At 49.7% G+C, this 72089-nt stretch overlaps 1 protein-coding gene and 1 long non-coding RNA gene across 2 annotated transcripts; both read right to left on the bottom strand.

The window, feature by feature from the left end:
* Positions 1 to 40235: 40235 nt before the first annotated feature.
* On the bottom strand, positions 40236 to 50696 carry LOC144889075 (uncharacterized). Its single transcript, XM_078768901.1, has 4 exons — positions 49677 to 50696; positions 45335 to 45469; positions 43983 to 44130; positions 40236 to 41195 (listed from the first exon to the last, which is right to left on the bottom strand). Exons 1-4 carry the CDS (start codon positions 50694 to 50696, stop codon positions 41053 to 41055), a joined length of 1446 nt encoding a protein of 481 aa, XP_078625027.1. The 3' UTR covers positions 40236 to 41052.
* A 661-nt stretch (positions 50697 to 51357) lies between these two features.
* On the bottom strand, positions 51358 to 59830 carry LOC144889074 (uncharacterized). The gene is made up of 3 exons (XR_013621575.1): positions 59750 to 59830; positions 51871 to 52070; positions 51358 to 51447 (listed from the first exon to the last, which is right to left on the bottom strand). It is a non-coding gene; the product is annotated as an uncharacterized LOC144889074 (long non-coding RNA).
* Between the last annotated feature and the right edge of the window lie 12259 nt (positions 59831 to 72089).

The following is a 72089-nucleotide window of genomic DNA, read 5'->3' as shown; positions in this document are numbered from 1 at the left end:
AGCCCACCTGCGGCCTCACCTGGCCGACATCCTCACAGTGGTGGAGTGCCCAACCAACTACACACACTAACAGGCTACACGCCCAGCCATTTCCACAACACTAATGCACCCATCCAAAGACCATTCTTTCACCCGCACCACAGATGCCAATATCCAACCACAATTTACCTATACCCTCTACCTAACACTTACACTACCCGCCCCGGGTATCCGTGATGGGGGTCCACTCTTCCCCCATTCACACCTTCGCACCATCCACTCCACTCCACAATTTCCACCATACTCACTCCACGACCATCCATTCCAATACTCCATACCATTTATTCCATACAACCATTTATTTCACACAACCATTCTCCATTCACCTGTTGTTGCACACCTGTGCAATCACACCTGGTGCCACCTGCACCCTCCTCCTCTTCCTGGACCAGTTGGTCAACACAACACACATCACCACTACTCCCTCATACACTGCTCCACACACCTGTTCAGTTGCACACCTGTGCAATCACACCTGTTCAATTCTCACCTGTTCAATCTTCACACACACGGCATCATCTCAGCTAACTACTCCCCTCTGAAACTTGCGCTTCCCAGTCGTCCCTTTAAACTATTGCGCTCCCACGTCATTATCATCCACACTAAACTACCTGCGTCCCCACTACAGGTGTCATTGTCACTAACTAACCTTAACGTTACCTAATGTCATCTCTCTAGATCCCTACACACAATATAACATAACCCACCCGGGCTAGTTTTCACTGCCATACACCCCATAAGCTATAGCGCATTTGCCCCACCCGTGAGGGATGACAGAGTTGCCATCCCACCACATCGGGGCATCTCTCACTACCATCCCCCCAGTCCTCTGACGCTATGAGCCCCCGTCGCAAGAGGTACTGGGTCCTGCCTCGGCATCTAGAGCCGAGGCGATCCATGAGGGCGCCTGCTCGCCGGCATAAGGTCTTATCCGGTCGGCATGGACGATCCGAGGGGGGGTCCGTGGCCCCATTTTGATCTTAATGACCACGTCACAGATTTGCGACAGGACGACTCCTGGGCCTTGCCAGGGGGAGGTGAGTATTGGGCACCTTCCCTTCCGCCTCCGGGGATTAAAGAACCAAATCTTCATCCCCGGAGCGTATTGACTCCCCTGGCTCCGGTCGTCGTACCTGCGCTTCATCTTGGCCCCCGCCAGATGGAGCTGGCGGCGGGCGAAGGCATGGACCCGCTCCATGCCTTCCTCCAGGTGACGTGCGTAACCCTCCCTCGGCGGTGTATCCGTGGTGTCTGGCACGGGACCGCATAGCAAGTCGGCGGGAGCCCGTAACTCCCGCCCATACATAAGCAACGCTGGACTGCATGCGGTGGCCCCGTGCTGGCTAGTTCGGTAGGCCATCAACAGGTACGGGAGATGTTCGTCCCAGTCATCCTGACGGGTGGTGGTGAACAATGCCAGTTGTTGGATCAATGTTCGATTGAACCTTTCCACCATCCCGTCAGATTGGGGCCGCAAGGGCGTGGTCCTGGTTTTTCGAATTGACAGGAGTCTGCACACATCTTTTAGTAATTGACTTTCAAAATTTCGACCCTGATCGGTGTGCAGCTCCTGTGGAATCCCGTGCCGACATACAAATCCTTCTACGAAGGCCTGTGCTACCACCCCTGCTTCTTGGTTGGGGAGGGCATAGGCCTCCGGCCACTTGGTGAAATAGACCATTACAACGAGGATATACTTATTACCTTGGCGGGTGCGGGGCAGCGGTCCTAGAATATCCATAGCCACCCGCTCAAGGGGGGCCCCCACCTGATGTAATTGAAGGGGGGCCCTCATCCTCCGTGCTGGTCCCTTTTTGGCAGAACAGGCGTCGCATCTCCGACACCAGTCCTGTATGTCGCGCCCCATATTCACCCAATAGAACCTCCGGCGGACCCGAGATATTGTCTTTGTCCTGTCCAAATGGCCGCCGGAGCGGGTACCATGCACCTGTTGCAATATGACGTTCTTGAATTTGTCAGGGACTATCACCAGCCAGGAAGTTCTATCAGAGGGAACCTCCACCCACTTGTGATACAAGATGTTGCCTTTCAATTCCAGGGTCTGCCACTGAGCCCAATACGCCTTTGTTTGCGCCCCGAGGGGGGTGACCTCTTCCCCCTTTGGTCTTTGCCCCAATTTGACCCAATTGAACACTGGCCCCAGGACAGGATCCTCCTGCTGGGCCGTGCTCCATGCCAAATCTCCAAATTCCTCGTCCGCGGTTAGTGGCAAAATTGGCCCTCTCACCCGGGTTGCCCGGACGACGAGAATCGGGGCAGAATCGCCCAATTGCTCCCTCTCCTCGTGTCTCGCACAAAATTTACAGTTTTCCCCCAGACAAGGACGCCGAGAGAGTGCGTCCGCATTACCATGGGCCTTCCCGGCCCTATGGGCCACATCAAAATCGTACTGCTGCAACTTTTCCAACCACCTTGCAATTTGGCCCTCCGGTTCCTTGAACCGAAGGAGCCATTGCAAGGAGGAATGGTCAGTTCGAATCGAAAATTTCCGCCCATACAGGTACGGGTGGAAATGGTTCATGGCAGCCAGCATGGCCAATAACTCTTTGCGAGTGACGCAATAATTTCGCTCGGGCCTACTTAAGGCCCGACTATAGTAACCAATCACTCTCTCCACGCCCTCCTGTGTCTGAGACAAAACTGCGCCCAATCCTTCCTGGCTCGCATCCGTGTCCAGGGTAAATGCCCCGTCACTAGTGGGGTAAGCTAGAAGGGGTGCGGATGTTAGACACCCCTTCAATTTTTGGAAGGCCTCGTGGCACTCCCGTGTCCAATTAAATCGCGTCCCCTTCTCCGTAAGCCGGTGGAGGGGACGGGCCAACTCCGCAAATTTCGCCACAAAGCGCCGGTAGTAGGAGCAGAGTCCCAAAAATCCCCGCACCTCCTTGATGGTACGTGGTGCGGGCCACTCCTCTACCGCTTTAATTTTGTCTGGGTCCGTTTTTACCCCCTCGCGGCCGATCACGTGACCTAGATAGGCCACCTCTCTTGCAAACAAAGTGCACTTACTCGGGTTCAGCTTCAACCCTGCCTGTCTAAGGCACCCGAACACCTGGTCCAAATTAGCTACTGCCTGGGGGAACGTTTTGGCATGTACTAGGACGTCATCCAGGTACACCAGGCATGATTGCCATGGCATGCCGCCTAGTACATGCTCCATCAATCTTTCAAAGGTGGCGGGGGCGTTACACAAACCAAACGGCATCACAGTAAACTGATACAGTCCCTTACCTGTGGAAAATGCCGTTTTCTCCTTCCCTGCCCTATCCATCTCCACCTGCCAATACCCACTCTTGAGGTCCAAAGTCGAGAACCAATTTGAGCCCGCAACGGCATCGAGGGTGTCATCAATTCTTGGCAGGGGATATGAGTCCTTGAGTGTCACGTTGTTTAGCTGGCGATAGTCCACGCAGAACCGCGTGGTCCCATCCTTCTTTTTGACCAGCACAACAGGTGACATCCAAGGACTTCCCGAGGGCTCGATCACACCTGCGTCGAGCATTTTTTCAACCTGCTCGTCAGCTTCCGCCCTCTTGCTCCAAGGGAGCCGTCGGGCGGCCTGACGAATAGGCCGGGCCTCACCGGTGTGGATCTGATGTTTCACCAGGCCCGTACGTCCAATATCCTCGGTGGACAAGGAGAAGAGGTCCAAATGGGACCCAACCAGTTTGTGTAAGGCCTCCCTCTGGGTACCTCCCAACTCTACACTACTACGATTTACCATCTCGCAAATGGGATCGGGCCAATTCCTAGAACTTATTGAAGGCTCCCCCTGGGGCCGGCTCGGCTGGACGTTCTCGCCCCTCACTGACGCGACTTCTCTAACTGGGGTGCAGCCAGCTACCTTCGTGCCCCTCACTATAGTGCGTGGTTCTGTGCTAATATTAATTACTCGGACGGCCACCACCGGCCCGTCCGTTTTTACAAGGGTACGGCCCACGATTAAACCAGGTATGGATAGCGCTGCCACCGGTTCGACCAGGCCGCAGGATTCCTGCCATGTCGGGCGAGCTGACCATCGGGCCGGCACGATGGCCTCGGCCCCCGGAGGGATGGTCACGGCCTCAGGAGCCTCCAGCTCCACCCTCTCGGCTGTGCTCACCCCCTCCAATGGTAGCTCTTCCACTCCCCATCGCAGGATCCCCCGACTCAAGTCGATTTTACAACCGCTGGCAGTCAACAAATCCAACCCTATTAAGCACGGGTCGCACACCTCCGCCACCCAAACCTCTATCTCTTGCTTTACCGATCCCAACTTGAGGGTCACAAAACCACGCCCTATGATCGGAGCCGTTGCCCCGGTAGCCAACTGCAAACTATGATTTTCCAGACGCTGGATTTTACCCCAGCCGTCTGCACTCGAATTAAGGACCACGGGGCTGATGATCGTGGCGCTGGCTCCCGTGTCCACCACGGCGTCTACCCCCACGCCGGCAATTTTGCACCGAATTGTCAAACTACCCGTCCCAATTCGGCCACAATGAATGACCCGTCGCGTCAACGAGGGCTCCTCCCCATCCCCTACTGCCGAACACCGCCCTGCATGCCCGGCACGTTCTAGTTTCCCGGGCCCTGGCGGGGGGGTGTCTGAGGTCGGCTAGGCCGATCTATACGGGGCGGAGTTGAGGGCATCGGTTGGCGGGAAACGTCCCGGCGCGGAGCTCGACACTCCCATGCACGGTGACCCATCCGAGCACAATTATAGCACCTCACCTGGTAAGGTGCTTGCCTCCGGTATTCCAAATTCCCCCCCCTGTATGTCCGAATTGGGGTACTCTGTCGTGGACTACCGGGTGCCACCGCTGGGGCCGCCTGCCATGGTCCAGGTCCCGCCAGGCGCCGATCCACTAACCTCCGGACCATGCTCTCCAGGTCAGGGCCCCCTTCGGGGGCGGGCCCCCTAGGGGGGCTTCCACCCATCTAGGGCCCCATCTGACGCACCGCCACTGCGTGGCGCTCGCCTCCCCGGGCCAGGGGCCTCGCTGCTTCCCAACGGGCTGCAGCGTCGGCCGCCTGACTCATGGTTTGCGGGCGCCACATGGCGAGCTGTTGCCGGAGCTCCAGATCCGGAAGGGCCTGAATAAAGTGATCCAGCACCAGGCTTTCCTGGGAACTCGCTGCCATGTCCGCGTGTGCAATCCCGACCGCGCGGCGAATATCGTGAGCAAGTTCCCCGATGGTTTCCTGGGGCTTGCGTTTTCGCTGCGCAAGTTGGGCTTTAACAAGCTCGCTTTGCTGTTCAATGCCGAACCGATTAATTAAGGCCGCACGGAGAGCTGGCAGGGTGAGAGCACCCGGTGGTAAAGCCGTCAGCACCTCCGCCGCCGCACCGCGCAGTGCCCCCACCAGGTGTACTCCACCTTCGTCCGGATTCCAACCGTTACCTTTACACACGTACTCAAACTGCGCCAGGTACGCCCTCAAATCACTCTTGCCGTCATACGGCGCGAGTGGGACCTTGTGGGCGCCCGAAGGTCGGACCCCGCGCGTCACTCCTTGCGGGATCAACGCGGGACCAACCCGTTCGGGCTCCCACAGTACGTTATTCCCGGGGGGCTCCCGCGCGTCCCCCGTCCCTCCAAACACTACCCCTCCTGGTGTCGATGCCTGGGTCGCCCCTCCGCAACCCGCTACCCACGCCATGCCCCCACATCCTTGCTCACCAGCACCCCCCTCACTCCCCATAGCCAAACCTCCTTGCACACCTCCCCTGTCCATCCACTCCGGACCAGTCATACATCTTACCATTGGTCCCTCACGAACACCCGGGTCTACACCACCCCCCAAGCCGACTGAATCTCCCCTCACATCATATACATTGCCACTCACCTCCGTACTTCGTCGTCGCACCTCCTCTGCCACCTGCAAACTTTTTATTTGGTTAGTGAGCACCTCATCATGATTTGAACACAGACCTTGTACATATTCCATGACTTCCTCCTTTATCTCCCTCTTAGTTTCCCTCCGTCTCTTCTTAATTTCACTCACCCCCTCTTCCACCTCCTCTAATTTTTCCTTTACCTCCTTCATCTCCCTGTGCGCCCCCTCTATCTCTTCCTCTAACGCCACTTTAACCGTTTCTATGTGCGTCCTCACCTCTCGGTCCTTCGTCTCTATTACTTCTGTCACCTCTTCCAACTTCTTCGTCAACCCCTCATGTACCATCTGACATTCCTTCTGTGTCGCTATTAATTCATTTTTTATGTCCTTTTGCGTCGCTTTTAACCCCCCGATTATTGCAGTGTTCTTTTCCACTTGGTCCGCTAGTTCCCTTTGTCCGACTGTCAGCTGTTCTACTCCCTTCGTCAGATCCTCTATTCCCCCCTGTAACCTAGCCGTATTATTCCTCACTTCTTTCTCCATACGCTTCTCACCTCGCTTTACCTCCTCGCGTAGCCCCGAAACCTCCTCACCCACACCTCGTCGTATCTCCTCCTTCATCTCCCCCATCTCTTTTGTAGATGCCACCCTCATCTGTCCCAATTCATCCCTCTGAGCATCCAGTTTACTTTCTAACCCGATTTGCACCTCCTCTATCTGGTTTCCCATTCGTTTGATTTCCCTGGCAGATTGTTCCCCTATCTCCCGCAATTTGTCCTCCATCCTATTTTCTAACCCCATTAACCCATTTTTCACCTCTTTTATCCCGTTGTCTAACCCCTCACCGGTACCCCTCGCTTCGTCCCTCATTACCCCCATTTGGCCCTCCAATCGCTCACCCAATCTGGCTTCCAATTGCTCACTATTCTTGTCCATAAGGGCCTTCTTTTGGATCATAAAGAGATTCCAATCCACCACTGGCGCTGCTACGGTCGCGGGTGCGGCAAAATTTGGTGCCGCTACACCCACATGCGCGAGGACGCCATCTTGTGCGTCTGATACTCCCTCAACCGCCTCCTCATTGCTCCCCTCCATTTGATCCTGGGTTACTCCTAACCCCTCCTCTAGCTCTCCCACCGGCATCCCGTCGCCTTGACCAGCCATGGCGCGATTTCAAAATTCGGGTTTTTCTTTAAAAAAACAAATTTCGGCAGCTCGTAATTTTGACCAAAATTTTTTTTTTCCCTCTATTCGTTTTAAAAATTTGGTTCGGGCCTCGAATCCCACTCCCAGACACCAATTGTTACAGATCGCGGATTAAGATGTTAGTTACCGAGCGGTTTGGTATTGCCGCGACCGTTACAGGATCCCTGACTCACCCGATTCACCCAGAACCTTGGCCGTATCGCACCACAGCTGCTCAATGAGGGAAAAGACAAAAACGACGCAATGCAAGAGGAAAAAGGAATAAAACGAGAAGACGTACAGACGAGTAATGGGGTTTATTATTTACACACACAAGCAAAAAGGAGCAATCAAGTTTTATTTACAACACATAAGACGCAGGTGACACAGTGCAAATACTAGCTTATCTACAGACTTAACTTATTCCCAGGACAGAACAAACAGAACAAACTCACGTCCACAAGAAGGGTGGAAAAGCAGGAGGTGGATGGCTGGAGGGAGAGGGAGGTCCAAAGGGGGTCCCGCAGCACAACCGGCGCGTTTAGCAGCCGCCGTTCAGGCCAGGCCCCACGCTGCTGTTTTGGCTGCTGTGTACGTCACGTGCTTTGCCAGGCCTTGTCCCACTCGTCTGGTCCAAACCCTCAACTCTTTCTTGGTTCACTCACTCCTCACCACCGACTCCTCACCGCAACCAACTGACCACCGACTCCTTACCACCGCAACCACTGACCCTCCTCTGGCAACCGACTCAGACCAACTCCTTGTGACCAACTCCTTGTGACCAACTCTCTACTCACTTCCGTTTGCGCCTTTTATAGCGCCTCCAGCGATTACGCCGCCGGCGTTTTGGACACGCCCATCGGGGTGCTCACCTCGGCCCTGGTTGGTCGCGCGACCCTCGGGCTCCGCCCTGGATGACGACGGGCGGGCACGCCCCTCCTCCCCTCTGACGAGGTGGAGACACGCCTTTCTTCTCCGACTCAAAGCACATGGTCAATGGCGGTTATTGGAGGGGAGGTGATTGGGAATCGAGGGCTCAGCAATGACGAGAGGGGATGTAATATGGAAATGGAGGTTTTGGGGATGGGAAAGAAAGGGAGATTTTGGGGATGGGAAGGAAAGGGGATCTATTCTCTTTCACTGGTGCAATGGAGTATTTCAATTAATGGAAGACACAGCCTTACACTAATACACATAATAAGGATATAACTGTCAAAAAAGATATATCGTGTCCTGCATGTATGTTTTATGGACTAACTACGGGAACGCCCTTTGACCTTTATACAACCACAAACGGAGGGAGGAGGGGTGATATTTTACAACAACCTTTTACAACAACATTTTACCACAACAATAAAATAAAAAAACATTCTCATATCCACAACAATATATATATATATATATATATAAATATATATTGTTACGGACCGCGGATAAGATGTTGTTTTGCCGAGCGGATGGCACCGCGGCCGAACAGTTACCCCGACTAACCCGATTCCTGGACGTTGGCCGAAATCGCGCCACAGGTATTCAATTTGGAAACCTCTAAAGCGACCGAAGGTAAAGAGGAAGAAGAAGAAGACATACAGAAGAGTAACAGGATTTATTATTTACACACACTAAGCAAAAGGAGCAGTCAAGGTTATATACAGGGAAAATGGAAAAAGCAGGTGACACAGTGCAAATATTAACTTATACAAGCTTAATTAATACCCAGGGACAAGACACACAGAACAAACTCACGTACACAAAAGGATGGAAAGGCAGGGATGGTTTGGGACGGCAGAGGAGGGTCCAGGCAGATGGTAGGCATCGAGGTCCGGCTCCAAGCGCGCGCTCCGATCCACGCTTTGGGGTCGAGGCGAAAACCCGGCAAACACAGCCTCACGTCTCACCGACCGGCGATAGGGCCTAGAGGGTGTCCGCCTATTGCCGCAATACAGGCACCCCCTCACGTCTCTCTCTCTCTCAGTCTTGCTAGATCACGCCTCTCGTTCATGCCTTCTCACCGACCTTGTACCTACTTTGTTCAGCTCTCATGAACCTTCAAGCAACTCCCTTCACAGAACTGCTCGTGGGCTCCCTCACTCATCTCTCTCTTGCGCGATCTTCGCACGCATCTATCATCCTCAAGCGCGGGTGTGACACGCCCTTGTCGGTTTCGGTACCGCCCCCCCCCCCCCCCGTGCTCTGTGACCTTATATGGCAATGCCACGGGCTTGCCTCCTTATTTGGACATGGCGCCAAACGGCGTGCCCCTCGTGGCGAGCTACGGGCTTCTTCCCTTATTTGGGCATGGGGCTGAACAGCCCCGCCCCTCGTGGCACGCCCTGGGCTTGCCTCTTCCCGGCGACCCCGCTCCTCCTGTTCAAACAGAGCACGGAGCACGTATTCACTATTTGCAGCGAAATGAGAGGGCGCACACCCCACGCTTGTGAAGCTGCTTTACCCAGAGAGGGAGTTTGGGCTGGGAAATGTAATTATTGAAGGGGAGCTATTCTTATTTGATTCGGTGCAATGGAGTGTCAATTAATGGCCAACAGAGCCTTAAACTCACATAGAATAAAGAGATAACTACTTAGAAGGGCTTAAGATTGGCTAGGTGTATGCGATGAATTAATTAAGGGGACGACCTTTGACCTTTACAATTATGGAGGTATTTACAACGATCATGACATTTACAAAGGGTGATCTTTACAACAATTACAAATCCACAACACTGCACCCTCCTTCTCTTCGGCACGTCCCGGGCCTCTTACCTTAACTTTTAGTGTGGCACGTAGGTGTAGTTCCCTCTACATTTAACCTGACCCTGAGTGCGACAGTTTTAAAACATAAATAAATATGTCCCGCTGCTCCATTGCACCCTACCTAACAGACTCACGCCCACAGCTAACCGAATTGCGGAATGGTCTTCAAACTATACATTGACGGTGGGGAGCATTATTTACAATGACGTTACTTTATTTACAAAACTAACCCAGGACCTGTGATTGTTCTTTTGGGGGGGAGAGACAGTCTGCTCTGCATCAATGCACCATGAAAGCACCCATAAACGCACCAAAACACCCTCAAGCACCAATCGGTGCACAGTCATCTCAGTTCATAAAAATAAAACCAACAAACACTTGGTGGTGTCTTGCTCTTCGGCTTCCTCTGCTGGCTATTGCTATCTTCCTGGTGTTGTCATCTTCCTTTGCTGGCGGCCTATTTGCAATAAAACTTGCACAAAACGTGTCCATTTTTAATTTATTTATGGCCCACAGGGCCGACTAGTGTGGTTCACCTGTGGGGCATCGGTGCCCTGTGATCAAGGTCCGCCAGCAAGATTTCGGGCCTTCATGGCCGGTTCCAGCAGAGGGGCCATGCCCCAACCCATGGGGTCCATAAGTGGTGCTCAGCCACAGATGTGTGGTCCATAATGTGGTGCATCGATGCAGACAGCTGGTTCTGGGAGTTCCGGGCACACAATGGCGGACTCACGCACGCTCCCTTCGGCGCCCAGTGGCGCACAGGTCCTCATGTGGAAGACAAAAGGGGGAAAAAACAGATGCGCGAGGGGCAAGGTCACAAGGGTACACATCAATAAGGCAATGCAAGGCGAAGTGCGTACGGAGAGCGAAGTGAGAAAGCTCGTCCCTACCGTACGTCACCCCCCCTGTCACCTACTCTACCCTTGCCCTTACCCCATATTTACAAAATCTACACATTTACAAGTTCGTCACTACTGTCACGTCTTCCCCATATTTCTTCTATTCCAAATTCGTCACCACAATTCCTCTAGCCAAAATTTGCCATCACCCAATTCATCATCAATCCTCATAAGGAGGAAGAGATGGAACAACAAAGCACAATGTCACACCCTTGTCATGATGCGTCTCTCATTCCAAACATTTGCATCAAAAATAATAAAACAACCTGGCATGGTGTGGAGGTACGTCATCCCAGGTGAGTGGATGCAGATGGTGCGAGGAGACTTCAATCCTAACTATCCTCTAAATGACTTTAACACACTTTACACTACCTGGGGTCTTTCCCTGCCAAACCATTGGCAATCTTACTCTATGTGGTTTTAAAAACCAATTCCCATTGACCAAACTGTGGTGCTTCTCAATTTGGGGTCTCACTCCCCCGATTCATCTCCCTGTGCCCTTGCACAATTTCTGGGCTGGGTCGTGCAGCTCTCCCAGCAGGTCTACCCACCTGCACACCTCCACCACTGTAGTTGCCACCCGAGCTTACCTAGCTCCTCACCCTAACCTATCTAATTGGGGAAGTCCTCTCCTGGCTCTGTCACCCCTCGGTGCCCTCTGGCACTGGGCTACCCGGGTCCGTCCTCCGGATCCTCGGGCCCCATCCACAACAACTCTACCGGCTCCCAGAGCCCACCTGCGGCCTCACCTGGCCGACATCCTCACAGTGGTGGAGTGCTCAACCAACTACACACACTAACAGGCTACACGCCCAGCCATTTCCACAACACTAATGCACCCATCACTACACTCCTGTGCAACTACCCGCACCACAGATGCCAATATTCAACCACAATTTACCTGTACCCTCTACTTAACTCTTACACTACCCTCCCCGGGTATTCGTGATGGGGGTCCATCCTTCCCCCATTCACACCTTCGCACCATCCACTCCACTCCACAGTTTCCCCCATACTCAATCCACGACCATCCATTCCAATACTCCATACTCCAGGTAATCCATACAACCATTCTCCACACACCTACAGTTGCACACCTGTGCAATCACACCTGGTGCCACCTGCACCCTCCTTCCTTCCTGGACCATTTGGTCAGCACAACTCACATCACTATCACTCACTCATACACTGCTCCATACACCTGTTCAGTTGCACACCTGTGCAATCACACCTGTTCCTCACACTTTTCACAATACACTTCTGAATACACTCCCAACACTCACACGGCATCATCTAAACTACCTGTTGCCCTGCTAACTTAGTGCTGCCCGTCTTCCCTTTAAACTAAGCACATACCACGTCATTATCATCCACTCTAATCTACCTGCGTCCCCACTACAGGTGTCATTGTCACTAACTAACCTTACCGTTACCTAAGGTCATCTTCTAGGTCCCTACACATTATCCAAACCCTCCCTCGGCGAGCTTACACTGCCATAAACCCCATAAAACTAGTGCTCCTTTGCCCCCGGGTGAGATGGCAAAGTTGCCATCCCACCACATCGGGTATCTCTCCCTACCAATTTTTGCACACCAAATTTCAACCAATCAAAAATTTGCTATCCCAAAATTTCGAATCCAAAAACACCATCATCATCATCATCATCATCACAGTCCGCTATATCCTAGCCTCGGTGCGTCATGACATCATTAAACTCGGCTTCGTAAAGCCGAGCAATGAATTCGGGTGGTTTGGTCGCCTGCAGGTTGAATCCGTCCGGCTTTCGGTTCAAGGGAGGTGGTTTGGTCGGGCCGAGATTCCACGTACCATCTCGGCGCGGTACCTTGCGGTCCCGGGCCCGATGACCGAGGCTCGCTCGTTCGGAACCCCGTCCCCGCGAGGGGGCACCGTTCCGCTTCCTCCCACTCGCCCTTGAACCGGACCGGACGCCACGCCCGACAAGGCCCGGACTCGACCGTGCGGGGCGGGGCCAAGCCCGAATCGGCAACGACGCTTCGAAGAGAAGCGACGCAGTATCGATCCGCGCCGGGCCTCGCATCCAACAAAGGGCTCCTCGCACCGAGTGCTCGCATCGGCTATCCGTCGCTCTAACCGCTAACCCGGTTACCGTCGATGCTTCACCGGCATGCTCACACGCATACGCTACCCCTTTCACCCTCACCAAGCTCGGTGCTCCAACGCCGTCCGTACATTCCACCAACGTACTCCCTGTTACACACCACACCTCTCGCGCACACTCACCGTTCGCACACTCTTTTAACACACCTCACGCACCGTCTTGCGCACTCTCCCTCGGTACATACTCCGTACCACTCACCATGGGCGTGCACTCTTGCATCCACCCACTAACGCGCTCAGATGGGCTCTCCCACACTCACGCTACCACCAACCCAGGTGTGCTTCCTCGCACACGTTCCACCACCACCTTACTCTCCGTGTCACACTCACCCTCGCACGTACACTCCGTATTGCTCTCACTCCCTGTGTCACACCCCGTACACCCCGACATGCATTCTCGCTCGCACTCGGTATCACACTCGCGCTTCGTAACACGCTCACCCTTTGACGCACACTTTTTCCTCACACGCGTGCCATTTTTACTCACATGGGACCCTTCACCAACGCCCGGGTGCCAAATCGATCCCAATCGCGCGACAATTCTCTTCGCGCCAAACCCCCTCTTACAAAATCTCCCAGCACCACATGCAGCCCGTCTCACCTTCGGGGTTCTTCTTCCTCCCTGCACCAAAACCTGCAAACTCTTTATTTGGGTAGTGAGCACAACATCACGATTTGAGCACCGACCTTGCACATATTCCATTTCTCCCTGCAATTCCCGGGCTACCTCCATCGTCTCTTCAATTTTAATTGTACCCACTACTGCTTTGTCTTTGTTCCCCTCGACGACCGTTGGCTTTAATAAAATTCCCTCTACCTCATCGGTCGCCGGCTTTTCCAAACCCCGTGTCGCGATTTCTACCCCCGTCATTGTACCCGCGCTTTCCTCCGCTTCGCTCAACCAGCGCTTCTCGACCCGCGTTACCTCCTCGTGCACCCGTGGGACCTGCTCGCCCAACCCGCGGTCTCTGTCCCCCTCCGCTTCCCTTACCTTATATGCGACTCTGTCCCTCGCCATTTCCTCCCTATCGGCCCTCATTCCGTTCATTATTGCCCCCATCCTATCAATTTTTGCATTAATTTGGGCCATGAAGGCTTGCATTTGGACCACCGTTGGTAGTACAAAGGGTGCGGCCGCAGCTGCCCCAACCTCGCGCGCGGCGCAATTTGGTGCTGCTGCAACATCGTGCGTGAGGGCGCCATTTTGTGCGCCTGACACACCCTCAACCACATTGCCAATGTTCTCCTCCTCTCTTTCATCCACATACATTTCCCCGAGGTCCTGGGTCGATTCTACCCCGTCTATCTCTCCCACCGACATCCCGTCGCCTTGACCAGCCATGGCGCGATTTCAAAATTCGGGTTTTTCTTTAAAAACAAAACAATTTCCAGCAGCTAGTAATTTTGAGCGCGTTAAGCGCGCTTCGGGTCCGACCCCGCTCCCGACACCAATTGTTACGGTCCGCGGTTAAGGATGTTGGTTTGCCGAGCGGATGGCACCGCGACCTAACAGTTTCCCCGATTAACCCGATCCCCAAACGTTGGCCGTATCGCGCCACAGATATTCAATAGGGAAAAGACAAAAGCGACACGGATGTGAAGAAGAAGGAGGAGACGAAAAGGTTGGCAAATACTACTAAATTTATTTACTATTTACAGGCTCAAAGAAACCAAGGAGAAGGAAAGATAAGAAAATAATATACAGAAGATATTAGAGACACAGTGAAAATTCCTTGTACAAGCTTAATTAAATCCCCAGGGACAAAACAAACAGAACAAACTCACGTACACGAATGGGGAAATCGCAGGCAGGAATGACAGGAGGTGGGTGGCTGGAGGGAGAGGAAGGCACGGAGCTGGCTGGAGCTTGATCCCGCACGGGACGTCGGGCTGGACCTCGACGGCCGCCGATGCCACCGATCCTGTCGTGTGCGCGGGGTAACGGGTCGGAGCTGCTTGGTGGAGCCAAGCCAACGCTGCTGGTGGGGGGGGTCTGGCGTGACGGGTTCTCTCTCCCTCTCTCACTAACTCCAGGACTCTTTCTCTCTTGCTTAGTCCAACTCTTCCTCTCTTGCTTAGTCCAACCACTCTTTCTCTCTCTCTTTGGTCCAATCACTCCTCACCACCGACAACTCAACGCAACCACTGACCACTCAACGCAACCACTGACCACCACTGACGACCAACCCAGCTCTGACCAAAACCACACAACTCAGCTCCACTCGCAACTTCTTGCGCGCGCGCCTTTATAGCGCCTCCGGCAATTAAGCCGCCGGCTTTTAGGACACGCCCATCGGTGTGCTCACCTCGGCCCTGGTTGGTCGCGCGACCCTCTGGCTCCGCCCTTGATGACGACGGGCGGGCACGCCTTTCTTCCCCGACCCGAGCACAAGTTAAATGGTGGTTTTGGGGCGAAAACAACCCACAGCTGTAACAAACTGGCAAACTGCCCAGTGCAGTTGGCAATGGAGACTTGGAGGGGATGTAGCTGGAAATTGAGGCTTGGCAATGGAAGTTTTGGGAGTGGGAATGGGGAATGAAAGGAATCTATCTTATTTCACTTGGTGCAATGGAGTGTCATTTTAATGGAAGACAAAGCCTTAACCTGATACACAGAATAAGGATATAAGCTACTGAACAAGGGTATTATAGTGTCCTTCAATGTATGCTTTATGGAATTAACTACCGGAACGCCCTTTGATCTTTACACAACACTGGAGGCAGGAGGGGCCAGAATCGAGCAATATTACACAACAATTTACCATACAATACAACACAATAAAAAAACACAATCCTCATTTCCGCAACAATATATATTGTTGTGGATTTGTAATTGTTGTAAAGATCACCCGTTGTAAATGTCATGATCGTTGTAAATACCTCCATAATTGTAAAGGTCAAAGGTCGTCCCCTTAATTAATTCATCGCATACACCTAGCCAATCTTAAGCCCTTCTAAGTAGTTATCTCTTTATTATATGTGAGTTTAAGGCTCTGTTGGCCATTAATTGACACTCCATTGCACCGAATCAAATAAGAATAGCTCCCCTTCAATAATTACATTTCCCAGCCCAAACTCCCTCTCTGGGTAAAGCAGCTTCACAAGCGTGGGGTGCGCGCCCTCTCATTTCGCTGCAAATAGTGAATACGTGCTCCGTGCTCTGTTTGAACAGGAGGGGCGGGGTCGCCGGGAAGAGGCAAGCCCAGGGCGTGCCACGAGGGGCGGGGCTATTCAGCCCCATGCCCAGATAAGGGAAGAAGCCCGTAGCTCGCCACGAGGGGCGCGCCGTTCGGCGCCATGTCCAAATAAGGAGGCAAGCCCGTGGCATTGCCATATAAGGTCACAGAGCACGGGGGGGGGGGGGGGGCGTTACCGAAACCGACGAGGGCGTGTCACACCCGGGCTTGAGGATGATAGATGCGTGCGAAGATCGCGCAAGAGAGAGATGAGTGAGGGAGCCCCACGGGCAGTTCTGTGAAGGGAGTTGCTTGAAGGTTCATGAGAGTTGAATCAAGTAGGTACAAGGGCGGTGAGAAGGCATGAACGAGAGGCGTGATCTAGCAAGACTGAGAGAGAGAGACGTGAGGGGGTGCCTGTATTGCAGCAATAGGCCGACACACTCTAGGCCCTATCGCCGGTCGGTGAGACGCGAGGCTGTGTTTGCCGGGTTTTCGCCTCGACCCCAAAGCGTAGATCGGAGCGCGCGCTTGGAGCCGGACCTCGACGCCTCCCATCTGCCTGGACCCTCCTCTGCCGTCCCAAACCATCCCTGCCTTTCCATCCTTTTGTGTACGTGAGTTTGTTCTGTGTGTCTTGTCCCTGGGTATTAATTAAGCTTGTATAAGTTAATATTTGCACTGTGTCACCTGCTTTTTCCATTTTCCCTGTATATAACCTTGACTGCTCCTTTTGCTTAGTGTGTGTAAATAATAAATCCTGTTACTCTTCTGTACGTCTTCTTCTTCTTCCTCTTTACATTCGGTCGCTTAAGCGGTTTCCAAATTGAATACCTGTGGCGTGATTTCGGCCAACGTCCAGGAATCGGGTTAGTTGGGGTAACTGTTCGGCCGCGGTGCCATCCGCTCGGCAAAACAACATCTTATCCGCGGTCCGTAACAATTGGTAGTCAGGAGTTGGGATTCGAACCTGGGACTAAATTTATTTAGCCCAAATTTTGGGGACACCAATTGTACTATTGGCGGTAACAATTGGTGTCAGGAGTGTCGGATTCGGACCTGAAGCGCTTAACGCGCTGAAATTACAAGTGGCCCAAAAATTGTATTTTATAAAATCCTAAATTTGAAAGTCGCGCCATGGGTGGTCAAGGCGACGGGATGCCGGTGGGAGAGATAGACGGGGTAGAATCGACCCAGGACCTCGGGGAAATGTATGTGGAGGAAAGGGAGGAGGAGAACAATGGCAATGTGGTTGAGGAGGTTTCAGGCGCGCAAAATGGCGCCCTCGCGCACGAGGTTGAGGAGGCACAAAATGGCGGCGCTGCGGCAGCCGAGACCGCAGCGCTGGGGAAATTGGACCTCTTCGCGGCGCAGATGATGGGGTATATGAAAAAAATGGCTGAAAAATCCAGCAGGGACATGGACAATAAATTTGAGGGTTTAGACAAGAAATTTGAGGGGTTAGACAAGAAATTTGAGGGGTTAGACAATGGGATAGAAGGGGTGAAACATGGGTTAACGGGGGTGGAAAATAGAATGGCTGCCCAGGAGAATCAGATGGAGGGGGTGAAACATGGGTTAACGGGGGTGGAAAATAGAATGGCTGCCCAGGAGAATCAGATAGAGGGGGTGAAAGATGGGTTAAGGGGGTTAGAAAACACAATGGACGACAAATTGCGGGAAGTAGGGGAGCAATCCGCCCGGGAAATCAAACGGATGGGGAACCGGAGAGAGGAGGTGAAAATCGGGTTAGAAGGTAAATTGGATGCTCAGAGGGATGAATTGGGACAGATGAGGGTGGCATCTACAAAAGAGATGACGAGGTGTAAGCGAGGAGGTCTTGGGGGTACGCGAGGAGGTAAAGCGAGGTGAGAAGCGTATGGAGAAAGAGGTGAGAAATGGAACGGCAAAGTTACAAGGGGGCATAGAGGACCTGACGCAGGAGGTAGAACAGCTGACGGTGGGACAGACGGAGTTAGTGGAGCAGGTACAAAGGAACACTGCGGTACTCGGGGGGTTAAAAGCGACACAAAAAGACATCAAGGACGACTTGATAGCGACGAAGAGGCAATGTCATATGGTACGTGAGGGACTGACAACGAGGTTGGATGAGGTGACAGAAGTAATGGAGACGAAGGACCGGGAGGTGAGGACGCACATAGAAACGGTCAAGGTAGCCTTAGAGGACGAGATAGAGGAGATGCACCGGGAAATAAAAGAGGTGAAGCAAAAGTTAAAGGAGGTGGAAGAGGGGGTGAGTGAAATTAAGAAGAGACGGACGGAAACTAAGAGAGAAATACAGGAGGAGGTGATGGAATATGTGCAAGGTCGGTGCTCAAATCGTGATGATGTGCTCGCTAACCAAATAAAGAGTTTGCAGGTGGCGAAGGAGGTGCGGAGATGAGGTGCCAAGGTGAGTGGCGATATACGTGGAAATGTATATGATGTGAGGGGAGCTTCAGTCGGCTTGGGGATTGATTTGGATCCGGGTGTTCGTGAGAGGCCGTTGGTGAAGTGTGCGACAGGTACGGTGTGCGAAGGAGGAGGTGTGCGAGAATGTCCGACTCTGGGGTGTGTAAGGAAAAAGTGCGCGCCATGGAGTGAGTGTGCTGTCGAGAGTGTGTTGGTCGTAGCGCGTGTGCGAGGGAGCACATGGAAGCGCGTAGTGGGGAGTGTTACGGAGGAAGTAACGGGAGAGTGTGCGCAAGAGGATGCACGAGAAAGGTGTGTAACGGACGGGTGCATGGGGAAAGAGTGCGCTGTCAAGAATAAAGGAGAATGTACACCTGTGGTGAGTGTTACAGAGGATGTAACGGAAGCATGCACGCCTGTGGTGAGTGTTACGGAGGGTGTAAAGGGAGAGTGTGCACGAGAAAGGTGTGTAACGGACGGGTGCATGAGTAAAGAGTGCGCTGGCGAGAGTAAGGGTGAGTGCGCGACCGAGTGTGGTCGTAAAAGTAGTGAGAGTGACACGGAGCGTGAGTTGGTTGTGGCAGGTGAGAGAGGATGTACACCTGGAATGAAGGATGCACACCTGGAATGGTAGAGCGTGTGTGGGAATGCACACTTGAGTTAGTAGTGAGGCACATGGTTGGGTGTGCAAGTGAGAGCACACCTGTGGTTGTCACCGAGGAGGTGACCGAGAAGGGGGCGCGAAGAGGTGTGTTGGTGAGGTGTGCGAACGACGAGTGTGTGCAAAGGTGTGCGGTGGTCAGGTGTGTGACGAAGTCTGTGAGCGAAAGAACGAGTGCAATAACGAAGTATGCGGGGTGTACGGGTGGCGTTGGAGCACCGAGCTCAGTGAGGGTTAAAGGGGTCGCGTACGCGTGTGAGCATGCAGGTGAAGCATCGACGGTAACCAGGTTAGCGGTTAGAGCGACGTATAGCCGAATCGGGCCTTCGGTGCGAACCGGGCAGCTTCGCGTGCCGTGAGGACCAGCGGGGATCCGAACCACGGCGCTTTCGAAAGAACCGCCGTACGCGATCCACGCTGGGCCTCGCTCAGAACGGCCGCGTCCGTGCTCCACTAGGCGGAGCGGGCAGCCCGATAGGAAGGGTCGTCATGGCGACCCCTTTTTGTTGAGGCGTTCCGGCAGGTCGAGATCGGGCCATTGGACGGCTCTGTGCCGGGATGGTGCGTGGGATCTCGGCCCGGGTAAACCTCCTTCCCTGCACCGAGTGCCGGACGCATCCAGCCGCCAGCACCAAACAACCCGCATTCATTGCTCGGCTTTACGAAGCCGGGCTTTAGAGATGAATTGGTGCACCGAGAGGCTCAAGTGAGTAGACTGTGATGATGAGGATAGTGTTTTGGACCCGAAATTAGAAAAACAAAATTTGATGATTGGCAAAGGATTGGCAGAGTGATGATTGGCAGATTGGTAGTGATTGGCAAATTTTTAATTAGCTGGAATTTGGTGAGCAAAATTGATAGTAGAAGATACCCGATGTGGTGGGATGGCAACTCTGCCATCTCTCACAGCGGGGGCAAAGGAGCACTAGTTTTATGGGGTTTACGGCAGTGTAAGCTCGCCGAGGGAGGGTTTGGATAATGTGTAGGGACCTAGAAGATGACCTTAGGTAACGGTAAGATTAGGTAGTGACAATGATACCTGTCGTGGGGACGCAGGTAGATTAGTTTGGATGATAATGACGTGGTATGTGCTTAGTTTAAAGGGAAGACGGGGAGCACTAAGTTAGCAGGGCAACAGGTAGATGCGGGGTGTACGGTGTGACATCAGCACAATGTCACACCCACGTCATGATGCGTCTCACAATCCAAACATTTGCACAAAAAAAAACAACAACAACCAACCATGGCATGGTGTGGAGTTACGTCACCTCAGGTGAGTGGATGTAGATGGTGCGAGGAGATTTCAATCCTAACTACTTCCTAAATGACATTAACACACTTTACACTACCCGGGGTCTTTCCCTGCCAATCCATTGGCAATCTTACTCTATGTGGTTTTAAGAACCAAATTCCCATTGACCAAACTGTGGTGCTTCATCAATTTGGGGTCTCACTCCCCCGATTCAACTCCCTGTGCCTTTGCACAATTTCAGGACTGGGTTGTGTGGCTCTCCCAGCAGGTCTACCCACCTGCACACCTCCACCACTGCAGTTGCCTCCGAGCTTACCTGCTCCTCACCCTAACGTATCTAACTGGTGAAGGCCCTCTGGCGCTCTCCCCACTCAGTGCCCTCTCTGGCACTGGGCTACCCGGGTCCGTCCTTTGGATCCTCGGGCCCCATGCACAACTCTACCGGCTCCCAGAGCCCACCTGCGGCCTCACCTGGCCGACATCCTAGCAGTGGCGGAGTGCCCATTTAACTACACACACTAACAGGCCACACGCCCAGCCATTTCCACGACACTAATGCACCCATCCAAACAACATTCTTCCACACGCACCACAGATGCCAATATCCAACCACAATTTACCTGTACCCGCTACCTAACTCTTAAACTACCCTCCCCGGGTATTCGTCATGGGGTCCATCCTCCCCATACACACCTTCGCACCATCCACTCCACTCCACAGTTTCCACCATACTCACTCCACACCATCCATTCCATACTCCATATATTCCATACCAGCTATTCCACACAACCATGCTCACCTGTATTTGCACACCTGTGCCATCACTCCTGGTGCTTCCTGCACCCTCCTTCCTCCAGGACCATTTGCTCAACACAACACTCAATCACCATGACTCACTCATACACTGCTCCATACACCTGTTCACTTGCACACCTGTGCAATCACACCTGGTGCCTCCTGCACCCTCCTTCCTCCCAGGCTTCTTCAATCATTCGATACAATGCACAACCACAATTGTTCCTCATACACTGCTCCATACACTTCCACGCTCAATACAATCCACAATCACAATTATTCCTCATACGCTGCTTCACACACTTCCACGCTCAATACAACTCACAATCACCTCACTCACTCATACACTGCTCCATACACTTTCGATTGTCAAACACACGGCATCATCTGATCTACCTGGCTTCCCTCTAACTTGGTGCTCCCCGTCTTCCCTTTATCTAAGCACATCCCACATCATTATCATCCATTCTAACCTCTCTATGTCCCCGACTACCTGTCCAATGTTGCTACTTAAATCTACAGTTACCTATGGTCATCTTCTCTAGATCCCTATCATTTTATCCTAACCCTCCCTCGGCGAGCTTACACTGCCATAAACCCCATAGCTATTGCTCATGTGCCCCGTTTGTGAGGGATGGCAGAGTTGCCATCCCACCACATCGGGCATGTCCCACTATCACCCCCCCCCCCCCCAGTCCTCTGACATTACGAGCCCCCGTCGCAAGAGGTACTGGGTCCTGCCTCGGCATCTAGAGCTGAGGCGATCCACGAGGGCGCCTGCTCGCCGGCATAAGGTCTTATCCGGTCGGCATGGACGAGGGCCCGTGGCCCCATTTTGATCTTAACGACCACGTCACAGACTTGCGACAGTACGACTCCCGGGCCTTGCCAGGGGGAGGTGAGTTTTGGGCACCTACCCTTCCGCCTCCGGGGATTAAAGAACCAAATCTTCATCCCCGGAGGGTACTGACCCCTGGCTCCGGTGGTCGTACCTGCGCTTCATCTTGGCCCCCGCCAGATGGAGCTGGCGGCGGGCGAAGGCATGGACCCGCTCCATTCCTTCCTCCAGGTGACGTGCGTAACCCTCCCTCGGCAGTGTATCTGTGGTGTCTGGCACGGGACCGCATAGCAAGTCGGCGGGAGCCAGCAACTCCCGCCCATACATAAGCAACGCTGGACTGCATGCGGTGGCCCCATGCTGGCTGGTTCGGTAGGCCATCAACAAGTACGGGAGATGTTCGTCCCAGTCATCCTGACGGGTGGTGGTGAACAATGCCAGTTGTTGGATCAATGTTCGATTGAATCTTTCCACCATCCCATCAGATTGTGGCCGCAAGGGCGTGGTCCATGTTTTCCGAATTGACAGGAGCCTGCACACATCTTTTAGCAATTGGCTTTCAAAATTTCGACCCTGATCGGTGTGCAGCTCCTGTGGAATCCCGTGCCGACATACAAATCCTTCCATGAAGGCCTGCGCCACAACCCTGGCTTCTTGGTTGGGGAGGGCGTAGGCCTCCGGCCACTTGGTGAAATAGTCCATGACAACGAGGATGTACTTATTACCTTGGCGGGTGCGGGGTAGTGGTCCTAGGATGTCCATAGCCACCCGCTCAAGGGGGGCCCCCACCTGGTGTAATTGAAGGGCCCCCTCATCCTCCGTGCTGGCCCCTTTTTGACAGAACAGGGTCGCATCTCCGACACCAGTCCTGTATGTCACGCCCCATATTCACCCAATAGAACCTCCGGCGGACCCGAGATGTTGTCTTTGTCCTGCCCAAATGGCCACCGGAGCGGGTACCATGCACCTGTTGTAATATGACGTTCTTAAACTTGTCAGGGACTATCACCAGCCAGGAAGTTCTCTCAGAGGGAACCTCCACCCACTTGCGATACAAGATGTTATCCTTCAATTCCAGGGTCTGCCACTGAGCCCAATACGCCTTTGTTTGCGCCCCGAGGGGGGTGACCTCTTCCCCCTTTGGTCTTTGCCCCAATTTGACCCATTTGAACACCGGCCCCAGAACGGGATCCTCCTGCTGGGCCGTGCTCCACGCCAAAGTTCCAAATTCATCATCTGCGGTTAGTGGCAAAATTGGCCCTCTCACCCGGGTTGCCCGGACGACGAGAATCGGGGCAGAATCACCCAATTGCTCCCTCTCCTCGTGTCTCGCACAAAAATTTGCAGTTTTCCCCCAGACAAGGGCGCCGAGAGAGTGCGTCCACATTACCATGGGCCTTCCCGGCCCTATGGGTCACATTGAAATCGTACTGCTGCAACTTTTCCAACCACCTTGCAATTTGGCCCTCCGGTTCCTTGAACCGAAGGAGCCATTGCAAGGAGGAATGGTCAGTTCGAACCGAAAATTTCCGCCCATACAGGTACGGGTGGAAATGGTTCATGGCAGCCAGCATAGCCAATAATTCCTTGCGGGTTACGCAATAATTTCGCTCGGGCCTACTTAAGGCCCGACTATAATAACCAATCACTCTCTCCACGCCCTCCTGTGTCTGAGACAAAACTGCGCCCAATCCTTCCTGGCTCGCATCCGTGTCCAGGGTAAATGTCCCGTTACTAGTGGGGTAAGCTAGAAGGGGTGCGGATGTCAAACACCCCTTCAATTTTAGGAAGGCCTCTTGGCACTCCCTTGTCCAATTAAATCGCGTCCCCTTCTCCGTACGCCGGTGGGGGGACGGGCCAACTCCACAAATTTCACCACAAAGCGCCGGTCGTAGGAGCAGAGTCCCAAAAATCCCCGCACCTCCTTGATGGTACGTGGTGCGGGCCACTCCTCTACCGCCGTAATTTTGCGTGGGTCCGTTTTTACCCCCTCGCGACCGATAACGTGACCTAAATAGGCCACCTCTCTTGCAAACAAGGTGCACTTACTCGGGCTCAATTTCAACCCTGCCTGTCTGAGGCACCCGAACACCTGGTCCAAATTAGCTAACGCCTGGGGGAATGTTTTGGCATGTACTAGGACGTCATCCAGGTATACGAGGCATGATTGCCATGGCATGCCGCCTAGTACATGTTCCATTAATCACTCAAAGGTGGCGGGGGCGTTACACAAACCAAACGGCATCACAGTGAACTGATACAGCCCCTTACCTGTGGAAAATGCCGTTTTCTCCTTCCCTGTCCTATCCATCTCCACCTGCCAATACCCACTCTTGAGGTCCAAAGTTGTGAACCAATTTGAGCCCGCAACGGCATCGAGGGTGTCATCAATTCTTGGCAGGGGATATGAGTCCTTGAGTGTCACGTTGTTTAGCTGGCGATAGTCCACGCAGAACCGCGTGGTCCCATCTTTCTTTTTAACCAGCACAACAGGTGACATCCAGGGACTTCCCGAGGGCTCGATGACGCCTGTATCGAGCATCTTTTCAACCTGCTCGTCAGCTTCCGCCCTCTTGCTCCAAGGGAGCCGTCGGGCGGGCTGACGAATAGGCCGGGCCTCACCGGTGTGGATCTGATGTTTCACCAGGCCCGTACGTCCAATATCCTTGGGGGACAAGGAGAAGAGATCCAAATGGGATCCAATCAGTTTGTGTAAGGCCTCCCTCTGGGTACCTCCGAACTCTACACGACGATGATTTACCATCTCGCAAATGGGATCGGGCCAATTCCTAGTATTTATTGAAGGCTCCCCCTGGGGCCGGCTCGGCTGGACGTTCTCGCCCCTCACTGACGCGACTTCTCTAACTGGGGTGCAGCCAGCTACCTTCGTGCCCCTCACTATAGTGCGTGGTTCGGTGCTAATATTAATTACTCGGACGGCCACCACCGGCCCGTCCGTTTTTACAAGGGTGCGGCCCACGATTAAACCAGGTATGGATCGCGCTGCCACCGGTTCGACCAGGCCGCAGGACTCCTGCCATGTCGGGCGAACTGACCATCGGGCCGGCACTATGGCCTCGGCCCCTGGAGGGATGGTCACGGCCTCAGGAGCCTCCAGCTCCACCCTTTCGGCCGTGCTCACCCCCTCCAATGGTAGCTCTTCCAATCCCACTTGCAGGATCCCCCGGCTCAAGTCGATTTTACAACCGCTGGCAGTCAACAAATCCAACCCTATTAAGCATAGGTTGCACACCTCCGCCACCCAAACCTCTATCTCTCTCTTTACCGATCCCAACTTGAGGGTCACAAAACCACGCCCTATGATCGGAGCCGTTGCCCCGGTAGCCAACTGCAAACTATGATTTTCCAGACGCTGGATTTTACCCCAGCCGTCTGCATTCGAATTAAGGATCACGGGGCTGATGATCGTGGCACTGGCTCCCGTATCCACAACGGCGTCTACCCCCACGCCGGCAATTTTGCATCGAATTGTTAAACTACCGATTCCAATTTGGCCACAATGAATGACCTGTCACGTCAATGAGGGCTCCTCTCCATCCCCTACTGCCGAACACCGCCCTGCATGCCCGGCACGTTCTAGTTTCCCAGGCCCTGGCGGGGGGGTGTCTGAGGTCGGCTAGGCCGATCGATACGGGGCAGAGTTGAGGGCATCGGCTGGCGGGGACCGTCCCGGCGCGGAGTTCGACACTCCCACGCACGGTGACCCAGCCGAGCACAATTATAGCACCTCACCTGGTAAGGTGCTTGCCTCCGGTATTCCAAATTTCCCCCCCCTAAATGTCCGAATTGGTGTACTTTGCCGTGGACTACCGGGTGCCACCGCTGGAGCCGCCTGCCATGGTCCAGGTCCCGCCAGGCGCCGATCCACCAGCCTCCGGACCATGCTCTCCAGGTCAGGGCCCCCTTCGGGGGCGGGCCCCCTAGGGGGGCTTCCACCCATCACGGGCCCTACCTGACGCACCGCCACTGCGTGGCCCTCGCCTCCCCGGGCCAGCGGCCTCGCTGCTTCCCAACGGGCCGCAGCGTCGGCCGCCTGACTCATGGTCTGCGGGCGCCACATGGCAAGCTGTTGTCGGAGCTCCAGATCCGGAAGGGCCTGGATAAAGTGATCCAGCGCCAGGCTTTCCTGGGAACTCGCTGCCATGTCCGTGTGTGCGATTCCGACTGCGCGGCGAATGTCATGGGCAAGTTCCCCGATGGTCTCCTGGGGCTTGCGTTTGCGCTGAGCAAGCTGAGCTTTAACAAGCTCGCTTTGCTGTTCAATACCAAAACGATTAATTAAGGCCGCGCGGAGAGCTGGCAGGGTGAGAGCACCCGGTGGTAAAGCTGTCAGCACCTCCGCCGCCGCACCGCGCAGTGCCCCCACAAGGTGTACTCCACCTTCGTCCGGATTCCAACCGTTGCCTCTGCACACGTATTCAAACTGCGCCAGGTATGCCCTCAGATCACTCTTGCCGTCATACAGCGCGAGTGGGACCTTGTGGGTGCCCGAAGGCCGGACCCCGTGCGTCACTCCTTGCGGGATCAGCGCGGGACCCAACTGTTCGGGCCCCCACAGTACATTATTCCCGGGGGCTCCCCCATTTCCCTCAATTTGCCTTCCATTGTGTTTTCTAACCCCCCTAACCCATTCTTCACCCCCTCCATCTGGTTCTCCTGGGCAGCCATTCTATTTTCCAACCCCGTTAACCCCTCCTTCATTTCCCAAATTTGATTACCCATGTCCTCGAGTTGGCCCCCCAATTTACATTCGAGCCCCCCGATTTGGCTTCCCATATCATTTCTCAATTCCCCGATCTGGTTTTCTAATCCCCCAAATTTATTGTCTAAACCCTCAAATTTATTTCCCATATTACTTCACCCGTCTCTCAATTGCTCACTGGTACCCCTTGCTTCGTCCCTCATTGCTCCCATTTGGCCTCCCATTGCTTCCATTTGGCCTCCCAGCCCCCTGTTCGCTTCCATGAAGGCCCGCATTTGCAGCGTGAATAGGCCCCAGTCCATTGGCGGCGCTGCTACGGTCACGGGCGCGGCGACATTTGGTGCCGCTGCAACCACGTGCGCGAGGTCGCCATTTTGTGTGTCTGAACCCTCCGCAACCCAATGCGTATTGCGCTCCTCCATTACTCCCAAATCCTCCCCGGGGTCCTGGGTCGATTCTACCCCCCCTAACTCCCCAACCGGCATCCGATCACCTTGACCATCCATGGCACGACTTAAATTTAGATGTTATTACAATCTCGGCCGCTCCAAATTTTGAGTGCGCTAAGCGCCCTTCAGGTCCGAATCTCGCTCCTGACACCAATTGTTACGGATCTCTACGTCGGCCTTTTTCCCCTAAAGAAGGGGGGATTAATCCCCTTGTCCGCGACTGACTGACGTGAGTCCTGGGGGTCCCAACGCTCCTTCCGGTCGGGAGCAGTCAGGGTATTTGGTCTACAAAAAGTCCCAAGGACCTGAGTACCACTCCTGACCGAGAAGCAGGGGAGGGACTCCCGCTCGAACCCCGGTTTTAGATGGTCTAGTTGCCGAGCGGTTTTCGCAACCCAAAGTTCGAGTCATTAACATTCACTAACCCGATTCCGAAACGTTGGCCAAATCGTGCCACAGGTATTCAATTGGGAAAAGACAAGGATGACCGGACGAGCATGAAGAAGAAGAACGAAGGTAGGAAATAACAGGATTTATTACTACTATTATGTACACAATCAAAAAGAACCAAGAAGGAAAGATACGAAAATAATTTACAGAAGGATGGAAGGACCAGAAGGACACAGTGCAATATTAACTTATACAAGCTTACTTATACCCCAGGACAACATAAAAGACGGACGACAATCAGACTTACACGGGGGGATGAAGGCAGGAACGAATGGCAGGAAGGAGAGGAAGGTTCAGCTGGACGCAGGAGGACGGCCGGCCCGGGAGCGAGCAGCCGCTGACTCTCCACCCTCGGGTCCACACCGCCGGGATGTTCGCAACAGCGCGTCGGAGCTTGACGTGGCAAGGCTGGTTGGAAACAGCGTCTCCCTCACTCGTACTCCCGCAGGTTGCACGTCTCTCTTTACCAACTCAAGCGCCTTCCTGACAGAAACTGCCTTCGTGCTCCCTCGCTCGTCTGGCTCCCTCCCTCATCTGCTGCCTCAATCGTCTCCTGGTGGGGGCTCTCCCGTGACGGGTTATATATGCCACACCCATGAATCTTCGCGAACCTCCCTGGTCGTTCTTTCTCCGCCCTCTTAAGCCAAACCCCTCATCCTTGGTTGGTTGATCGGGGCTGGCTCACTCCTCTCTCCGATGACGAGGGTGGAGACACGCCTTTCTTCTCCGAACCGACCGCGTGTTCAATGGAGGGCGAATGCAGTTGGCAATTGAGGCTTTGCACTAGACAGGGGATTCTACCTTATTTCAATTTGATGCAATGCAGAGTCAACTAATGGGAAACACAGTCTTCAACTAATACACATAATAAGGAAATAACTATTTCGAAGGGTATATGGTGGCCTGCGTGTATGTATATGGAGTAACTAAGAGGACGACCTTTGACCTTTACACACAAAACGAAGATATTTACAAGAATTCATTACACTTACAGAGGGTGATATTTACAATTCTCAAATCCACAATATATATATTGTTACGGTACGCGGATATGGATGTTATGTTTGCCGAGCGGAGGCTCCGCGACCGAACAGTTGTTCCCCGACTAAACCCGATTCACCCAAACGTTGGCCGTATCGCGCCACCGCTATTCAATCGGGAAAAGACTAAGACGACGAATGCAAAGAGGAAGAAGAAGACGTACAGAAGAGTAACGGGGTTTATTATTATTTACACACATAAGCAAAAAGAGCAGTCACGGGTATTTACAGCGGACATGAAAACGCAGGTGACACAGTGAAAATTACTAGCTTATACAGACTTAGTTACTACCCAGGACAGCACGAACAAAACAAACTCACGTACGCAAATGGGGAACTTGCAGGCAGGAATGGCTGGAAAGGATGAGCAGGTGGGATCACAGGGCACAGCGAGCAGGTCCACTCCGGGCGGGAAGCGGGGAGCCGGCAGCTCCTTGTATTCCGCTTTACAGCGCACGCCGGCAGCTCCTTGTATTCGGCTTTACAGCGCACGCCGGCCAGGTCACTCGCTGCCCCGTCAGGGCTTCACGCGGCTGGTTGAAACGGGGCTGGACTCATCTGCCGTATCTCTTTGCAACTTGTTCGTAAAAGTTCCTCTGCTTTCTCTTGGACCCTTTCTTTGTCGTGTACCTCTCCACGCAGCTCAGCTCGTATTCCCTGCCTCTCACTTTTCTCCAGCGCGGGACTGACACGCCCTCTTACGCACTTGGACTCATCTGCCGTATCTCTGGTGTAGCTTGTCCCAGCGATCGTCGCACCCTTCTCTCCAAAAACCTCCAGCGCGGGTCTGACACGCCCCCTTCGGTTTCGGTACCGCCCTCCTCCCCCGTGCTCTGTTTCGTGACCTTGTATGGTAATCCCACGGGCTTGTCTCCTTATTTGGGCATGGCACCGACGGCACGCCCCTCGTGGCGAGCCACGGGCTTGTTTCCTTATTTGGGCATGGGGTTGAACAGCCCCGCCCTTCGTGGCGCGCCCTGGGCTTGCCTCTCCCTGGCGCCCCCGCCCCTCCTGTTCAAACAGAGCATGGAGCACATATTCACTATCGCAGCGAAATGAGAGGGCGTGCACCCCACGCTTGTGAACTGCTTTACCCACAGATGGAGAGTTTGGCTGGGAAATGGAATTATTGAAGGGGAGCTATTCTTAATTGATTCGGTGCAATGGAGTGTCATTCTAATGGAAGACAAGGCCTTACTCTAAAACACATAATAAGATATAAGCTACTGAACAAGGGTTTTATCGGGTCCTGCAATGTGGTGTTTCATGGAATAACTACCGAGACGCCCTTTTTATCTTTACACAACTCCGGAGGCAGGAGGGGCCATATCCAAACAATGTTCATCACCAATTTACCACAATACAATACACACAATAAAAAAAATGCAATCCTCATATCCGCAACAATATATATATATATATATATAATTATATATATATATATATATATATATATATATATATATATATATATATATATATATATATATATATATATATATATATAGATATATATATATATATATATATATATAGATATATACAGACTTGGCATTTAATATGGAATATATATTTTTTCTTGACTTGGATTTACTTTCTTAGCTCAGTATATCAATCTGGTGAGTTTCTTTTACACTTTGGTGATTTATTTGTTAAAAGAACCATGTCACTGATTGTCTGTCGCAGCAAGAAGTCAACAACAGGATTATATCACAGGTGGCATGGCAAAATGTACAGACAGGTGCATTTGATGATTGGCTTCACAGTCGGGTATACAAGGGTTGTTGCATTCTGTATTGAAAACAACTGCTGCACGTCTCCAAAAGTTATTGCCGCTTCCTCTGGAGATGGTCCGTCAACTCGACAATGCTGTTTGTCATGGAGTGGTGGCTTTACGAAATTACGGCATGAAACAGCGTGCTATTGCTCGGCAGTATGGCATCACTCAAGGTCAGGTGTCAAAGATCCTGAAACGAAATGCTCAGAGGGGTGTCCCTACTCCAATATTGAGGCCAGGACGTCCCCGCAGAACCACAAGGAGGGATGATCGCCAGCTGCACCGGTTAATCCGCAATGGCCATACCAAGTCAGCTAATCGGCTTAGGGTTGAGTGGCAGCAACTGACAAATGTGCCTGTATCCAGAAGGCTAGTCAACCAACGACTGGTTCAAGCAGGCTATCATGCCAGGCGTCCCCTGAGAAAGCCACGCCTGACCAGACCAACACCGCCAGCGCCGATTGCAGTGGGCCAGAGAGCACCGTAAATGGCAGCCAGGACACTGGAATCACGTGATCTTCAGTGACGAGTCTAGATTTCTGGTCTATCGTCAATATGGCCGCGTCCGAGTGCGCAGACAAGTGCATGAAGCCTACACCAAAGATTGTATAGTGCCAAGAGTCCAAGCTGGAGGTGGTGGGGTGACCGTTTGGGCTGCTTTTCATGCAGGGGGCAAAACTGACCTGGTTGTTCTGAATGGAAACCTGAACCAGTTCAAGTACAGGGCCATTCTGGAACAAACATTGCTTCCATTTGCTTGTGCAGCCATTCGAGGAAACTTTGTCTTCCAAGATGACAATGCACGGCCTCATCATGCTCGCATGATCCAACACTTTCTTGCTGACCGTGGTGTCGAGCATATGGAGTGGCCTGCCATGTCCCCGGATATGAATCCGATAGAGAACTTGTGGGCAGAATTAGCGCGTCAAATCGACCACTTGGACCAGCAGCCGACCTCTGTGCGTGAATTACAGCAGGCTATTGTCACTGCATGGCAAGCGATTCCTGTCCAAACCTTGGCAAATCTCGTGAACTGCATGCCTCAACGTGTACGTGCTCTCCTGAATGCTCGTGGGGGTTACACGAAGTACTGAACTGTAATTTTACTGTCCGTAATCCCAGTGGTAATTTAACTTTTGTTTTTGTTAAAAAAATTTTGGCTAATGTGCAAAATAAAGAGATACTTCTGGAAAACGTACAGAAGTTTAACATAGTACTGTCCATGAATTGAGTTTGATATCAGTTTACATCACTTTCAAGGATCAATTTATTTGTTTCGAAATGTCAAATGTGGTTTTTGTTTCTTTTAAAGGTCACATAAACAAAATCTAGAATAATTTCAACATAATTCCAATGAACTTTTGGTTCTAAGTCATCTTGAAAAGTAAGTTCACCCCCACAAAAAAAATATTCCATATTAAATGCCAAGTCTGTATATATAGATATATATATATATATATATAGATATATATATATATATATAGATAGATATATATATATATATATATATATAGATATATATATATAGATATATATATATATATATATAGATATATATATATATATAGATATATATATATATATATAGATATATATATATATATATATAGATATATATATATATATATATTATATATATATATATATATATATATATATACATATATATATACACAGTATATACTAATAATAATAATAATTCATTTATTTTGTATAGCGCTTTTCATGAAGCCCAAAGGCGCTTTGACAGAGTGCAGAACTATATTTTCCGTTCAATGGTCTGGCGGCGGGGATGGAACATCACCTGATCGCTCTGAGCGAATCAGCGCGCTGCTCTGCCACCGCCTCAGATTCCGTGCATAATATTCCTCGCTGAAATGCGCTGAGGTAAAAATATGGTAAAAAAATATTATGAAATTTTTTTTTTAGGTCGGCCATGTTCTTCCCAGGCTCAATGGCCATGTCTATGCCAAATATCAAGCACGTGAGCCTCTCCATTTAAGTCTATCGGTAACATTACACACACACACACACACACACACACACACAAACTGTGTTTTATATATACACAAAGAATTAAGTTAAGCACCCCCCCCCCGTTTTTTTACAACCTCGCACATTACAAGTTTGTTGTCGTCAAAACAGTGTAATATACCCATGATATTGCTATATTTTCTGGAGAAGTGATATTATTATGGTCACATAAAAACATAACAATCATGCCGTTTTCAATATTTTTTTCTGAATAATTTAAGGTGAAATTTTTTGGGAATTTTAGGCATATTTGCACCTCAATTTAAGTATGGAGCTATAGGTCCATCACGGACAGTGTGGATGACGTTTATGTTTTCTAACGTACAGTCATTGTTCTGAGAAGACCTCTAGCGATCTTTGCGTCAATAACGTGTGTAGGACCCACGTGATCGGATCACTGACTCAACCCTACGTCTCATAGACCCTGTAAGCCGTCGTATGCGTTGCTGTGGCAGGTTGTTCCATTCCCGATGTAATGCACGTTCCAATTCATCCAGATTGGCTATTGGAGGGACCATCTTCGCAATTTGTCGTCCCAACATGTCCCAAACGTGCTCGAGGGGGTTCAGGTCAGGACTGTACGCAGGCCAGGGGATGGTTGTCACAGCACCTTGCTCCAGCAAGGCTCGGACGCGTCTCGCACGGTGAGGCCTGGCGTTGTCATCCATGAAGATGGGTCTGCTGGCGAGGGTGTGGTCATCGAAGTGCGGGATTACGGTGGTATTCAGGATTTCCTCGGCATATCGCTCTCCGTTGAGGTTACCTCGCCACAGTTATCAGGTCCAACTTACAGTCATGGGAGAAGCATCCCCAGACCATAATCGAGCCACCACCAAAGGGAACCGTTGGTTGAATGTTTTTAGGTGCATACGCGGTGTTTTTGTGGCGCCACACCCAACACGCCCATCTGTCACGTACAGCAAGAACCGGCTTTCATCCGACCAATGAACTCGCCTCCAAGACCGGATGTTCCATCCACGTCGCGCTAGGCACCATGCCAAACGCTCCCTCTGATGTCGTTCGAGTAGCCTTGGACGCTTGATCACTCGTCTTGACCTTACACCGGCCGATTTCAGGCGGTTCCTCACGGTACGGTGACATAGCCTTCTGTTGGGCAGCCAGTTGTCCTTCAGGAAATGGCTCGAGGCGAAGGGATATCGTCGCACCAGTCTCAAAAGCGCTCTATCTTGGCGGACTGTTGTCACGCGAGGTCTTCCAGACCTTGGGCGGTCCTTCACCGCATCCGTTCCTGGTGTTTCTGCACCAACCGACTGATCACCGAATGGTGGTAACCAAACGTTCGAGCTACAGCTTTTCTGGACATTCCGGACTCGATCATGCCTATTATCCGCCATCGTTCTCCGTCCGACAACCGTCTACGAGCCACCATTACGAGAAAATGACCATGTAACCCCCACACGAGCTCAGGCGTGACTTGCAATAACCCGTGATGATAGTGCATTTACAGAAAATCACGACCACGTGGATGATAACACGTGCTGCACGAGCGATGGGCGTCACAGATGAGTGCACTCATCTGCATTTCATCAATGGATAATTGCTAATGTCATACCAATCATTATTTGATCTCACATACTTAGAATATATGCAATGTATACATATACACAAAGAATATATATTAGGGGGGTGCTTACCTTAATTTGTTGTGTAGGGGTGCTTAACTTATATTTGTGTATATATAGACGAGCTGAGGTACCCGGCTTCGCCCGGGTTGAATAAGAATAAGACAAATATATGATGAAAAGAACATGTATATTTTAGAGCAATATCACAGTACATTTCCTACATGACGTTTTGTCAATTTTCAATTTCTCAAAACCTCTTGGTATACAACATTTCTGGTTTTCTTACTTGGTGCCAAGACATAAAGATTGCTTGGTTTTCCAACCCTCGAGCAGCCACGTACAGCTGGCCATGGGAAGTACCCGGCATTGCCGGCGGGGGAAGGAGGGGAGGAGGAAGGGGAGGGGAGGGGAATGGGGGGGGGGAGGGGAGGAGAGGGGGGGGAGGGGAGGAGAGGGTGGGGAGGGGAGAAGAGGGGGGGAGGGGAGAGAGGGGGGGAGGGGAGAAGAGGAGGGAGGGGGAGGAGGAGAGGAGAGGAGGGAGGGGGAGGAGGAGGGGGGAGGGGAAGGGGGAAGGGGGGTGGAGGAGAGGGGAGGGGGGGAGGGGGGAGGGGGAGGGGGAGGGGGGAGGTGAGGTGAGGGGGGAGGGGAGGGGAGGGGGGAGGGGAGGGGGGGTGAGGGAGGTGAGGGGGAAGGGGAAGGGGGAGGGGAGGGGGGAAGGGGAGGGGAGGGGGAGGGGGGAGCGGAGGGGAGGGGAGGGGGAGGGGGAGGTGAGGGGGGAGGGGTGAGGGGAGGGGGGGAGTGGAGGGGGAGGGGGGAGTGGAGGGGAAGGAGGGAGGGGGAGGGAGGGGGTGAGGGGGGAGGGGAGGGGGATGGGGGAGGGGAGTGGGAGGGGGGAGGGGAGTGGGAGGGGGGAGGGGGTGCTTCGCCCGGGTTGAATAAGAATAATACAAATATATGATGAAAAGAACATGTATATTTAGAGCAATATCACAGTACATTTCCTACATGACGTTTTGTCAATTTTCAATTTCTCAAAACCTCTTGGTGTACAACATTTCTGGTTTTCTTACTTGGTGCCAAGACATAAAGATTGCTTGGTTTTCCAACCCTCGAGCAGCCCACGTACAGCTGGCCATGGGAATTACCCGGCATTGCCGGGCGGGCAAGGGAGGGGAGGATGGGGAGGGGAGGGGAACGGGGGAGAGGGTGGGGAGGGAGAAGAGGGGGGCAGGGGAGAAGAGGGGGGGAGGGAGAAGAGGAGGGAGGGGGAGGAGAGGGGAGAAGAGGAGGGAGGGGGGAGGAGGGGAAGGGGAGGAGGATGGGGAGGGGAGGGGAGGATAGGGTGGGGGGGGGAGGGGAGGAGTGGGGGGAGGGGAGGGGGGCAGGGGAGAAGAGGGGGGCAGGGGAGAAGAGGGGGGGAGAAGAGGGGGGGGAGGGGAGAAAGGGAGGGAGGGGGAGGAGGAGGGGGAGGGGAAGGGGGGAGGAGGTGAGGGAGGGGGGAGGGGAGGGGGAGGGGAGGGGGGGAGGGGAGGGGGTAGGGGGAGGGGAGGGGGAGGGGGAGCTGAGGGGGAGGGGAGGTGGGAGGGGAGGGGAGGGGGGAGGGGGAGGGTGAGGGGAGGGGAGGGGGAGGGGGGGGAGGGGGGATTTCGCCCGGGTTGAATAAGAATAATACAAATATATGATGAAAAGAACATGTATATTTTAGAGCAATATCACAGTACATTTCCTCCATGACGTTTTGTCAATTTCAATTTCTCAAAACCTCTTGGTATACATTTCTGGTTTTCTTACTTGGTGCCAAGACATAAAGATTGCTTGGTTTCCAACCCTCGAGCAGCCCACGTACAGCTGGCCATGGGGAAGTACCCGGCATTGCCGGGCGGGGGAAGGGAGGGGAGGAGGATGGGGAGGGGAGGGGAACGGGGAGGAGGGAGAAGAGGGGGGAGGGGAGAAGAGGGGGGGAGGGGAGAAGAGGAGGGAGGGGGAGGAGAGGGGAGAAGAGGAGGGAGGGGGAGGAGGAGGGGGAGGAGGAGGGGGGGAGTGGGTGGGGGGGGAGGGGAGGAGATGGTGGGGGGGAGGGGTGGAGTGGGGGGAGGGGAGGAGTGGGGGGGAGGGGAGGAGTGGGGGGGGGGGGTGGGGAGGAGTGGGGGGGAGGGGAGGAGTGGGGGAGGGGAGGAGTGGGGGGGAGGAGTGGAGTGGGGGGGAGGGGAGGAGTGGGGGGGGAGGGGAGGAGTGGGGGAGAGGGGAGAAGAGGGGGGAGGGGAGAAGAGGAGAGGGGAGAAGGGAGGGAGGGGGAGGAGGCGAGGGAGGGGGAGAGGGGAACGGCTAGCTTGGCAAGCGATAGCAGGATTTTTACTTTTATTTTTACCTCAATGAGGGCTATATAATTATATAGTCCGTGCTTGGAGCCTTCAAGTTCAACATAAAGTTTTTTTATGAAAAATAATGCAGATGTATAACAATCCACCAATGCAAGTTCAGAAATGAATGCAGATCCTTTACTTTGCGATACAAACGCAATTCCCGCCATTTACACTCACGATCAAGGCCTCCAGAGTGATCGCGCCTCTTCTTCCTCCTTCAACGTCGTCTCACTTCTTTCACTCAAAATGCACGAAATTCTGCCGCATGAAATTATGTAGAGGCCTCGTCGGGGGGGATATAAGGTAGATAAGGGAGGCGTTGTAACAGAAGCTTCAAAATAAACGTAGAATAACAAAAGGAAATTGGAGCTATTCTGGACCCACAGCCAAACCCGACAAACCATTGCAATACACCCCGAACGTCTAGCGCCGCCACAAACTACACCATGGAATTGCAGCTGGTGCTGTTTTTTTAAACCATTGATATTAAAATAAAACGTAGCCTAAAACCACCGGGATTTTATGCTGATTCCGAATCTGTGTCTAAAACTTTTCCCGATGTGTAGTTCTTGAGTTTTAAGCGGACATCCAGACAGACACACATATACACACACACACACAGACACTCCTCCTTTATATATAGAGATGGTCTGGCGGCGGGGGATGGAACATCACGTGATCGCTCTGAGCGAATCAGCGCGCTGCTCTGCCACCGGCTCAGATTTCGTGTATAATATTCCTCGCTGAAAAAAAATCTCTGTGAAACATGCTACTATCTATGCTAAATCATGCTAAATGCTAATCATGCTAAAATCTATGCTACTTGCTGTGAGTTTATGGCGGCAAGGAACATCACGTGATCGCTCTGAGGGAATCAGCGCGCTGCTCTGCCACCGCCTCAAATTCCGTGTATAATATTCCTCGCTGAAAAAAAATATGGATCTAAAGATGAAAGAAAAAAAAACCTATGTGGTGTGAATGGCAATGTTCCTTGCTGAAATGTGAAAAAACGCAATCGCTTTTCGCTCTGAATTACGTGCGAACGCGTAACTGTGAGTTTATGGCGGCAAGGAACATCACGTGATCGCTCTGAGCGAATCAGCGCACTGCTCTGCCACCGCCTCAGATTCCGTGCATAATATTCCTCGCTGAAATGCGCTGAGGTAAAAATATGGTAAAAAAATATTATGAAATATTTTTTTTTAGGTTGGCCATGTTCTTCCCAGGCTCAATGGCCATGTCTATGCCAAATATCAAGCACGTGAGCCTCTCCGTTTAGCAGTCTATCGGTAACAGTACACACACACACACAAACTGTGTTTTATATATATAATAGATATATATATAGAAGAAAGGTGTGTGTGTGTGTCGCCATTTTTCTCAGAGATGGCTGAACGGATCTTCGTCAAACTTTCAGAGGTTCATCAGTGAGTGCCTGAGAGTATTTTAGGCAAAAAAAATAATTGAAAGTTTGAAAATAAAAATCGCTCGATAGTGCCGAAGCCTTTTTAAATTAATGACAGTTATATACAAGTACACATTCACATAAATAAATACAAAACAATCACCAGACATTTGAATACAAATAAATCAAACAATTCCGGAAGTGTAAGAATTTGGTAGTACGGCTTCTTCTTCTTCCTGATCGGCTTCACGCTGAACTCAGAAACGTGAGCCACATTCACCCACCAGTAAATATATGAACCCCCTTCCTCTCCTGCCTCCTCCCCCCTCCCCTTCCACACCCCCTCCTCCCCGGCCCGGCAACGCCGGGTACTTCTGCATATATATATATATATATATATATATATATATATATGTCCTCTGGATCTTTTGGGTCCTCTGTTTTTGGGGTTTTTCTTCACAACTGATGATTTTCTGTCAACTGCAGTTGTTTTCCTTGGCCGACCTGGCCATTGTATATTACCAAGTACACTCGTGGTTTCTTTATTTTTCAAGATATTCCAAATTGTATTTGCTTTGCCCAGTTGCTGTGTTAAGGTTATAATTGAATTATTCTGTTCTTTCACCTTCCAAATTGCTTGCTTTTATTTCATGGACAGTTCTCTGGTCTTCATGATGGTTTATGCCTACTGACTCCAAAGGCAGACTCCCAATGCAAAAGCAAAGGCTAAAAACAAGACTCGACATTCACAGCTCTTTTATGTGTGAACAATCAATGCACCAAGAAACACCTGTCAGTTCCAATTCTTATGTGAGTACATAGCAATAACAAATTTGACTTCGCTGTTCCAATACTTATTGAGGGCACTTTATTTCAAGAATCAACCACTGGAAGAGGTTCAGTTACTTGAGCTTCTGGGTCTCACAATCATTCATGACCTCTCCTCGGGTGACCATGTAGCCAAAGTGGCCTCCAATATGGGCCACCCACTGGGTATCCTGTTGCGCTGTCCTTCCTTGGTAAATCTGAACTTGCGGTCTACAAGATTCTCAAGTTTGGGCCCAATTTAAAGTCCAAAGCCAGACAGTATTTTCTGTTGGCTCAAATGTTTCCTTGACATTTTTCAGTTGAAGTAGTCCATCGGGTATAGATTTCTCAATCAGTTATGAAAAATAATCAGGGATGTGGACGTCTGTCACATTTTCCGTCGTCATACGTGACAATTATTCTGACCCGTAAAATTCAGCTGCTGGCGTTAACCTCACTTTCAGGCCGAAACGTACCAGTCCTGATTTGTATAATCTCAGCTTTTGTTTTCTTCTTCAAGCTGCAGAGTTTTCCTAGGTTGCTTATGTTTCACACTTCATTTAAATCCTTCATCACAGTGAAGGTAATATACGACCTTCACATCAAAGGTGTTGTCATATATGCGTATGTCTCATAAAAAACGTGTCCTTGAAGACAATTCAATAAAAAGGAGAAAGCTCGAGATTTTCAACAGAAACTTTATTTCAATGGTTTGAAACTATTCAAGAGACAGCTTGTGTCTTTGAGCATTTTCTTAACAAATTGTAATTATGAAATTCATTCATCCTTTGTCTTACAGAAAAGGCTGTTATGAAATCTGTCGGCAAGGATTCTGGAAATAACAGAAATTGTTTGAAATGTTTGAAATTGTGGCATACAACTCCAAACAATTACAACAGGATTGTCTTGGAGTCTCAAAGTGCATGTGGACTTTGACTTTTTGTATCTATCTATAATTCCAGTAATCTCTGTATGTGTGTCTGTGTGTTTGTCTGTGTGTTTGTCTGTGACCGCTGTTTCTCGACAACCACGGGTCCGATATACTTGAAACTTGCCAGGTATATTGCTGGGGACCCGAGGATGTGCCTTTTCAAGGTTTCATATTAATCGGAGAAGTAGTTACCGAGCTATGGCGATTTATTTACCAAACTAATCACAGAACAGGTTGCGGGGTAGGCCAGCCAATCACAGAACACGTTGTTGCGTAGGCGTGGCCGATGTGAATTCGAGGCGTAGCGGGCGCCATTTGGAGGAGCTGGGAGGACTCAGTCGTGATAGAGTGAGCCTGAGTGAGTATATCAAGACAAGAACAAGATCTAGAAGGAGGTATGTACGGTGCGATTCATATAATATATTGTTTAGTTATCATCGATGAGGAATTTGGGGTCGGAATGGGTGATCGGCCTGGGTGACTGGGTCTCGACTAGATGCTGGGCCGCACCAAGGAACGGGCACCCACGTACGGGCACGTCCTAGTTATTAATAAATGTAATTAATGGCATGAACGACTTCAGCCATTTTGTATTGCATTCGATGCCGATTTTACCTGCAGACACAGGTTTTGAAATTGTTTTAAACATGAGTTTTACGTACTGTGCACACACCTGTTTTACTGGAACTAGCTGCACAATGCATTGTATAACTTTTCTTTTCCGCTTGAGCTTCACAATATATATATATATATATATATATGTATATATATTAGAAATTCGAACTTTCCTTTTTTAGATTTAAACAGTTTCATGAACAGTTGGATTTTTTTCATCTTCGTCAGACACTTATACCTGTCGATCAAAAGTCTAAATAAAATGAGATAACTCTCGAATATACATGTCAAAACAATAACATCTGTCTATCTCTTAATCAAATAAGGTGGGGGTAACAAATCGACAAAGTAATGTTTGTATTCATCCCAGTTCTTCCAATATTTCCGGTGAACTTGATCATTAAGCAGGCAAAATAACGTTCCACCAAGACTTGTTTTGGTCTTGAGTGCATCCACAAGCAGCTTTTGAGAGGGAGCACACATCATTTTCACCATTTTTTGGATGTTAATTCATGCTAATCAGCTGCCACGTTTCATTGTTTTAACATCGATTTAGTGTTTTTTCCAGAATAGAGGCATACACACATGCGTGCCTTATGTAAGACATCATCTGAAACTTGCATTCTCAATGCAGCTCGGTTGTAACAATTCCTGCTGATTACAAATAAATCAATCAATCACTGCAAATTATCAAACAATAGTCAAATCGGTATTCACCTTCCAAGTCACTGAAGTATTTTTTTAAATCATGTCATGATTAACGAGGAGCAATTGGACAGCTCCTGCCAAGCATGTACATTTCATTGGGCCTTGTCATTTCTTCCATTGTTTGCAGACAATAGTTCAGGCTTATCGATAAACTTACAACAGTTGGAGCCCAACTAGTTTTGACTCTCTAAATATGCTTGAACCTGTTTGTTTTTGGTGAGATAAACTATCACTTGCAGTCTGCACCAAAGCGCAAAGCGAGTGCAACGGGTGGACTTCCACAACTGATCGAGTGCCAGATTGAGTGCGCAAACATCTGGGGAAAAAAAAAATCAGTGCCCATGGGGATCAATGAGATATTTGTAGAGGTTAACTTCTGCACATAATTTAACAATGTGGCTGCTGTTGTAAACTCATGATAAATATTCTTTCAGCTGAATTTTGATCAATAGCACAATGAGAATACAGCACAGTACAAATGAATATTAATTTTCAAAAAGAACTAAAAGTAGAATTACATGCAAATGCATTGATAGATATGCCTCTGCTCGGATTACATATCAAGCCACTGTTGAGTTTGATCTCGATGAAGGGGCACATGAAAAATTTTAAATCACATGTCAGAGAGAGAAAGATATACAGTGCATTCAGAAAGTATTCAAACCCCTTCACTTTTTTCACATTTTGTTATGTTGCAGCCTTATGCTGAAATCTTTTTAATTCTTTTTTTCCCTCATCAATCTACACTCAATACCCCATAATGACAAAGAGAAAACAGGCTTTTAGAAAGTTTTGGAAATTTATGAAAAATAAAAAACTGAAATATCACATTGACATAAGTATTCAAACCCTTTACTCAGCACTTAGTTGAAGCACCTTTGGCAGCGATTACAGCCTCGAGTCTTCTTGGGTATGACGCGACGAGCTTTGCACACCTGGATTTGGGGATTTTCTGCCATTCTTCTCTGCAGATCCTCTCAAGTTCTGTCAGGTTGGATGGGGACCGTCGGTGGACAGCCATTTTCAGGTCTCTCCAGAGATGTTCGATTGGGTTCAAGTCAGGGCTCTGGCTAGGCCACTCAAGGACCTTCACAGAGTTGTCTCTAAGCCACTCCTGCGTTGTCTTGGCTGTGTGCGTAGGGTCATTGTCCTGTTGGAAGGTGAACCTTCGGCCCAGTCTGAGGTCCTGAGCGCTCTGTTTCAGGTTTTCATTAAGGATATCTCTGTACTTTTCTCTGTTCATTGCTCCCTCAACCCTGACCAGTCCCCCAGTCCCTGCTGCTGAAAAACACCCCCACAGCATGATGCTGCCACCACCATGCTTCACCGTTGCGATGGTATTGGGCAGGTGATGAGCGGTGCCTGGTTTCCTCCAGACATGATGCTTAGAATTGAGGCCAAACAGTTCAATCTTTGTTTCATCAGACCACAGAAGCTTGTTTCTCACAGTCAGAGTCCTTTAGGTGCTTTTTTGCAAACTCCGAGTGGGCTTTCATGTGTCTTTCACTGAGGAGAGGCTGCCGTCTGGCCACTCTGCCATAAAGCCCAGAACGGTGGAGTGTTGCAGTGATGGTTGTCCTTCTGGAAGTTTCTCCCATCTCCACACAGGATCTCTGGAGCTCAGCCAGTGACAATCGGGTTCTTGGTCACCTCTCTTACCAAGGCCCTTCTCCCCCGATTGCTGTTTGGCCGGGCGGCCAGCTCTAGGAAGAGTCCCGGTTGTTCCAAACGTCTTTCATTTAAGAATTATGGAGGCCACTGTGCTCTTGGGAACCTTCAATGCTGCAGAGATTTTTTGTAGGCTTCCCCAGATCTGTGCCTCGACACAATCCTGTCTCTGAGCTCTGCAGGCAGTTCCTTCGACCTCATGGCTTGGTTTTTGCTCTGATATGCATTGTCAGCTGTGAGACCTTATATAGACAGGTGTGTGCCTTTCCAAATCATGTCCAATCAATTGAATTTACCACAGGTGGATTCCAATCAAAGTGCAGAAACATCTCAAAGATGATCAAGAGAAATGGGAGGCACCCGAGCGAAATTTCAAGTGTCATAGCAAAGGGTTTGAATACTTTTATGTCAATGTGATATTTCAGTTTTTTCTTTTTAATAAATTTGCAAAACTTTCTAAAATCCTGTTTTCTCTTTGTCATCATGGGGTATTGAGTGTAGATTGATGTGGAAAAAAATGAATTCAAACGATTTCTTCATAAGGCTGCAACATAACAAAATGTGAAAAAAGTGAAGGGGTCTGAATACTTTCTAAATGCACTGTATTCTTCTCATTCTCATTCATAATGCATAACTCATTCTTCAAGAGAAAACGGCCTGCACCTGCACCAACTTTGAGGAGGGTGACACGGATAGCCAAACCACCCCTCCCTCTCCCGAGCATCTCCTAATGACCTCACAGATGCTACATTGGAGCAAAGATACTCGAGTGGCACCAACACTTTGGGATAAGACTGGCGAGTGTTAAATTGACTTTGTTTTTGCAAATTTATTTGCCACCTGTTTAATTTTTTTTTAAAGATATATATTATTTTAGCATCTGCATACTGTATATTAATCCATATCATGCTATCAACGATGCTAATGGAAGTTATAATGACAATTATAGCGCCATCAGAACACATCCCCCCATTAATACATGCAAGTCTATGGAAAATTAGACCCTACTTTACATCGTTTTGCTTAACACCGTGTCCTTCTGGAACGCATCTTCAGCACGAAGTGAGATATTACTGTATCCTGATCATCTGTCAGATGGCATGAGTATGGAACAAAGAGTAGTTTGAGGTGGGACTTTCACATTTCAATTTTTTGGGTTTATAAAGTCCATTCGTGGAAGAACGAAGCAACAAAAGGTATAAGCCAACACACTAAGGAGACAGTCGACAGTCTCATAATTAAACATACATTGGATGAATGAACAGGAGAGCCACCTGTAGTCTTCCTGCCATCACCCCTTAACACCCAAAATGGTTGACTGGTTTCTTGTCCATTCTACAGCATATTGGAGTATTCTTATACATGTGGCAAACCTTATCAAATATAAGAGTTTAAGCAGGCGTTGCCTTTCCCCTGTGTGTAGTAACATTCATACCATTGGGTTTCAGATGCCGGCTGGCATGGTCAATTTCTTCTTCACGTGATGCTTGCAGCATGTAAATGGCTTTCAAATGTTGCTGTAGCTGAATGGGACATGTGTTTGTGCTGTACAGTTGTTCCATTTTGCCAAAGAGACTTGACACCTGGCGATTTACAATGCCACATGCAGAATAAGTCCATGCAAAACAGTGATACATTGCCCAGTTTCTGCAGCTTTCAATGTTTCTTGTTTATAAATTAATGCTCCAATGAAGAGCATTAATTAAAATCGGTAAAAGGTGATACAAATCAAGAATGCAACATGCTTTTTCAAAAGACAGCCGTTTCTATTTTGTTGCTGAAAATTTTGAAACTGCCAAGAGGTACAAATAGTGGAATGCATCATATGGTGAATTGGTGCCTATTTTTGTGTCACGATTTTTGAATGCCCCTGCCGATGAAATCACTGGAGACAATGTTTTCAGGTTGTCCGTCATCAGTCCACGATAACTTGAGAATGGCTGAAGGGATATTAGTCAAACTTGGTGCAGGTATGTATAATGAGGTAAAGATGAACTGATTCGATTTTGGGGTCATGAGGTCAAAGGCCAAAGGTCAGAGGTCATGTTAGGTAAAAATTTTGTTACCGTGATAACTTGTGAACCAGTGATGGGATTCTGACCAGATTTGGTACAATTATGTAGAATGATGTAAAGATGAACTGATGAGATTTTTGGGCCAAGAGGTCAAAGGTCAAAGTCTGTAATAAGTCTACAACTTGAGAACGGCTGAAGTGATACAATTCAAACTTGGTACAGGTATGTATAATGATGTAACGATTAACTGGTTAGATTTTGGGGGCAAACGTCAAAGTCTGTAATAAGTCTATAACTTGAGAACGGCTGAAGTGATCCAATTCAAACTTAGTACAGATATGTATAATGATGTAACGATTAACTGGTTAGATTTTGGGGGCAAACGTCAAAGTCCGTAATAGGTCTATAACTTGAGAACGGCTGAAGTGATCTAATTCAAACTTGGTACAGATATGTATAATGATGTAAAGATTAACTGATTAGATTTTGGGGCCCCGGGGTCAAAGGCCAAAGGTCAGGTAAAAATGTGATAACTTGTTAACAGCTGAAGGGATTTAAATTAAAACTTGGTACAGGTATGCATAATGATGTAAACATGAACTGATTCAATTTTGGGGTCAAGAGGTCAAAGGTCATGCTCGGTAAAAGGTGATAATTTGAGAGCAGCTGAATGGATTTAAATCAAACTTGGTACAAGCATTATAATGATGTAATAATGAGGGCGGAGGCATATCGGTCGACATTGTGATGTCGAAGTCTTGTTCTAGTTTACCTTGGCCTGTTCTCTCAATTGGTCAACAATCAATCGATCAATCTTGGTCGGGTTTGGTGGCAACCGGAGTCCTTGACCAACATTGGAGTTACACAAGTTTCTTCCTGGGTAATATTCTGCAAGCTGAACCTCGGCCTACCAGATGAAAGGATGAGTAGCAAGTACAGATGAATGCATAATGGTACAGGTATGCATAATGATGTAAACATGAACTGATTCAATTTTGGGGTCAAATGTGATAACTGATATTGTGATATTGATATTGTGATAACTGATATAACTGATAACAAAAAATGTGATAACTTGTTAACAGTTGAAGGGATTTAAATTAAAACTTGGTACAGGTATGCATAATGATGTAAACATGAACTGATTCAATTTTGGGGTCAAGAGGTCAAAGGTCATGCGAGGTCAAAGGTGATAATTTGAGAGCAGCTGAATGGATTTTAATCAAACTTGGTACAAGCATTATAATGATGTAATAATGAGGGCGGAGGCGTATCGGTCGACATTGTGATGTCGAAGAGTCTTGTTCTAGTTTACCTTGGCCTGTTCTCTCAATTGGTCAACAATCAATCGATCAATCTTGGTCGGGTTTGGTGGCAACCGGAGTCCTTGACCAACATTGGAGTTAAACAAGTTTCTTCCTGGGTAATATTCTGCAAGCTGAACCTCGCCTACCAGATGAAAGGATGAGTAGTAAGTACAGACAAAGAATATGCAATAAAATTCGTGTTCAAGAGCATCTTTTGATGTATTATTAAATGGTTCACACTTAGAATAAATGTGTAGGAGTTATTAAAAACAGGTGGTTAGGTCTTCAGGTGTATGAAAGGTTTCCACAAACATTTTAATGTTTGGATTGCTATAAAAAATTGGCACACAGAATTAACAATTTAGTCATAAAAGCAAAGTATTTTCCACAAAAGTGGTTCTTCACGAGGCAAAACAGAAGATATCTGAGGGGCTATATATAAATCAGTGGTTGACAAAAGTGCATTGAAAATTGGCGACAGCTTGCATAGTTGTGGGCACGTATTATCATGAAGAAGACAAACATATGTGGCTCATAATGCAGGTCTCTTCTTAAGTATTCCTGAGCAATCACAATGTCAGAGTATGAAAGTGTGCATGAGTGCAGTGTTTAATTAAAATGAAAATAAAAGAAGCAATATTCGCTCACTCATGTTGATCATTTTGATTGACTTTAATGAATTCTTAACTGTAACACAATATGTAGTAAGTTATGAATGTTGACACCCACCTGGCTGTTATGTCTGATCTCTAAAGTGTGTGTCTACCATCAGGAGTACCAGGAAGCACTATCTCTCCACACTCAAGAATGAACTCTCAAACCTGTCTCCTTTCTCCAAATCCTGGTGGCATCTGGTCAAATCCGTTTCTGGTGTTTGTTCCCCCTCCATCCCCTCCCTTACCTCAAATGGCTACACAGTTGACACTGCACGTGACAAAGCCGAATGCCTCAACTCTGTGTTTGCCTCAAAATCTTGTGTCCCAAACCCATCTCTCTCTGTTCCCACCTTACCCAGTCGAACCCAACTGCTCCTGGACTCTGTGTCCTTCTCTCCTGACAAGGTGGAGAAGTTTTTGTCAAACCTCGACTCTGATTCTGCAACTGGACCAGACGGCATCAGCCCACGGGTCCTAAAATCCTGCTCTGCCGCTCTGTCTCACCCTCTCTCTGTTCTTTTCACCCTCTCTTTTGCTCAAGGTCATCTGCCAGCATCTTGGAAATCAGCAAAGATTACCGCTTTACACAAAAAAGGTGCAAAAACAGATCCTTGCAACTACAGACCAATCAGCCTGCTCCCAATTACCAGCAAAGTCATGGAATCCATCATTGCTTCGGATATCAAATCCTTCCTCTTCTCCAATGGCTTGATCTCCGATCATCAATTTGGATTCAGACCAGGTCATTCTACTCTGGACATGTTGCTTCTGCTGTCTCAACAATGGATGGAGATCCTCAATGCCAAACAGGAAATCAGAGCAGTCTCCCTTGACATATCACGTGCCTTCGACAGGGTCTGGCACCCAGCTCTGCTCTCCACACTCTCCTCCTATGGTATCCATGGAAATCTCCACGCATGGCTTGCGGACTTCCCCTCTGGTCGTAGTCAACGTGTGGCCCTGAATGGATTTCTCTCATCTCCCCTTCCTGTTCTGGCTGGAGTTCCCCAAGGCAGTGTTCTGGGCCCTGTGCTATTTCTGGTCTTCATCAATGATCTCTCTGACTCTCTGGAAAATCCTCTCTATCTCTTTGCTGATGACTCCACTCTCTGCCGCTCCATTCCTCATCCCTCAGATCAGCAGTCTGCAGCCTCCTCACTCTCTGCAGACCTGGACAAAATCACAGACTGGTCAAACAAGTGGAACATGTCTTTCAATACTGACAAGTCTCACACTCTCACTATGTCTCTCCGAAAAGATCGACTGGAAAACCCTCCCATCTACTCTCTCAACAATCCTCTCCAAGAAGTTCTGTCGCTCAAGCTTTTGGGTCTCACTATCTGCCATGATCTTTCTTGGGAAAACCACATTTCCAAGCTGGCAAGATTAAAAGGAAAATTTGAAATTACAACAGCTTTGAAATTACAACAAGATTAATAGTCGCCGACTGGGCATCCAACGTCGTGCGAAGTCCTTCCTTGGCACACCTGAGCTCCTCACCACATACAAGGCTTTCATCCGCAGCTCAATGGTATACTGTTCCCCCCTCTGGGCCGGTGCTCCTGCCTCACACCTCGCTCGGCTTCACGCTGTTGAAACCAAAGCTTTCAGAATTTATTGGAATCTCCTGCGATGAAGCTAACTCCGAGGGCCTTTCACTCACTCACCGCAGGCAGGTTGGTGGTCTTTCTGTCTTCTACCGACTCCTCTCCGGCCTTGCTCCCCCACCTCTCTCTCTGTGCTCTGTCCCCCAAATATTCCTTCAGATCGCACAAGATCTGCCAGCAACCCTCTTATGGTTAAACTGCCAAAATCAAGACTCTCTGCTCACTTTCACTCTTTCATTCCCCTTTTCTCCTGCATCTGGAACAAACTCCCCCACTCCCTTCAATCCCACTCCTCCCTCCAGGTCTTCAAAACAGCCTGCTCTCAAATGTTGTGTTTGTGTCCTTCCGCCTCTCTCCCCATCTTGTCTACCGCTCCCCTTATTTTGTGTTTTATGTGTCGGTTTGACTTATTAATGTTCGCTCTTTCACGAGCCTCAATCTTGTATACAAAAAAAATAAAAAATAAAAAAAATCCCTTCGATGTTTCACTGGGGCAGGGTTAGAGAGGTGGAGAGCCAAAGGTGGTTACTCAATGAACCACCAGAAGACAGCAGCAGTGCGGCCAACAGATGTGTTATTATGCTTATATCTAGTCCATTTACGATAGGTTCTGAAGTCAATGCAAAATATTTATTGCAATTATGTGAAAAATTGTTTATTTTCTGTACGGTATATGTTTTACCAAAGCTTTAATGATTTTTAAAAGGATACTCTGGCATAGATATTAAACCGTGGAGACAAATTCCCAATGCATATTAGACTGAACACTCAACAGGGATATTAACAAGATTCCACATTGTTTAACACCCAGAAAACCACTATCAACATATGAGTGCCTCTGCAAGTCTGTGGCCTAACATAAATGCAAAATAAGTGTTGTTCATCATTGGCGAATGCATATTTGAACAAGATTAATTACAAACCCGGCCTGCTGGTTGCAGCATTACTGAGTTGTGACTATGCTTCTGATGCACATGAGTGCCCCTGCACACATAATGGCAGGAAATTTTTAATTTGACCAGACTGCCTGTTATAACTTGTGTGGTGGTGGCTAGTTATGCAGCCTGTGAATGCTTGGCTGCATCATTTTCTGGAAGCGCAGCTGTGCCGCTGATGCATTGCCACCTTACCAATAATCTGGTACTCATTTTCCAACCTTGGAAGGATTACAGGCTGAGTCGACCCACCTGGAGTTATTTCAACGGCATCACAGAAGCTTAAACTCAGCACCTCGCATGTGCTCTCGGGAGTAATTAAGAGCCGCTAAGCTGCAAGCCTGTTTTCAGATTCATGTTCTGATTTTGCTTCAAAATATAACATTCAAATGAAATTAAGTTGTTCCTCAATCACAAACTGATGTTTGCGGATGGATGGACAGATGGACAGACCAACTGAAGTGAACCAATTGCATAACTCCGCATTTCGCTACAGTTGCTCCGAGTAATAATCGTTACTAAAGGTCCAACCATTGTACTGAAGTAATGTAGTTCAATTATGTATGTGCCAAAATGCAAAGGTGCATGTGGTGAGTATGCAGTAATAACCTTTTTCCGTTCTTTCTCCAATAACTTCCACTGTTCGTAGCAGGAATCCAACAGAAGATGTAGATACCTACGTATACCTACTTCAACACCCCCCTTAGGATGTTTTCTTGGCATAAAAGAAAAATTACAATTCGAGGCCATCATATTAGCAGTGACAAATGGTCCAGAATGTGGTGGGGGTCCATGGAGATAGTAATTTTGAGGGTTGCCAAAAGGAGAAGCTGAGAAGAGGCTGAATTGTGTTTCGGGCAAACCCGGGCAATAAACAGCTCTGGCATCAGGCAAAATGACACTGCATTGAGAGGGTTTAACTTTTACCTCAGGCCTAGTGTACAGTTGAGAATGTGGATACTGGTTGTCTGCTTTGTGGGAAGTGGTAGACTTATCTGCTGAAAGCAGTTGGTTTCTGGGGCAAGATTCTGGTGAGATGGGAGCATGCCAATCCATGTGCCCTTGTGCAGCATCAATGTTATAGGTCATGTTTTTGCTGTAGCATGGTGGACATGGTTGAACCTGGCTTGCTTGATAGTTCATATGTTGGCCCTGTGCAGAAGGTGTTAAACCTAGCCAGGCATACCCACCAGCTAATGCTAATCCATCACTTTCAACTTCATAATTGTCTAGTTGGGCAGGAAATGCTGGAGAGGTTGCAGAACGTTCCCAACGAGCTGCATTTGTCAAGCCCAAAGCATCATCCAAAGACGGCTGATCGATTTTCTTAAGATGAGGGTGTTCATCACAGATATTGTTCTTAATGTCGACAATGTTTTCAGAAGTACATGGACTGTTGGACAAACAAAACGAGGCACTGGGAAAGGTAACATTTGTACCATAATGAGAAATGCTGTTTTGGGGAGTAAACATTCTATTTTGGTCACAAAGCGAACTGAAAGTTCCTGCACAATGCTGAGCCGTTTGGAAAGTCGTACTTTGGGCAGATTGCATCTTCGAAGGTTCTGAATAATCTTCATGATACATTTGAAGTGCAGATGCAATCTCTGGTTGCATGAGCGGAAACATGCCGTTTTCATTGCTCTCTTTTTGAAAAGGCAATTGCCTTTCAAGTTTGTTACTATATTTTTCTTCTTTCCTCTGATAACCAACTGCAAGGAAAGAGTTCCATGCAGGAGTATTTCCAAATGATTTGGAAGCTTTTTCTTCCTCTGTCCTATTTCCAAAACTCATATCATTTTGAGGAAAACAAGCATCAAAATTATCTCTACTAGAAAAGGAAGAGAGTCGGTTTGCTTCTTTACTCTCATCTGCACAAGGAACACTGCTAAAGGAGTGCGCTGGTTGGAAGAAAGTTTTATCGGAACCATGACCTATTTGCCGAGGGCTTGAACTGCATCCATACCCTTGCCATCCAGATGTAATTTTCCTTTCAGGGTTACTACAAGCCTCATTTGAATACAGCTCCTCGTTTTCATTGTATTCTTCAAATGAGCAATTGTTTTCAGATATTTCGAAAAATGGTCTCGACACATTGCCATAATCAAGATATGGAAACAGATTATTTGACTCGTTGGACTGATTAACAACAGGAGGCTGTGTACAAAGCAAAGGTGCCCATGTCAAATTTGGTTTCCACATTTCAGAATTATTAGAAAACGTAACATGTGGCTTTCCCTGAATTTCTTTTTCTTCATAAATATCTTCAAAATAAGCCTTGGTACTCGTATCATTACCATTGCAGCTTTGAAAGTTTGCTTCCTTGCCACTTTTTTTGTCCAAAATCAAAGAAGCATCTTGCAAGCCAGCACGTTCATTGCTGAAAATAAGAACATGAAAAGTCAGTTACTTAATAAAAACAGACAGACAGGAGTGAAAACATAAGCTCCATCCACCTTTGGTGGCGGAGGTAATAAATTATTCGACAATTACCCAACATTCTTTCAGTGAATAAAAATACATGGTTTGATTGAAATTATAAACCAAGATTAAGGCAGTTCAGACAATAAGATAATGTTTTGCCAATTAAATTTGTGTCACCGAGCTTGCACTTGCTGCAGATGTTGCTATAAATGTATGACAATCATCTTACCCAAAATGAAAGCATGAGTACAACAAACCCTTTACTCAAAAAGAAAGAGTAATCATGACTAAACAACTTATACAATAACAGTATTATTACAAAAAACAAAACCCAGTTGCTTAAGAGCAATACGTTTGTATTTTGATGCTGCTCTATTACCGTTCACAAAATCTATCTTCCATGGTGTTGTCACTGTCATCAAGAAGCCTGGAGACAGAACCTAGGATGCTGGAAGAAGGAATAAAGTCTCCAGACTGGGTTTTCTCCATATCCGTAACAACTGCAGAATGATCCGTGAACTCATGACAGTGCTCCATGTCATGAACAAAACAGTAGATTGCTGGATTCAAAAAAGTGATCTGTGGCAGTAAAAGAGATTATGAGCACCAGTTGCAACTTTCAAAACAAACAAAGGATGCATTTGAGGTGAGTTCTTCTCTTATTTATGAAAAATGAGTGAGCGTTCTGCTTGAGACAATGACACTGAATTCAGCCGCTATACCGATGGTGCAAAGTTAATCATAGATGGTTGAATGAACAAAACTAGACTCCATTTAACTTTGATAGGAAAAAATAATTGCATACGTACACAGTATTCATTATAAAATTGTTATAATCTATCTTCTATCTTCTATCTATTATATATATTATTTATTTATTTATTATATATACAAAAGAAAGTTTTTGTTTGTTTGTCTGCGCAAGCTAATCTCCTGAACGGTGAAAGATAGGAGGAAACCTCTAACACAAAAAAATGTCGGGACGTGCCCCGGGAAGGTTTTAGGCGAGGTGGCGAGACCGGTCGAGGCCGCTTCGGCCGGGCCGGGCCCATTTCGCAATTAAAAGCTGAGCTGAATTATAGTAGTCAATCTTCTACGGCCACGAGTAAAAGCTGAATTATGGTAGTAAATTCATTCAAAAAGAACCAAAAATGTCGGGACGGGCCCCGGGAAGGTTATAGGCAAGGTGGCGAGGCCGGTCGAGGCGGCATCGGCCGGGCTTGGCCCATTTCGCAATTAAAAGCTGAGCTGAATTATCGTAGTCAATCTTCTCCGGCCACGAGTAAAAGCTGAATTATAGTAATAAATTCATTCAAAAAGAACCCGGGCAACGCCGGGTGCTTTCGGCTAGTAACTAATAAAATAAACCCCATGGGGAACTGATGGTTATTTCGCAACGGTTTCTGAGAAGATTTTCAAATAAATTACCTGACTGAGGCTAAACCCCCTTTTATCTCCTTTAAATGGGCGTATCCGGATAGGAAGCACAACTCCATGAGACCTGACTGTTCTGATGCATTGCACCAAATTTGGTCCGTATCACTCTTGTAGTTGTGGAGATGTTTTAGTGAAAATGATGGATTCGGGAATGGGGCCAGTGGCCCCCTTTTCGAGGGAGATACGGCCATGAGGAGCACACCTCTAGATTAGGGCATTGTCCAGATGACTCATGATGGGTTTGGTCTGTGTCTATCTGCAGGTTTATGAGAAGATTTTTGAATGAAATACCAATATTTGGGGCAAACCCCCGTTTCATCCCCGCATCGGAAGCACATCTGGATGGGAGAATCTGGATGGGAGTTACTTCCCCCACCCCTTCCCACGCCTCCTCCCCCCAAGCCCTCTCCCTCCCACACATCTCCCTGCTCTCAAATGTTGTGTTTGTGTGCTTCCCCTTCTCTCCCCATCTTGTCTTCCGCTCCCTCTTTTTATATATTTTGTTTGTCTGGTTGATTTGTTTGTGAAATAAATGTTAGCTCTTTCACGAGCCTCGATTCTGTATACAAAAAAAAAGAAAAAAAAAAGGCACAACCCCTTGAGACCTTGTTGTCCTGATGCATCATACCAAATTTTGTCCATAATCGTTCGGTGGTTTGCGAGATGTTTTAGTCAAATGTTAACTGACGTACTTACAAACGGAGTTCGGGATGGACACTGGGACCCACTCTGAGGTTATTTCAGTGCAATAACCTAATTAGCGCTGGGCCGATATCGGTAATCAGCACAGGCCGATATCAGCAATTTTTCGGGAATCAGCATCAGCCGATTGGAGTCAGTGTGAGTGCCGATTACCGATACGAGTACTGTACTATATACAACCCAAAAACCTTGAGTAGCTTTCACCCTTGTTTAGGGATAATTTCAAAAAACAAATTAAACAAGACCGAAAGTCCAACAGCGGCGTAGCCGGGCTTGTTTGATACTTTAGTTGAAGAGGATAGTATGACCTGGGTGGAGATACCAGTTAGAAAACTAGAAAGAGCAATCAGAGATTGCAGACCCTCGCCAGGATGTGTTTGCCGTGGTTTTAAGGCTTTTGTGTTAAAAAAAATGGCGGTCGACCACGTGACCGATGACGTCATAATTTATTTTTTCTCCACGAGTTTATCCCTAGATGCCGCTCAAGAAATTTCATCTTGATTGGATGAAGTTTTGTACTTGTCGAATTATGACGTCATAATGGAGGCACTTATGACATCATCATTAATATATTTTATTCCCCATGAACAGTTCTGTACAATGAGCAATGTCCCAATTTTTTCTATGCAGCACTTTGGGAGATATAGAGGTGCAATGTTTTTCGGTTTTTCCAAGATGGCGCCCATACCACGTGACCTATGACGTCATAATTCTAATTTTAAAATTCTACAGCTGGAGTTGCACCGATGGTGAAAATTTCCTGTCAATCAGACCAACGGTTCCAGAGAAAATCATATTTATTCTGTGTGGATCAAAAAAACAGACACAAATGCAATACCCTCTCTTCAGGCGAGGGTAATAAAGTATTAAATTATTTTGAAGTCCACTGAGTCTCTAAGCTGTCTGTCACCATGGAAGTGAAGAGATTGCCCCGATCCCTCCCGCCCTGGCCCTAGAACATCTGGGATTGGTTGGTAAAAGGCTCAAGCAGTACAGCAAGCAAATTTGGACCAATGAAACTTGGACTGAGGGACCACCAGGCCCACTCGTGAAAGCGAAATGTTCAACGGTTTTTGAAATATCACGAACACAAAAGTCAATGGACGGATGATTGGCTGGTCGATCGGACAGAGCTCAATTTTTAATGTCCACTTCCCCTCCACCCACCCCCCCCCCACCTGCCTCCGCCCCCTCCCCCCACCTGCCTCCGCCCCCTCCCCCCACCCGTATCCGCCCCATGCCCCCACCCGTATCCGCCCCATGCCCCCACCCGTCTCCGCCCCATCCCCCCACCCGTCTCCGCCCCATTCCCCCCCCCCCCGTCTCTGCCCCATCCCCCCACCCGTATCCGCCCCATTCCCCAACCCGTATCCACCCCATCCCACCCCCCGTATCCGCCCCATCCCCCCACCCGTATCCACCCCATCCCCCCACCCGTATCCGCCCCTCCCTCCCACCCGTATCCGCCCCATCCCCCCACCCGTATCCGCCCCATCCTCCCACCCGTCTCCGCCCCTCCATCCCACCCGTCCCCGCCCCTCCCACCCGTCTCCGCCCCATCCCTCCCACCCGTCTCCGCCCCCTCCCTCCCACTCGTCTCCTCCCCCTCTCTCCACCCGTCTCCGCCCCTCCCCCCACCCGTCTCCTCCCCCTCTCTCCACCCGTCTCCGCCCCCTCCCCCCACCCGTCTCCGCCCCCTCCCCCCACCCGTCTCCGCCCCCTCCCCCCACCCGTCTCCGCACCTCCCTCCCACCCGTATCCGCCCCATCCCCCCACCCGTATCCGCCCCTCCCTCCCACCCGTATCCACGACTCCCTCCCACCCGTATCCGCCCCTCCCTCCCACCCGTATCCGACGCTCCCTCCCACCCGTATCCGCCCCATCCCCCCACCCGTCTCCGCCCCTCCCTCCCACCCGTCTCCGCCCCTCCCTCCCACCCGTCTCCGCCCCTCCCTCCCACCCGTCTCCGCCCCCTCCCCCCATCCGTCTCCGCCCCCTCCCCCCACCCGTCTCCGCCCCCTCCCCCCACCCATCTCCGCCCCATCCCCCCACCCGTCTCCGCCCCTCCCTCCAACCCGTCTCCGCCCCATCCCCCCACCCGTCTCCGCCCCATCCCCCCACCCGTCTCCGCCCCTCCCTCCCACCCGTCTCCGCCCCATCCCCCCACCCGTCTCCGCCCCATCCCCCCACCCGTCTCCGCCCCATTCCCCCCCCCGTCTCCGCCCCATCCTCCCACCCGTCTCCGCCCCTCCATCCCACCCATCCCCGCCCCTCCCACCCGTCTCCGCCCCATCCCCCCACCCGTCTCCGCCCCTCCCTCCAACCCGTCTCCGCCCCATCCCCCCACCCGTCTCCGCCCCATCCCCCCACCCGTCTCCGCCCCTCCCTCCCACCCGTCTCCGCCCCATCCCCCCACCCGTCTCCGCCCCATCCCCCCACCCGTCTCCGCCCCATTCCCCCCCCCGTCTCCGCCCCATCCTCCCACCCGTCTCCGCCCCTCCATCCCACCCATCCCCGCCCCTCCCACCCGTCTCCGCCCCATCCCCCCACCCGTCTCCGCCCCATTCCCCCCCCCCCCGTCTCTGCCCCATCCCCCCACCCGTATCCGCCCCATTCCCCAACCCGTATCCACCCCATCCCACCCCCCGTATCTGCCCCATCCCCCCACCCGTATCCACCCCATCCCCCCACCCGTATCCGCCCCTCCCTCCCACCCGTATCCGCCCCATCCCCCCACCCGTATCCGCCCCATCCTCCCACCCGTCTCCGCCCCTCCATCCCACCCGTCCCCGCCCCTCCCACCCGTCTCCGCCCCATCCCTCCCACCCGTCTCCGCCCCCTCCCTCCCACTCGTCTCCTCCCCCTCTCTCCACCCGTCTCCGCCCCTCCCCCCACCCGTCTCCTCCCCCTCTCTCCACCCGTCTCCGCCCCCTCCCCCCACCCGTCTCCGCCCCCTCCCCCCACCCGTCTCCGCACCTCCCTCCCACCCGTATCCGCCCCATCCCCCCACCCGTATCCGCCCCTCCCTCCCACCCGTATCCACGACTCCCTCCCACCCGTATCCGCCCCTCCCTCCCACCCGTATCCGACGCTCCCTCCCACCCGTATCCGCCCCATCCCCCCACCCGTCTCCGCCCCTCCCTCCCACCCGTCTCTGTCCCTCCCTCCCACCCGTCTCCGCCCCCTCCCCCCATCCGTCTCCGCCCCCTCCCCCCACCCGTCTCCGCCCCATCCCCCCACCCGTCTCCGCCCCTCCCTCCAACCCGTCTCCGCCCCATCCCCCCACCCGTCTCCGCCCCATCCCCCCACCCGTCTCCGCCCCTCCCTCCCACCCGTCTCCGCCCCATCCCCCCACCCGTCTCCGCCCCATCCCCCCACCCGTCTCCGCCCCATTCCCCCCCCCGTCTCCGGCCCATCCTCCCACCCGTCTCCGCCCCTCCATCCCACCCATCCCCGCCCCTCCCACCCGTCTCCGCCCCATCCCTCCCACCCGTATCCGACGCTCCCTCCCACCCGTATCCGCCCCATCCCCCCACCCGTCTCCGCCCCTCCCTCCCACCCGTCTCCGCCCCTCCCTCCCACCCGTCTCCGCCCCCTCCCCCCATCCGTCTCCGCCCCCTCCCCCCACCCGTCTCCGCCCCATCCCCCCACCCGTATCCGCCCCTCCCTCCCACCCGTATCCACGACTCCCTCCCACCCGTATCCGCCCCTCCCTCCCACCCGTATCCGACGCTCCCTCCCACCCGTATCCGCCCCATCCCCCCACCCGTATCCGCCCCATCCCCCCACCCGTATCCACGACTCCCTCCCACCCGTATCCGCCCCTCCCTCCCACCCGTATCCGATGCTCCCTCCCACCCGTATCCGCCCCATCCCCCCACCCGTCTCCGCCCCTCCCTCCCACCCGTCTCCGCCCCTCCCTCCCACCCGTCTCCGCCCCTCCCTCCCACCCGTCTCCGCCCCTCCCTCCCACCCGTCTCCGCCCCCTCCCCCCATCCGTCTCCGCCCCTCCCCCCACCCGTCTCCGCCCCCTCCCCCCACCCGTCTCCGCCCCATCCCCCCACCCGTCTCCGCCCCTCCCTCCAACCCGTCTCCGCCCCATCCCCCCACCCGTCTCCGCCCCATCCCCCCACCCGTCTCCGCCCCTCCCTCCCACCCGTCTCTGCCCCTCCCTCCCACCCGTCTCCGCCCCATCCCCCCACCCGTCTCCGCCCCATCCCCCCACCCGTCTCCGCCCCATTCCCCCCCCGTCTCCGCCCCATCCCCCCACCCGTATCCGCCCCATTCCCCAACCCGTATCCACCCCATCCCACCCCCCGTATCCGCCCCATCCCCCCACCCGTATCCACCCCATCCCCCCACCCGTATCCGCCCCTCCCTCCCACCCGTATCCACCCCATCCCCCCACCCGTATCCGCCCCATCCTCCCACCCGTCTCCGCCCCTCCATCCCACCCATCCCCGCCCCTCCCACCCGTCTCCGCCCCATCCCTCCCACCCGTCTCCGCCCCCTCCCTCCCACCCGTCTCCGCCCCCTCCCTCCCACCCGTCTCCTCCCCCTCTCTCCACCCGTCTCTGCCCCTCCCCCCACCCGTCTCCGCCCCATCCCTCGCACCCGTCTCCGCCCCCTCCCCCCACCCGTCTCCGCCCCCTCCCCCCACCCGTCTCCGCACCTCCCTCCCACCCGTATCCGCCCCATCCCCCCACCCGTATCCGCCCCTCCCTCCCACCCGTATCCACGACTCCCTCCCACCCGTATCCGCCCCTCCCTCCCACCCGTATCCGCCCCTCCCTCCCACCCGTATCCGCCCCATCCCCCCACCCGTCTCCGCCCCTCCCTCCCACCCGTCTCCGCCCCTCCCTCCCACCCGTCTCCGCCCCCTGCCCCCACCCGTCTCCGCCCCCTCCCCCCACCCGTCTCCGCCCCCTCCCCCCACCCGTCTCCGCCCCATCCCCCCACCCGTCTCCGCCCCTCCCTCCAACCCGTCTCCGCCCCATCCCCCCACCCGTCTCCGCCCCATCCACCCACCCGTCTCCGCCCCTCCCTCCCACCCGTCTCCGCCCCTCCCTCCACCCCATCCCCCCACCCGTCTCCGCCCCTCCCTCCCATCCGTCTCCGCCCCTCCCTCCCACCCGTCTCCGCCCCTCCCTCCAACCCGTCTCCGCCCCTCCCTCCCACCCGTCTCCGCCCCTCCCTCCCACCCGTCTCCGCCCCTCCCTCGCACCCGTCTCCGCCCCTCCCTCCCACCCGTCTCCGCCCCTCCCTCGCACCCGTCTCCGCCCCTCCCTCGCACCCGTCTCCGCCCCTCCCTCCCACCCGTCTCCGCCCCTCCCTCCCACCCGTCGCCGCCCCTCCCTCCCCCCCACCCGTCGCCGCCCCTCCCTCCCCCTATCTCCGACCTTGTCGGGGAGGAGGGTGGGAGAGGAGAGGTTGGCAAAACATTACAAATACCACAGTGAAGAATCTAAATGACAGATTATTTTTTTTACAATTTCTATTTTGCATTTCTGTCATCTTATTCATATACAAAATATATAAACAAAAAATAGGAATGCGTGCGATTATTTGGAGATTTAAAAACGTCCAAAGATTAAATCTTTAAATTAAGAGTAAATCCAAATTTACTTCATCCAAGTAAATCCAAGTAGGCCTAAGTAAATCAGCATAAGAACGGCGATTTTCCGCAGTGGCGGGAAACTGCGCAACAGCGACAAAGAACGGTCGTATATTCGGTAAACGATGGGATTTCTTACATATCACATAAAACTTAATAAAACACCGAGGAATAAACTAAAACGAAAGAACTACAAAGTATCTGAGGGGAAACTAGCAAAGGAAATACCAATTTAAGCAAGCAAGGCCGCTTGCCAGAAATTTCGATTCCACTCACAAAATGGCGAACAATCGTGAGTGAGATCGCGATATTGAGACAAAATAAAAATGAGAATCTTTACATTTATACCAGTGGGATCGTTAAACATTGCATGAAAACAAACGGGTTTGAACAAGAAAAACCGAATTCCTCACAGAAACGTTCACCCAACGTCAAACGAAAACGAGGAAAAGTGACGGTTGCTCAAGATTAACGTCGATCGACAACAAGTGAAAGATTTTCTCACGATGTTGATTCGCCGACGTTTTAATCTCAGAAGTCCGCCTGATGGGTTGATTCACCGTCACCCGTACGACGTCGGCGATTGGAATGGCCCGCCAAGATGGCGATGAGGAAAATTGGAGAACGGAAAAAAAAGAAGTGAGGGGACAAATATTATGAGGAAGAAAATACGAAGAAAAACACAGAGGAAGAAGAATTAGAGGGAAAAAATGTAATGTGTGTTTAATAATATTATTAGTTTCTGCTCTGCGCGGCACTGCAGGATGTCATGTGACTTGGTGACTTGCATAATTAAACCCTTTCCGGTGCCGCCATCTTGTTGCATGGGGTCAGAATGTCTGTTTGAATCGAAAAATCTGACCTGACACAACGCTCATCGAACATCTGTGAACTATGGCGAACATTTAGTTTGATGGTCGGGGATACCCTGATTACCTTGACTGGGATATTGCGGATTTACCTTGACTGGGATTTACATATCGGCTAACTGAATTCAACCACCCACTATTTTTGAGATCAGCGTAGGCCAAAAGGTCAACGTAGGCCAAAGGTCAACCACTTTTTTTGGAATTTCTAAAATCCTCAATTTTTTTTTTTTTTTTTTGTGTATATACTAGAGTAGCTCATGGTGGTTGAGTATGCACTTTATTGTACAGACCTAAACTCTTCAGGAATCCACTAATTGAAGGTCCAGGAACAATATTTGGTTGGTAACACATTTGCCACTGACGGCGAAATAGCTGAAATGGCCACACCCCTTTTTGGGTCACGCCCCCTTTTTTGCCGTGACTGTATCTACAGAACCGTTGGACCTAGGAGGTTGCCCGACCACTCAAAATTTGCGCAATGGCCACATTATGGGGGGTCAGTAATACATTTTCATATCCAAAAGTCAATGGTTTTTAAGATAATTGCCAAAAACCGATTTCAACATGTTACGAACTACAATATTATTCGTAATTGTTCCTGTTCCTGTTCCTATTGTTCAATTACTTGATTCCTGAAGAGTCTAGACTAGACTAGAGTCTAGACTAGAGTCAAGACTAGAGTCTAGACTAGAGTCTAGACTAGAATTTAGTCTAGAGTCTAGACTAGAGTCTAGACATGGCTAGAAATTCCGGTCATGGGTGTTTTGTCGTTGAGCCTGCATGCAGGCAGCGGTATCCCATAAAACAACATGGCGTCGCACCGAGAAGCAAGTAGAGGCCGAAGAGGCCTAGATTACAGGCAATTTAACTCTTTCTCCTCTGTTCTTAGGTGAAGGTGTTTAGGTGAAGTGTTAAAGTGTTCTCTGATGGCAAGTAATTCTACTTTCGATCCCTGCTTGCTGTGACTAAAACATGGTAAGTTTTTAAATAATAGTTGCATTTATTATATGCACATTAAATCAATCTGAAACAATATTTGTTCCATATCATTAATTAATCAAAAATATTTTGTACAGGAAACTTCAGTGTTATCAAGCCCAGCAGACGAAGCAGTTTACGATGTTTACGAAGCAGTCATCGCTTGCCTTGGGAAGTTTTTAGGCTGTATCGGTATTGATCTGGCTTTGATTGAGACTGAAGCCTTTGGCAAGCTCGTTGTAGAGAATAGTGTCATGACTGGAGGTCACTATTGCAAAGGCAAGGAGGGAATGAGTCTTGTATCAGAGGTGATGACAGTTCTTATGTTTGAGAAGTTTCAACCTGACCAGGACAGTACTAGTTGTGAATTAGACCAGCAAATAGAGACCATGGAAACTAAGATGCAGCAGGCTTTAGATAGTGACCATACAGAGTTCAGAGAGATTTGGGAAGAAAGCAAGATCTTACATGCAGACTTGAAGAAGTATTTCACCGAATGGAAAGAAACGGCCTGTAATGAGAATGTGAGGTACTGGAGCTTGTTTCTGGATGAGCTGTATCCTATCCTGAGAGATCTTACACACTCTATTCGGCAAGGCGATTTTTCGGCAAGGCAAGGCATCTTTTCGTTTCAGCTGTGCGGAGGTGCATGCCTTTGTTCTTCGGGTTTGGCCGGACAAACTATAGCAGATGGGGTACGCTGTTCCTTGAAGATTGCCTGGACCTACAAAGGAAGTTCCCGGGTATCTACAGATGCTTTACAGATGGTGGATGGGTGATGTACCACACTACCCGACAAGGCAGTGCAGTAGGATTTGACATGGCACTCGAGAAGTGTTACAATAAACCCGCCAAGGTTGCTGGAGGTATCATTGGGATGACCAGACAGAAAGAAGCAGTAGCCTTATGGAATCTCCTAAAGCATGAGAAAGATCTTCATGTGGCACAGCTGCTGGAATGGTGCAACTTGGGAGACAAAGATGACAGTGAGCTGAGCCTACACCATGAGTTCAATCCAAGTTCTACGAAGATTGGCCATGTTCGTGCAAAGGCCCTTCTGGATTACATAAAATCCATCAACAATCCGTTCGACGCTGGAATCAGACTTCAGAACATCTCTACTGGAGCTGACATTCCCCAGGAGGTTGTCGACGGATTACTTGAATGCCTGGAAATTGGTGAGAAGAGTTATGAAGAGTTTGTTGAGACCAGATTTCAGGATAAGGAGAAGCACCTACATGATACAATCCCTACCAACCGCAAGACTGTTTTCGTGAAACGTACTTCTACTCCGTTCACAGCGAAGAAATCGATGGCGAAAAAGGATGCAGCGGAAACGGTTAGGTACATTGACTATGCTAGAGAAAGAGGGTACAGCATGCTAGAACTCCTGAAGTATGAATTGACCAGCACATCCCAGTTCCTCACCACTGAATGTAAAGATGGCATCAAATTGAAGAAGCCCGATAAAGCCTCCTTAGCCAGGGAACTTGTCAGTCGCCTTCCACAGGAGACGAGGAATGTAAAGAGTGACGCTCAGATGACAATAGTGGACTTCATGGCACTTGTGCGTAAACTACCGATGAAAAAGATGGGCCTTCACACATTCGGGGAATTGGCTGAGAGTCTTTCCAACAGGATTCTTGCTACAGGCTCCGTGTCCACAAGAATAGACATTATTTTTGATGTTTATCAAAAATCATCAATCAAGCAAATGGAACGGGCACAGCGAAGTTCCTCAGAACAAATCACAATCACCATTGGGTCTGACAATCAGAAACTCCCTGTCGATCTTGATATGTTCTGGAGCTCAATGTTGAACAAAGTTCGGTTGCAGGAGTATGTCTTCAAGTGGATGCTGCAGAATGTCGAGTCGGACAAGGAAATATTCTTTGGAGGAGTATATGGGGGTGAATGCAGGAAACTGTTAGCTGGCACTGAAACACAGATCGCAGAGCTCTCAAGCAACCAAGAAGAAGCCGACGACAGAATCATGTTCCATATTAATGATGGTGTTGTGAAACACGGGGTTCAATCAGTCTTGGTCGACTCGCCTGACACAGATGTCTTTGTCAACCTCATCTTCCACTTCAACACAACCTGGCAACTACAAAAGCTGTACGTGAAGCTTGGTAACCGGAAAACAAAGAAAACTGTACCAGTCCACATGTTGGTTGATCAACTGGACAACGGTTTGGTGTCGTGTCTCCCAGCCATTCATGCTCTCAGCGGTTGCGACAGTACCAGCAAGGTGGGTCCAAAGCTGTCTGGCCTGAAAGCATCCATCGATCTCTCCCTACTGGAAGGGTTTGGTGTAGAAGAACTGTCACCACAGATAACAAGCAATGCTGAAAAGTTCCTTGTGTCTGGATTAAAGAAGACCGACTGTTCCACTTTCGATGAATATCGATGGGAGCAGTACCACAACTCCAAGAAAGAACTGGACTTCAACCAGCTTGTGTGCTGTTCATCAACGCTACGAGAACACATAAAGCGAGCATTTCTTCAGTGTAAGATGTGGTTGCAAGCCCCAACTCCTGCCGTCACCAAACCAGATCCACTCCAGTATGGGTATGAAGCAACGGACGTTGGCATAACACCAGTGATACTGCCAGTATCGTGCAGGCCCGATGACCTGCCTCCTCCATGCAAATGCCCAAGAGCATGTATGAGTACCAAAACGTGCACTTGCAGAGACAGGAACATTAAATGTGTCACGTTTTGTGGCTGTAGTAAAGGCGAAAAGTGTAGAAATCCAAATAAGTAAATTCCAAAATAGGATGATGCAAAAGGTATAAGTGTCATATAATGTTGTGGCCTTGGTGGTATCATACAATTGTAGTTCGTAACATGTTGAAATCGGTTTTTGGCAATTATCTTAAAAACCATTGACTTTTGGATATGAAAATGTATTACTGACCCCCCATAATGTGGCCATTGCGCAAATTTTGAGTGGTCGGGCAACCTCCTAGGTCCAACGGTTCTGTAGATACAGTCACGGCAAAAAAGGGGGCGTGGCCCAAAAAGGGGTATGGCCATTTCAGCTATTTCGCCGTCAGTGGCAAATGTGTTACCAACCAAATATTGTTCCTGGACCTTCAATTAGTGGATTCCTGAAGAGTTTAGGTCTGTACAATAAAGTGCATACTCAACCACCATGAGCTACTAGAGTAATACTGAATCGAGGCTTGTGAAAGAGCTAACATTTATTTCACAAACAAATCAACCAGACAAACAAAATATATAAAAAGAGGGAGCGGAAGACAAGATGGGGAGAGAAGGGGAAGCACACAAACACACAAACACACACACACAAACACACAAACACAACATTTGAGAGCAGGGAGAAGTGTGGGAGGGAGAGGGCTTGGTGGAGGAGGCGTGGGAAGGGGGGGGGGGGGGGGGGAGAGAGGTACAAAACACAAGGGGACCGAAATTAGCGGGGGTTGAAAAGATCAAGGTTTTGGATGGGGGAAGATAAGAGATGGTGGTGAACAGCTGTTTTAAAGACCTGGAGGGTGGAGTGGGATTGAAGAGAGTGAGGGAGTTTGTTCCAGAGGCGGGAGAAAAGAGGAATAAAGGAGTGAAGGTGAGCAGAGAGTCTTGATTTTGGCAGTTTAACCATAAGAGGGTTGCAGGCAGATCTTGTGCGACCTGTAGGAATATTTGGGGGACAGAGCCCAAAGAGAGCTGGGGGGGCTGGGATTTACATATCAGCGAACTGAGTTCCACCACCAACTATTTTTGAGATCACCATAGGCCAAAAGAGAAACATAGGCCAAAAGTCAACAATTTCAAATTTCTAAAATACTCAATTTTCATATGATTCACTTGAAATTTGAATGGGATATACACACCAGTGAACTGAATTCAACCAACAACTATTTTTGAGATCAGCATAGGCCAAAAGGTCAACATAGGCCCAAGGACAACCGCTTTTTTCAAATTTCTAAAAGCCTCAATTTTCATTTGATTGACTTGAAATTTGAATAGGATTTTCATATCAGCCAACCGAATTCAACCAACAACTATGTTTGAGGTTAAAAGGATGCTCTACTGAGTGCCATTCCACTTTGTTCTGTTTTGCCAAGTGTCGCTCTGTGAGTGATTTTATCTGTTTGTTTGTTTATTTTTCCGCACAGAATAAATATGATTTTCTCTGCAACCGTTGGTCCGATAGATGGGAAATTTTCACCATAGGTGCAACTCCACCTGTATAATTTTTAAAAATAATTATGACGTCTTAGGTCACGTGGTATGGGCGCCATCTTGGAAAAACCAAAAAACTTTGCACCTCTATATCTCCGAAAGCGCTGAATAGAAAAAATTGAGACATGGCTCATTGTAAAGAGCTCTCCATGGGGAATAAAATAGATGATGTCATTGGTGCCTCCATTATGACAGTATAATTCTACAAGTACAAACTCATCCGATTAAGATGAAATTCTTGAGCGTCATCTCGGGATAAATTAGTGGAGAAAAAATATATAATGATAATAATTCATTTATTTTTGTATAGCGCTTTTCAAGAAGCCCAAAGGCGCTTTGACAGAGTATGCCTCCAGCCCATCCATATAGAGTATGCCTCCAGCACATCCATATAGAGTATGCCTCCAGCACATCCATATAGAGTATGCCTCCAGCACATCCATATAGAGTATGCCTCCAGCACATCCATGTAGCGTATGCCTCCAGCACATCCATGTAGAGTTGTTAGTCATAATGATGACGTCATTGGTCACTTGGTTCGGCCGCCATATTTGTTTTAACGCAAAAGCCTAAAAAACCCCTGAAAACATTGGTTTTTAAGTTCGTTCTCATACACACCCAGAGCACAATCACCACTTTTCAACGTGTTTTGTCCAGAGGTTTAGTCGTGCATGGAGATCACGTATGTAAATTGGCCAAGTATTTTCGATTATACTGTATAAGGTTTTCATAGAGATATTATTTATAAAATAATGTGAACCGCTGGGACTTGTAATGCCATCTTCGACCGGGAGGGCCACTACACGATACACATTTACAAAGAGAATTTGCTTCGTCTCCCCCTTCCTGGATCCCCGCGACTTTGATTTTTGGATTGGACAGGAGGGCAGAGAAATTTACAAGACATGAACCTGAGGTGAAGGTGAGAAGTATGTTCCGCATTGTGCATGACAGGCACTTGTGTCTCTCAACTTTTCTGTGTCGAACAAATACAGCCCACATTGAGAGTCATAACCAAATTCACGTTTTCACCATCAAGCACCAACCTTCTGTTGGAGAACCAACAAAATTCTGCCCAAATTGTGGTAAAAACCCACAACATTCATGGAGTCGGGGTACATGCCCAGCAATAGGATCTACATGTTGCTATTGCAAAAAGCCCAACCACTGGTTGGCAGTGTTTGTGTCGCTGCTTGAAAATAGTTGTACGTTCAGTGGATGTCAAGTTTGTGAGCCAGGTGAACGTTATATCCTCAACATACATCCAGCACAGATTGTTAATAATGCAGCATCTGGCAACATATGGACAGTTATTGTGCTGGAAAAATTACAAAGTGAAATTCCATGTTGATATTGGAGATAGTTGTAATATGCTCATTTTTTCTAACTATCAAAAAAGAATACGTACAGTGGAGCTCCGAAATTTCTTTGAACCTAATCGAATCACCAAATTCAACCCACAGGAGCTATTGATTTGCCTGTGAAATGCAAGGGTAACTCCTTTGCCATGACCTTTGAAATAGTCAATCTCAATCAAGAGAATGTACTCCCCAGAAGCACAGCTGAGGCTCTCAGCTTGATCGTCTGGCTGTCATCCTTTTGGAGTGAAATACTCCGAGAAGTGCAGGATGAGTTCCTAGAACTTGGCGAAACAACTGGTACTCTACCCGGTACTTACACCATCAAGTTGGAACCCGATGCCAAAGTTGTGCAACCCGATGCCTACCCATCGACACACCTACATCTTTGAAAAAAAGGATCATCGGAAATTGTTGCTCGCTTTTGGTTGATACAGGCACTGAAGTCTCACTTCTAAATAAGCGAACTTCCGACATTTATTTTTGAAACATTCCCCTGAAACAGACCAGTGGCCCTATCAGATTATGGCAACACCCAAATTACCATGCTGGGCATTGTCTGCACCTCCCTGTGTTTTCCGAAAACTCAATTGTTCAAAACCCTTGATATTGTACAATAATTGATCTGGATTCGAGATTTCTACCGGTATTACCCAGAAAATATTTTGTTTTTGTTCTTTGTTTCTTCCAGGCAAGGAACAGGGGATGTTCGATGACGTTATTGTAAATGATAATTTGGAAGATGCATATCTCAAGCTGAAAGATCTGCTGAAGGAGGTAAAGTTGAAGTGACGTGTTTCATGATGCTGTAAAATGAAAAGACACTTAAAAGTGTGGATGCCCATTATTATGGCTTTTGTTTTCCATGTTTTGGGAATTACATTTTGATAATTGTTGGATGTGATGGAAATGCAGTTTTAAAAAGTTTTTTTTTTAAATGGTTTAAATGAGGTGCAGTAAAGATTGAAATATTCCTCATAAGTCGACCTTAATTGAGCTGCAGTGACAGAGCCAACCTCTCATCATCACCTGACACAGAGAGACATCCTCTTAAGATCCCCAAACACATTGATCATTAAGGGAAAGTGGGCAAGTCCGGACTTAAGCGTGCATCTTAAAAATGTTTCTGCCGTAATTCTCCGTGGGCGAGACAAATTGCCCAAAAACACGGGGGTACGAGTTTGATTTGGAGCTCGTCCAGTGTTTAGCATAAAAGGTATATTTTCTCAAACAAGTCACCATGAGGTTCCTTAACCAGAAGTGCTGGCAGACGGGGCAGCCGGCCTGGCTTCCTGAGAGCAACTGGAAGAAATCTGCCCATAATTTTCAACAATGCAGCAAAAGGAATCGAATTTTCTCATGTTAAAATTGCATGCATTCTATTCGTCCATGCAGAATGTCTTCAACAATGAAGTTTGATTTTTATGTGATTTTAACATTTGCATAAATATATTTGGGTACCAATGCAGAGACATTCTCAATTTTGCCACTTCTTGGCAGCAGTTTGAAACTCCCTTAGGGCAGGACTCTTGATGCGAGCTCGGGCAGCCAATCGGGTTGAGCTGCTCTTAATTGGCTCTTGATTTCCCACATAGTTTGATTTGGAGCCGAATTGCACCATGTAAGTGAAAGAGTGACACCACCTCGATGACAAGCAAATAACTTTATTACAAATTACGAGAACAGAAAATAACAGAATAAATAACCCAACGCTGTATAATTGTTAATTATAATGCTAAAGCCTGGTGTTGGCTTAGCGGTTAGGGTGCAGGCTTGGGATCCTAGGATCCTGGGTTTGAATCTCGGTCGATCGCTGAATTAACGCCAGGGGGGTTGACTCAGCCTGTCATCCTTCCGAGGTCGGCAAATTGAGTACCAGCTTGCTGGGATGAATGATCCCGGTGTGTACCCCAATTTAGAATAGGTACACCGTATCCCTGCGCATTGTAAGAGGCGACTTAGGGTTGGCGTCAGGAAGGGCATCCGGCCATTAGAAAACAAACAAAAAAACATTGCCTCAAACAGGGAACCATGATTGTCATGGGGCCCGCATGGCTAACCCCCGCTTCAGCGGGGAAAAATGGCCTTAAAACGATCATTCATTCATTCATGTTAATTATAATGCTGAAGGCCAGCAGGAGAAACTAGAGAACAAGTGAAAGGAATAAACTCAAATGGGGTTTGAAGGATTAAAAGGGGAAAATAAATAAATGGCAAAATCGGGCCTGATCTGACGATACGGACAGTACGAGGGCACGGGGAGCGAGAGCCGTGAAGAGCAAATTGATAGAGAAGTGACCATTATAAGCCAACTACTTGCACAATCGCTGTGGCGAATGATGAGTTGGTGGCACAGCAGAAGAGCCCTGGGGGCGTCAGCAGTGCCCAAGACGCTGCAGTGGGTTCAACAGAGGGAGAGCCCTGAGGGCGTCAGCAGTGCACAAGACGCTGCAGTGGGTTCAACAGAGGGAGAGCCCTGAGGGCGTCAGCAGTGCACAAGACGCTGCAGTGGGTTCAACAGAGGGAGAGCCCTGAAGGCATCAGCAGTGCACAAGACGCTGCAGTGGGTTCAACAGAGGGAGAGCCCTGAGGGTGTTCAATACACATGAAGCACTGCAGTGGCAGCTAACGATTGCAAACTTTGTTTTTATTTTGAAAACCTTGTACATTTGTTTTGCAAACCTTGTACAGGTGAAAAAGCCCTGAGTCGGGCAAATATTTAGTTGACGATGTGTTCCAGCAAAAGTGTTTGCCATGGATGTTTTGTGTGCATTCTCCCTTTTCTCACTGATTGCTGCTCACATCCTCTTTGTTTGAATTTCATTTTGCAGGAAATACAAAAAGCAGAATCCATACGGAAATGAAAGTTTTTTTTGTTTTTTTTTCCTTGAAGAAAATTTCAGACATGACATCACAAGTGGAAATGATCGTCGTCTTTTGTATACACGTATTTAATAATTTCTATTGTGGGTCTGGGTCTGAACTTTTTTTTTTTTCTTTTTTTTTGTATACAAGATCGAGGCTCGTGAAAGAGCTAACATTAATCACACAAAAAGACAAACCGACACACAAAACACAAAAAACAAGGGGAGCGGCAGACAAGATGGGGAGAGAGGGGGAAGGACACAAAAGAGAGGGGGAAGAGGGGGAAGGACACAAACACAACATTTGAGAGCAGGGACATCGGGAAGACTTGGGGGGAGGTGGGAGAGGAATAAAACATATGAACACTGCAAGGACTCTGGGGTGAATTACCGGGGGTAGAAAAGATCAAGGTTTTCGATGGGGGAAGATAAGAGATGGTGGTGAACAGCTGTTTTAAAGACCTGGAGGGAGGAGTGGGATTGAAGGGAGTGGGGGAGTTTGTTCCAGAGGCGGGAGAAAAGGGGAATGAAAGAGTGAAGGTGAGCAGAGAGCCTAGACTTTGGCAGTTTAACCATAAGAGGGTTGCAGGCAGATCTTGTGCGACCTGAAGGAATATTGGGGGGACAGAGCACAGAGAGAGCTGGGGGAGCAAGGCCGGAGAGGAGTCGGTAGAAGACAGAAAGACCACCAACCTGCCTGCGGTGAGTGAGTGAAAGGCCCTCGGTGTTGACTACATCGCAGGAGATTCCAATGATTCTGAAAGCTTTGGCCTCAACAGCGTGAAGCCGAGCAAGGTGTGAGGCAGGAGCACCAGCCCAGAGGGGGGAACAGTATTCCATTGAGCTGCGGATGAAAGCCTTGTATGTGGTGAGGAGCTCATGTGTGCCAAGGAAGGACTTCGCACGATGGAGGATGCCCAGTCGGCGACTGGCTTTGGAGGCCAGCTTGGAAATGTGGTTTTCCCAAGAAAGATCATGGCAGATAGTGAGACCCAAAAGCTTGAGCGACAGAACTTCTTGGAGAGGATTGTTGAGAAAGTAGATGGGAGGGTTGTCCAGTCGGTCCTTTCGGAGAGACATTGTAAGAGTGTGAGATTTGTCAGGATTGAAAGACATGTTCCACTTGTTTGACCAGTCTGTGATTTTGTCCAGGTCTGCAGAGAGTGAGGAGGCTGCAGACTGCCGATCTGAGGGATGAGGAATGGAGCGACAGAGAGTAGAGTCGTCAGCAAAGAGATAGAGAGGATTTTCAAGAGAGTCAGAGAGATCATTGATGAAGACCAAAAAAAGCACAGGGCCCAGAACACTGCCTTGGGGAACTCCAGCCTGAACAGGAAGAGGAGATGAGAGAAACCCATTCAGGGCCACACGTTGACTACGACCAGAGAAGAGGTCCGCCAGCCATGCGTGGAGATTTCCATGGATACCAAAGGAGGAGAGTTTGGTGAGCAGAGCAGGGTGCCAGACCATATCGAAGGCACGTGAAATGTCAAGGGAGACAGCTCTAATTTCCTGTTTGGCGTTGAGGACCTCCATCCATTGTTGAGAAAGCAGAAGCAGCATGTCCAGAGTAGAGTGACCAGGTCTGAAACCAAATTGATGATCAGAGATCAAGCCATTGGAGAAGAGGAAAGATTTAATATCTGAAGCAATGATGGATTCCATGACTTTGCTGATAATTGGGAGAAGGCTGATTGGTCTGTAGTTGCTGGGATCAGTTTTTGCACCTTTTTTGTGCAAACCGGTGATGTTGGCTGATTTCCAAGCAGATGGCAGATGACCTTGAGCAAAAGAGAGGGTGAAGAGAACAGAAAGAGGGAGTGAAAGAGCAGAAGAACATGATTTTAGGACCCGTGGGCTGATGCCGTCAGGACCAGTTGCAGAATCAGAGTCGAGGGTTGACAGAAACTTTTCCACCTTGTCAGGAGGAAAGGACACAGAGTCCAGGAGCAGCTGGGTACGACTGGGTACGGTGGGTACAGAGAGGGATGGGTTTGGGACACAAGATTTAGATGCAAACACAGAGTTGAGGCATTCAGCTTTTTCACGTGCGGAGTCAGCCGTTAAGCCGTTTGAGGTGAGGGAGGGGATGGAGGGGGAACAAACACCAGAAACAGATTTGACCAGACGCCACCAGGATTTGGAAGAGGGAGACAGATAAGAGAGTTCGGTCTTGAGAATGGTGAGATATTGTTTCCTGGCTCTCCTGAGGGTGGACACACACTTTTTTCGGGCTTTGTGAAAGGAAATGAGATTTCCTTCTGTTGGATTTCCTTTCCAGGAGACGAAAGCAAGTTGTTTCAGGGCAACAGCCTCACCACAAGATTCCGTGTACCATGGACGGGAGGAAGGGGATGACAACTGAAGACGAGATGGTATAAATCTGTGCATGAGAGAGATTACCATCTTCCTCTTATGGAAGCCATCCATAAGAGGATTACCATCTTCCATCTTTCATCTTTTTTCTTCCTCTTATGTAACTTGAGGTCAACTTTTGAACTGAGACACTTGCTTTTATTCAGGTTTATTTCAGGAAGCTGTGATGTTCCCTTTTTACAATGAAGATG

This window comes from Myxine glutinosa, unplaced genomic scaffold (genome assembly GCF_964187855.1).
Source record: "Myxine glutinosa unplaced genomic scaffold, kmMyxGlut1.1 SCAFFOLD_678, whole genome shotgun sequence".
NCBI lineage: Eukaryota > Metazoa > Chordata > Myxini > Myxiniformes > Myxinidae > Myxine > Myxine glutinosa.
This window is presented reverse-complemented; position numbering and strand designations above follow the sequence as displayed.

What these genes read in the sequence shown, in the direction of transcription:
- LOC144889075 (XM_078768901.1), bottom strand. Translation starts at nt 50,696, where the DNA reads ATGTTTCCGCTCATGCAACCAGAGATTGCATCTGCACTTCAAATGTAT. An exon ending in TGGAGAAAGAACGGAAAAAG is followed by an intron (nt 45,470 to 49,676) that starts GTTATTACTGCA and finishes TTCATCTGGTAG; the next exon opens with GCCGAGGTTCAGCTTGCAGA. An exon ending in AATTGAGAGAACAGGCCAAG is followed by an intron (nt 44,131 to 45,334) that starts GTAAACTAGAAC and finishes GTAAATCGCCAG; the next exon opens with GTGTCAAGTCTCTTTGGCAA.